This window comes from Abrus precatorius, unplaced genomic scaffold, assembly GCF_003935025.1.
Source record: "Abrus precatorius isolate BTA unplaced genomic scaffold, Abrus_2018 Scaffold2, whole genome shotgun sequence".
In the NCBI taxonomy this organism is placed as follows: domain Eukaryota; kingdom Viridiplantae; phylum Streptophyta; class Magnoliopsida; order Fabales; family Fabaceae; genus Abrus; species Abrus precatorius.
The window spans coordinates 22791520-22855597 of NW_020874362.1; the positions used below are offsets into that span (position 1 = coordinate 22791520).

Consider the following 64078-nt stretch of genomic DNA (forward strand, 5'->3'; position numbering starts at 1 on the left):
TTTTGCTTGTCATGTGGTGCCCTTATTGCAGTCACATTTGTAGTGTGGGTTGAAGACAACAAAGGGTGGGAATGGGGTTTTGGAATCTCTACTATTACCATACTTGTATCCATCCCTGTGTTCTTGGCAGGTTCTGCTAGTTATAGGAACAAGATCCCTTCTGGAAGCCCACTTACCACCATTTTTAAGGTAAAAACTAATGAGAGTTGCCGATATGTGCTTAGTTCTAAGGAAGTATTTGACCCAGTTTTCTTTTTACTTCATTTTTCCTTAGAAGAAGCTCGGTCATGCACATTTAGAGAAAAAGGGGAAACAGCAATAATATTTTCATGAAGAAAAACACAAGAAAAGGAACTTTTAGAACTTCTACTTAAGTAGAAGAGAAGTTAAAAAAAAGATGTTTCAAACACTACAGATAATTTTTTCTTTTTTATTTATTCACTTCATGCTCCACATATAGTTAATTGTCTTCACTCTTTGACTAATTTGGACTTGCTGCTTTTGACTGAGCAGGTACTGGTTGCTGCTTCACTCAATAGCTGCTTCTACAGAAATTCTAGCAGTGCTGTGGTGAACATGACTTCAAGCCCTTCTAACCAACACTCAGGTAGAAAAGAGGCAGGGAAAGAAACCGCCAATGCAAACAAGCAAACTGAAGCAACCCCAACAAACACACTCAAATTTCTCAATAAAGCAGTTGAAAACAAGCCAATTTACTCATCAATGGAATGCACCGTGGAGCAAGTAGAAGATGTTAAAATAGTGCTGAAAGTAATACCCATATTTGCTTGCACCATTATGCTAAACTGCTGCCTGGCTCAACTATCCACATTCTCTGTGGAACAAGCTGCAACTATGAACACCAAACTTGGTTCCTTAAATGTTCCACCAGCCTCCTTACCAATTTTCCCAGTGCTCTTTATAATGATTCTAGCACCAATTTATGACCACATCATCATCCCATTTACAAGGAAAGTGACCAAAACTGAGACAGGCATCACTCACCTCCAAAGAATTGGCATTGGATTAGTCCTCTCTATAGTCGCAATGGCAGTGGCAGCAGTTGTTGAAGTAAAGAGAAAAAGGGTGGCCACTAACTCTGGTTTATTAGACAATCCAACCCAACCACTACCTATCACATTCTTTTGGATTGCTTTTCAGTACTTGTTCCTTGGGTCTGCTGATCTTTTCACTTTGGCTGGGTTGTTGGAATTTTTCTTCACAGAAGCACCAATTAGGATGAGATCTTTGGCCACATCACTTTCATGGGTCTCTTTGGCTATGGGCTACTACCTAAGTTCAGCAATTGTATCAATAGTAAATAGTGTCACTGGTAACTCCTCTCACAGACCATGGCTAGCTGGTGCTAACCTTAACCACTATCACTTAGAGAGGTTTTACTGGCTCATGTGTGTGCTCAGTGCATTGAATTTCCTACATTACCTGTTTTGGGCTATCAGATACAAATATAGAGGAACAGGAACTACAATTGAATGAAAATAGAAAACCAAAAATAAAAAGGTGGAAACTTTCAAATCGGTTATGAAGCCTTTAACTTCAAATGGTTTAGACCACTGATCAAAATCTTATGAAGCCAATATTCGGCTATAACTGTATATACTTGCACTTGCCCGCAACCGAGTGTATCGGCAATTCCTAGTAATAGAAATACAATAGAGAGAGTGAGATTTTATATATTAGAAAAGAGGGTGCATCTTGTTTAATCAATGTGGCTCTTTCATCACGTGTACGAAGGATCAAATGAGTTGCATGCAGATGCCCCTACCCAACTTGTTGACTTATTTTATGGGATAAATAGATGATTTTGCTAATTTTTACACATCGCAGTGATGTTTGGCCCCCGTGCTCGTTTAGTCAAAAAAACTAATAATGGTATCATTATAAACGAAGCTCTTGCTTTTTTTTCTCCATAAAAATTTAGAGTGAGAGAGGACTTTTCTCCTTTCAACTCATAACTAGCAATTAACTTTAACATACATTTATAATATCAGAAAAAAAATGGTAACTCTTACTATCATTACTTTATTTAATATCTTTATAAAAGTTAAATTTCATCCATTGAAAAGTTGAATAAGATAACATGTTGATGTTAAGCATATTAAATTTTTTATAAATCAGAAGGTCATAATTATGTAATTTTGTAAACAGCATTATCTATATTTTTAAATTGTATATTAAATGTTAAAATGAAATTATTTAATGAACTAATAATTATTTTTTTATTTGTATAATACTTTGTAGATTAAATCTACTTTAAAATAAATTTTAACAGTTAGGTTAGATCGATGAAATTTAACTTTTATAATGTTATTAAACAAAGTAACTTTTGTTAGAGTAATTCAAGAAGAACATAATTTTTTTAAGTCATTATATAATATTTTAAATCTGTATTATTGATCATCCATTTATAGTTGCATGGACCATATTTAGTATCCTCTTTCATATAAAAAGATTAAGAGGAACAAATTTTAACCATTATATCTTATCATAAATAGTTAAGATTAAAACATATATATAATTTATTTAAGCTTTTAAAAAAAGTTATATATAATCTTTTAAGTAATCATGGAATATTTCAGTTTTCTTGAATCTTTATAATTCATGTATAGTTGTATGATTCACATTTATTCTTCTCACTCTCATGTAAAGAGACTTCTCTCACTAATTACTTTAGTAGTGACTTTAATAAAAATCATTTTACTTAACAATTGTTTATATTATAAATATCAAATTTCATCCATCAACGTGTTGAATAAGGTTATTTGTTCATATTAATTGTGCATACTCATCAAATAGATATTTTTAAAGTTTGAGAAACCATCTTTTAAGATTTGAAGATTGATAACTCACACAAGTGCATTTTGAAAAGGAATAATATTGTGTCTTCAAAAATTAGTAAAACATGAAAATTTAAAAAGAAATCAACATAATTTTGTTATTTTTTTTAATACAATCAAAACTTTCTATTTCTTTACATTTTTAACATTGTCCTTAGATATTTTTCATAAAAAAATTTAATTATTTTTATCAGTTTTTCACATATCTTTCTCATAGAAGGTAATAACTCTTGAATAAAAAAAATACTAAGTGTGTTCGATTTAAAGTTAAAAAGTGCTAATCTTGATGAAATAAATTCGAAGTTATTAAACACAATTAAAATACGCATAAACTAATCTCAACCATATATTTTTATTACTCATGTGTTTTATAATTGAAAAAAATTACAAGGATCAGTTTTTCAACTACAAAACAAATTAATCCTAAATAAGATCATTTATAACCATATAATTAAGATAATTTAGGGACTCGTGGTAGATTTAATTTTGTTAGTTTTAATAATAATGATAAAATAAAATTCTCACATAAAAATTTATGATATAAATTTAATTATAAAAAATTTATTAAAATAAAAATATTTTAATAATTTATACTAAAAATTTAATTAAATAAATTAAAAAATATTATAAGTTTAAATTATTTAAAAATAATTCTAATTTTTATTATATTTTTATAAGTTTTTTCTACCGTATATCCATAAACCCATAACAAAAGTTTAATATACTAAACTTTTTATTAAGAGTTTTTTTAACTTCAACCTTTAAGATTGAGTTTAAGCATATACAAATAAAAAAAATTATAAAAAAGTATATAATTATTATATTAAAGTTATAAAAATACAATAAATACTTATATTTCTAATAAAATTTTACTATTATTAACTACTTATTCATAGTCTTTAACAAAACTTTTTTATTAAAACATCACAAAATATCATAAAACTTAATGCATTAATAATATTTAATAAAAATATTATTTATTACTGTGAATAATATTTGACTTTGCTAATTAACAGTGTCTATTGTAAAGAGCCGTCTAAATTTTTGCGCGACATGAGAGCTTCGAGTCTTGAAGTGAAGTTTTGTATTATTGAAACTAAGAGATTCTAATATATATATATATATATATATATATATATATATATATATATATATATATATATATATATATATATATTATGAAACTTTTTATTTTTAAAATTTAAAATATTTTATTAATAATTGATTTATTTTTAAATATTATTTTAATTTATAGAAAAGATAATCAATAAAAATAAATATATTTTAAAATGAAAATTTAATTTCTGATAAACTGTATATTGTAATCTAATTAGAATGTATTGTGAATATGCTTTTTATAATGACTTTTAAAAAATTAATATTTTTTCCTGATATGTAATGTATTATTAGATAATAGAATAATTCAATAAATTTAAATTAAATTCTAAAAACATACGACGCTACCATTGCTATTTTTAAAAATTTAATGACATGGTTTTGGACCATTGATATTGTTATGGATCTGCTACTGTTTTGAACCATTAATAAAGGTACGGGACAATATCCAACTTTGCCATCGAGCTGTGCTCCAGTGTTGCCAAAACCTTCATTTTGAACAAATACCCAAACAAACAAATTTCCTGTATGCATGAACCAAATAGAAATTAAAGGGTCTATTCATTAATAATAATAAGTTATCATCAAAAGGGATGTAGCTCAAGAATCAAGATGGTAGAGACTTAATTAGGTCAGCTACGTAGAGAATATAATATTACTGACATACACAATAAAATTAAATTCTAAAAAAAATATTTTTATTATTAAATATTATTTAATAAAAAATTTTAGGTTTTCTTAGGTATTTTTTACTTTTTTTTTTACTGAAGTCATTCTATCAATTTTATTTTCAATGATAACTTAAGTGACTTTCTTTTCATATAATTAAACTATTTTAGTCATTTTTTTTATTAGTATAACTTCAATATTTTTGTTCATACAATTATTTTTTATCCTATTATTTTGGTTTGATTACTCGTTCACTTAAATATTTTTATTTCAGTAACTTTTACTTTTTTTTAATATTTTGTATATTATTTATTTAAAGTTTAACATTTACTTTCATATTAGATAACGAGTTATATTACAGTATAATAAAACTTTTGTTTAAAATAAATAAACATTTTATAATTACAAATAATTTTTAATATTTTTATTTATTTTAACTACTCAACTTGTATTATGTGAATAATATTTTTATTAATAGAATTATTTTTTAAAAAATTAATCTTAAGTAAATTAAAGAAAAAATTATAAAAAAAGCAAAAAATATGAAAGAAATTTATATGTATAAATTTATAAGCTTGTGTATTGTTAAGTTGTTTAAATGTTATTATTGTGTGTAAGTAAGAATTATAAATTAATTTTAAATATTAAATAGTATATTAATAAGGTCGATTGTTTGAATAATTGACTTTGTTTCTTAAAATTTAATACTCAAATTAATTACATTAAATAAACTATTATTTAAGTTAAATCAAATCAATTTATATGTATGGTTGAATCGGATATATGGAGTAATTGAGTATATCCTGCCCTTAGCCAAAAGTTTACGAACATGTGATATCTAAATAAAATTACATAATGAATTTTTATCCTTCATCCTTCTTTTTTATGTTGCAATATTGATTTCTCTCAATCAATGATGTGTGTTTATTACTTTGGGGAGCATAGGGGAGAGGATTAAGCAAAACATTAAGCAATAATTAATAATACATTATGGACATGATTGTTTTTATTTTAATATTTTCTATTATGGTAAAAAAAAATGACGCGACCAAATTAACTATAAAATAATGGTTAAGATATGAATTTAGTCTCACACGTGCTTTTTATTTTCAATTTGGTCTTTGTAAAAAATTGTAATTAATTATTTATACATGTTTATCATTTTTTATTTGGTCCTTATTGTCAAGTTACAATATTTGGTCCTTATTATCACTAAATACAAGAACATTTCACTTGTTGAATTTACTTAAACCAACTTTCAACAAAAATAAACGAAAAAAAAGAGAGGAGGGATTGATTGGAGAGAGACCTTAATTTCACATCTCTCGCATTAATGTTCCAACGAATTTCCTCTTAATATCCTTTGAAGTAGCATTTGCTCTCTAAATAAATTTTATCCACCATTTGTTTATAATTTGTAGGAGTACACGGCAAGTATACTGAGTTTATTACAAGTAATAACTAGTAGAGTACTAGAGTATCATTTTCAGAGAGCAATTCAAATGTATTAATTATTAAGATAAAAATTAATTGAGCTTATATACAATAGAATTGATAGATATTTTTCATGAAATTTTGGATAACAATTAAAATGTAAAATGATAATATAAAATATAGTAAAATTCAACTTCAAGAAGCTAGGATTGAATTTCATCTGTCCCCCTCTCTGTATTCTAGTAATTCAACGATAAATATAGCAAACATTTTCAATGAATTTGATGTAAAATATGAAAGTCCTATATTTCAATTCCTTAAAAATATATTTCTAAGATAATTTCTCAAATGTTGACTTCTCAAACAGTTAATAAACTATCCAGTATTAAAATCAAGATTTAAAAGCAATCAATAATTTGAAATATATTCTTCAAATAACCAGTTATTGAGTAATCTCATCAAATAACCAGTTATTGAGTAATCTCAATCAGATTTAGATCTAAATAATATCTTTCCAAATATAATTTAGATTTGGGCTCCAAAAACTATCAAATAGACAGATTCAAATATTAACACGGATTGAAATCACCAAATTAATAAAAATGAAGAAGAAACAGTTATATTTATATAAATTATTGAGAATACATCAAGTTTAAAGATTTACATTCAATCTCATACAAAGTTTAGATGCTCATAGTAACCATAGTAATAAGAATTGAGATACAAACATAGTAGAATATAAAAAATCGAGTATTCCTACTCTTTTCTTATGCCTTGCACCACTCTCCCTCTCTGGAAATGTTTATGGAACAGTAACCCCCTTCAAAAACATAAAAGTCGCATTTTATGTTAGTCTGCTCGAATTTCTCTCGCTGTAGCGAGACATAAAAATAGAAATTAGGTCATTCTGTTTGCCTCTCGCTGTAGCGAGAGGAGCACAAATTCACCATCTTCCCAATAAAGCATTCTCGTTGCAACGAGGGTGTCTCGCTATAGCGAGAAAACTCCAGAAGCTAACTTTTTCTGCAACTTCATGCTTTATATGCTCTCTTTCTGACTTTTTTCAATTTTTTTCAACTTTAAATGATGTTTCTCTTTTGATTTTCCACTACAAAATAAATAAAAAAAGGAATCAAAACACTACAATTGCATTCTTTTCTTGAAATATACAAATATTTGTAAAAGTTTCAAGTTAAAAGAGAATTTTAACAAAATAATCCAAACTTTTAACATTAAAAGTGCTCAAATCATCATCTCAAATCACTTATTTTATACAATTATCAAGGAGGCATAAATAGTTGTTTATAATTTGTTCTAAATGGAACAAAGTTGTCTTCTTCTACTTGTTATGGGGTAAGACCAAGAAAAAAATAAAAGTCATAATTGATGTGTAAATATATACGACATTATTGTTATAAGTTATTTTATATGTTATATGTAATCAAATGGCCACCTAATTCACTCGTTAATGGCAACTTCATTATGAATAAATGTATAGAACCATGTAATGTGTGGGAGGGTAAGCATATTACGAGAAAAAGCCTATATAGATCTACCAACGTGTATGTTTAACTGTGCTTCTTATTTGTCATTTAATATTTTTCTTTTAATTTTAAGATTATTACTTATTAGAGTCTAATATTAAATACTTGTTGTTTTTCTTCTGGTTACACAAACAAAAAGGGAGTTAAGAGTTTGAATATTATGTGATGAGGCATATGCTTATTTTTCTTATAAGTATATTTATTATTATAAACATATGTTACTTATATCTTTATAATATTAAAGATAATATTTTTATGTTATTTGAACTTGTAAATATTTAAAGATGGTGATCTAATACTTAAAGAGAAGATTAATGACATTTGGAGACCTTAAATCAATTTTATTTTAGATATTACTAATTTTTCAATGTCTTTGTATACATTATAATTAAGTTTATTTTATATAAAATTATTAACTTGTATAAAATATTTTGTTATAATTATAATGTGCATGTTTTGAAATTGTGTCTAAATTATATTTGTATTTTAAGTTTTTGGATATAATGGAAAATAAAAAGCATATTTAAAAAAAAGTTTACATTCTACATGATTTTAGACTTAACTAATGTATAAAATTATTTTTTTACATCGGTTAAGTCATAATTGATGTAGAAAATTACATATTTTTAAATCGATTGATTATTACATAACATGTAGAAAATATTTATTTTCTAAGATTTTCTACATTGGTAGTTAGTGAAAAGAAAAAAAAAATGTGTTGACAACTAACAAAAGTGTAAAGAATCCAAGAAAAAAAGTTGTGTTGATGTTTAAGTTTGATGTCTAAACTTAATGTGTAAGTTTAATGGAATGAAATAAGGTAGAAAGTAAATAAGTTTATGTAATTTTAGTTGAATGTTAGATGTCAAAGGTTGAACTTATGTAATAGTAATTGATGAATGAAGTATTCATTATCTTAAAATTATGTATAACTTAACATTTTATCATCACATAGTTTTACACTCATTGATAGAAAAAAAAAAAACTTTTTGCATTAGTTAAAAACGACTTTGATATTAGTTGGTTTCCTCACTATAGATATAAGAGATGTAGTAAATAAAGAGATTTTATATCAATTATGTAGAAAATATACATATTCTACCTGAATTTTTTAACCAACTAACGCAAAAAGTGTTCTTTCTATTAATGTTTGTCAATGGCATCATTGTTTTTCTAAGAGTTTAGCAAATAATTTTTTAATTATGTCAATGTTTGTTAATGTCAATATGATTAATGTTCGTGATCAATATTCATCAATATTTACATAATATTTAATCTTTATTGATTATGAACATAAAAAAAAATATGCAATGTTCATAAATATTTACTTGAGATTTAATTTTTGTTGAATTATAAATGAAAAATATGCAGTGTTTGTCAATGTTATATAGTAATGAATGAAAAAAAAATATAAAATGAAATAAGATAAAATTATTGATGTACTTGGTAAGAGTTCGTGTTAGTCAATAGCGTAGCCAATAATGCTAACAGAAGTTTGAAAATATAAGTAAGAATTCGTATGTCAACAATTTTGTCAAAAACCTTAATATAAATATGAGAATATAAATATAAATTCATGTTCGTAGTCTTCAATTTATGTTATGTCACTAATGTGTCTTTGAAATGTTACATTTTAAATTGGTTATGCATGTTCCAGAAATAATAGACGTAAAAAGTTATGCAATTTTTCGTCTTTATAGTCAAATTTTTTACTAAATAACTGATGTAAGAAATATTATATGTAGTTATAAACTTTGAAGAAACATAACTTTTAGTACAAAACTCTAATTTATGCAAATTATATATCTATCCAATTCAAATGCCCAAATAAGCTTTGAACAAATTTTTTTTTCAAAATTCTAACATTTTTTCCCATTTTTTTAAATTTTTTACTGTTTTTATTTTCTACATTGATTATTTTGACAACCTATGTTAAAATATTTGTTATTTTTTAAAATGTCATCACACTTTTTACTAGATTGGTTAATTATTAACAATTGTAAAATTTTGTTGGCTAGCGACTATCTCAACTTATCTTTTATACTTTTTTATGTCACTAAATTCTTATATTTCTTTTTCTATCACTTCACTTTTTTATAATGCTACCTTTTTATATTACTTTACACTTTGTAAAAAAGTTGATTAATTAAAATAAAAATAGACTATAAATTAAAAAAACATAAATTACAAAGAGATAAAGTGTCATTTATCCTAAAATTGTTGTCAAATGTGTACTAGTTATTAGCTTTGTGCAAGTAAAATTATTAAGCAAATGGTAGATTGTATCCATTTGAATTGGCCTACTTATAATATAGTATATTGTGTTGCATTACCTAATTAGGCAAGGAATCAAATGTTGTAGTAGACTAGAAAAAAAATATAAGAGATCTATTAATATTAGTTGTATTAAGACCTTTGTTATGAGACTTATTTAGTTTTTTTTATCTTACTATCACTTGAAAAAAAAAAAAAAAACTTCTCATCTGCAGATTCTGCAACGGGAGTATTCTAAAAAAAAGGCATAATGATAGTAGGGTCGGGATATTCCCGCCGTCACCACTATCAAGACTTTTTCACCAAGTGTTTTAAAATATATTTTTATTTTAATATACATGATATTTTTACTTAGGATTTAAGTGAAGTGTAAAGTAAAATTTATACTATTATATTTAAATTTAAACTTTAAAATTTAACCATGCTAAAGTTTACATGGTTCATCTCATTAATCAATTCAAGTTAATAAAGTATAGAATCACTAAAATTTGTTATGTGATGATTTAAAAAGTATCTATATAGTCACTTATTCAAGTTTTATACTTAACATGACCTAATCTATTGATAAGTTCAAAATTTAATCTGTTCTTTGAGAAAGTTAAAGTTTTGTTAACTTTACATATAAGTATCATATAAATACTTAAAACAATCGATCTTTAAAATTATCTTTTAAATTTAAAATTAGAAGCATATTAACATTAGTTGAATTTTTCATTTTTACAAAAAGGTTATATCTTAACATTTAAATAGTTGATGTAAATTTTATAAAATGATAAATTAAAGTTTAAATCTTATTTTATAAAAGCACTCATGTTAAAAAATTATCTAATATTTTTTTGTAAAAATTATGATTTTATTAATCTTAATCTTTAGAATTGAATTTAAACATTCAATAATAGTAAAATTTTATTATATCTTTATAATAATTATTTTTAATAAGATATTATTATTTTTATATGTTCTTTATTCTTTATATTTTTAATGATTTTATTAACCTGAGTGATGTAAAATTTCATCGGATTCATGTGTGATGGTAAGTCTGTTTAGTCAGAACATGTTATTAAAGTTGAACTTTAATTTTTGTACGCTTAAACTTTAAGGATCGAAGTTAATAAAATGATTAAAAATACCAAAAAAATATAAAAATTTAAAATTACAAAACTATTTTTGGTGATAATAAAATAAAGAAAAATCCAGTATAAATGAGCCGGTTTATGCAGGGGAGGGGAGCATTTAAACGGTGCGTTTTGGGGGTGGTGAGTGAAGAAGAGAGAGAAATTGGGTTGCAGTGTGCAGGCAGGGAGTAGTAGAGCAGGATCAGATCGAGATTGAAGTAGGCACTCCACTTGTGTTGGAACCTTGATCGCATCATCAGGTACACTTTCCTTCCACAGATCCCTCATTCATCACCAACTTCAATTTCACTCATTCCCTAACTTCAAATAACTTCATTCAAACTCCCCAAAACCCTTCATTTCGCTATCTCAGCTTGCGATTCCAATTTTCAGACACACAAACACGATGAATTTCTTGATGCGGTCCACCACACACGTGTATTCCGAACGAGAAAAGTCTCCGTCGACTCCTCCTCCTCCTGAGCCTCGCGCAGATGCAACTTCGTCGTTGGAGAATCTCATGTCCGAAGACCCCTACGCGCACTATTCCACACTCCATCACTTCGGCGGCGACGTCGATGCCGAAAGCGGCGCTGCTCCAAATTCCAAAAACGACGTGCCGTTTTTCGCTAAACACTTGGATGTTTCTCCACAGGAAGGATGGATTACTATTCCTTACAGTATGTACTCCAATACTAACCTTAACTTGTCTGAATAATCTTATTTCTTCGTTCAGGTGGCATTTCGTAGACGTGCTAGAATTTATTCCGTCTTTGCTTTGCTGCATTCTAAAAATAGAATGAAATAGGACACGGCGTTAAAATAGTTGTATATTTTGGTTCTACTGAAAGCAAATGAGAAAAATTATAACAAACCTTGTTTCTTTTAGCGTTCAGTTTAATAGCGTGTTTGGATTCGTGTTTAATACCTATGGATTCATGTATACTACAACGCTATTAGTTGTAGCGTTTGCGTTGGATCCATGTTTACAGGTCTTCCAACGTGAATCCAAACACACACTACAGTTGTAGAGTTTAGTGTTAAGAGAGTACTTTCTTTCTTGTCTACACATTTACAGGGGAGATTATTCTGCTTATGTAATGTGATATGTTTTCTTTGCAATTTTTACTTTTATAGAGGATCTTCCTGAAGATTGGAATCGTGTGTCGGATATACGGTCCTTGTGCTCCCTAGATCGTTCCTTTCTATTTCCTGGTAAGATTCTTGGTTTGTTTAGGACGTGAATTGCAGTGTTTGAAGTGAATGATTTGGTCTGCGGGCTCACGTGGAAGTTGTGATTCAGGTGAACAAGTTCATATCCTAGCATGCTTGTCTGCTTGTAAGCAGGATACGGAGATTATTACTCCTTTTAAAGTTGCTGCTATGATGAGTAAGAATGGCATAGGTCATGGTCCTGACAAAGAAAATGGTAATGTTGAAAACAGAAACAATTCAGTGACTGGAGAAGGGAAACTGAGTCCCAGCGGTGAAGAGCACAAAGTGGAAGACCTGGAAAAGGCAAAGATTGATCACCCAACTGATGTTTCTGATGGTGAATCCCTTCTAAGGATGGAGGTTCACAAAAGACAAACTGCATTGTTGTTGCAAAAATTTGAGAATTCTCACTTCTTTGTGAGGATTTCTGAGTACGATGAACCACTTTGGACCAAACGAGGTTCTTCAGAAAATTCAAGCTCCTCTGAACCAAATGGCCAAAAGACAACATCTGGAAGTAATGAGAATGCAAAAAATGCGTCTTCTATTTCTGCAGTAATTGATACAGCAAATTTTGATGCAACTATTTCTGGTGGAGTGGCAAGAAATTCTGTCAAGTGTTGTGCCCTACCAAATGGAGATATAGTGGTATGTGCCATAAAATTTCAGCAACTATGATCATTCATTTTCTTGATCTAAAAGATTGGTATGGATTCTAAAGTCCCACTGTCAGGTGGAGTTTCTACCTTTTGGTTACAATTGGGCCGAGCCTTTTCAAGTTCTCTCTTCTTCTTGTCCTTTGTTCAATTAAATTTCCCATTTTTTGAAGATGCACATGCTGACACACACAAGCTTTTGGCTGTCCTTTACTTACAATATACAATCATTTGTATTGTTAGATGTAATACATTCAAATACATGGAGCATGTTTGGTTTGAAATAACGTTTTCTGTTTTCAATTTTATTTATGAAAAAGGCTACATTGTTTTTACTTTGTTTTCTGTTTTCAAATGTTTGTATAAGAAACTGTGAAAACAATAAAATGTTCACTATTTCTTCTACAAATCTTTGAAAATATAAAACAAAATGAGAAAGGGATGACATTTTTTGAATTAAAAGTCAAAACAATAAATGAAGACAGAAAAACATTTAAATAAACATGTGCATAGCTTTTCCTTGTTTATATAATAATTATCAATAGTGGGTTATAGCAGTGCTGTAGCTGGAGCAGCCATAGGCCGCTATAAAATTTGAATAGCAGAGTGATTTTGAATAACGGTTGTAGCAGCCGCAATAGCAGCGCTATTGTGAATCTTTAAAAAAGAAATCATTGTTGCCCTAAAAAAGCACTGCTTTGGGGGATTTTTTACACTTTTATTTTGCTTTTATGTTTTGCCTAAGAACTATGACTTCTTATTTTTAATTATGAATATGTAATGGATTTTGAGTTTTAAAAAAATGTTAGCATCTGTGTGTGTGTGTGTGTGTGTGTATATAAAATTTCTAATAGTGGTCATCCTGCTATGCCCTATCCCGACATAGCAATTTTGGCATTGGCTACTATGCGCTGCTATCCAAGATTGATAACTATGGTTTATATTTGGCTAGATATAGCCTTTTAGAGTACTGAGGCATGGCATCCAACTCATTTGTTCATCAACTAAAACTTATGGAGAAACTTTTATTTAGTAAAAATGTCTGAAATCATACTGCATCCGGACAAGGTTTATTGTATGTTTTGCTTGGATTCATCTAGTATCTGTATTATCAACATTTACAGACTCTCTCTGGGGCACTTGTAGCCAAAGATCTTCATATGATACTTGGGCTATCGTGGAGTATTTTTACATGTGCAATTATCATTACTATTGAGATTTCTAGAACATATCTTTTGTGATGGGGAGGTATTGCTTGAGTATAGTATCTTGCTGGCTACTGCCTACTGGATAGAGTCTTGATGTCTTCTTTTTAGTCTACTTAAGCATTTGTTAAATTACAAATTTATTTACAGAACTATGAAATTTCCCTGTTAAGCTCCAATCGATCAAAAAATGGTTTTTATATAACTTGATCTTTTGGTGCTTTTGTCTTCGATCTGTAAAATCCTCCTAATTGTGCCTTGCTAATCTCATTTACTCAGATTACTGATCTGATTCTATTTTCCTGTTTGGAAGGATCCAGGTTCTTTTACAGGTGAATGTTGGTGTTGAATTCCTGAGAGACCCTTGTATAGAAATTCTCCAATATGAAAAGTATCAGGAAAAATTACTGTCTTCTGAGAACCAGGACAATCCAGTGCATATAAATCAGGATTCATGTGGAGACTTATTGAAATGGATACTACCATTAGATAACACTCTTGCCCCTGCTTCTCGCCAGCTTACTCCTCAGTTGTCTTCAAATTCAGGAAGCAGTAGCACCTCTCAGAGGTCCAATTCTTCCGCATCATCTGGCTCTCAATTATTCTCCTTTGGCAGCCATTTTAGAAGTTACTCCATGTCATCATTACCCCAAAATACAAGTGCACCTACTGCTCCTTTAAAAGCAGCTAGTTCTAAGCCAAGCTTTGACATTGATGATTGGGATCAAATCTCATCTCAGAAATTTTTTAGGAAAAAAAATGGAGTTGAAGAACTTTTATCCTTTCGAGGTGTATCATTGGAGCGAGAAAGATTTTCTGTTTGTTGTGGATTAGAAGGTATCTATACACCTGGAAGAAGGTGGAGAAGGAAATTTGAAATAGTACAACCTGTAGAGATTCATTCTTTTGCTGCTGACTGCAATTCCGAGGATCTTCTGTGTGTTCAGATAAAGGTATGAACTATGATTTCACTGAACTAAAGTATTTGGCATATTTACCTTTATTTTTGTTGAATATTACACTGTCATGTTATTTTTGGGACATCTATGCTGTTAATTTACTTGAGCTTCGGTTTTGATTAATATTTTATAAGTTGTTCTCCAGAATATTGCTCCTGCTCATGTTCCAGATATTGTAGTATTTATAGATGCTATAACAATTGTTTTCAAAGAGGCTACTAAAAGTGGACCACCTTCGTCGTTACCAATTGCCTGTATCGAAGCTGGAAATGACCATTCTTTACCAAATTTGGCCCTCAGGTTTTTATTCTTATTAAATATCTTTATGTTATTTGTTTTGCTACTTATCTGATATGCTGCATACGCCCCTGGTTATTCAGTCTTAGTTAAATATGCTTGTACTGAGTTACTCCAATCCCGCAAGATGGGAAAAATTGTTTCATGATGCAATGTAAGCTATCCATGAGTATGGGTTCAATACGCAGTTGAGAACACCAAAATTATTGATGTGGAAAAGGCCTTAAATTTTTTCTTTGGTACCATGTACGTTTAGGAATGGGAGGAAAATCTTGCTTTCAACAGCAATGGGAAAGGACAAGTAGAAGTGTAAAATTTCATTGTAACCTTTGAATTTAATTTAAAAAGCAATAATAATCCAGAAAAATATCATGCAACATATGTCCCTGGTTATTAGTTATGTATGCTTGTGTCAAGTGACCCAAACCCTGCAAAAGACGGGGAAATTGTTTCATGATGCCATGTAAACTATGCGTGGGTTCAATATGCCATCGAGAACACCAATATTTATGATGTATGAAAGGCCTCAAATTTTCTTTGTACCATGTAGGTTTAGGAAAGTGAGGGGAATCTTGCTTTTGATTGTATTGGGAAAGGAAGAGTACGAGTGTAAAATTTCTTTGTAACCTTACAATTTTACTAAACAAACATAAAAACAATAATGCTGTAATATATCTCCATTTATTATTTTGGGATTAAGAATGTGTAAAACACTACAATAATTGAATTAACTTTTTTTCTTATTTGACTAAGAATAAATAGTGAATAATTGGAGGTTGTGGAAGAAAATGCATGTCAAAAAGTAAAGGATATGGAGAGAATAATATTATGAAATCTTATCATGTTTATTAAAAGCATTAAACTCTCTGCCCTCTTGCAAATTTGTGGGAAATGTGTTTTTCTTTTAACTCGTAGACAAGTAAGAAAAGAGATTGAATCTCTTCAATTCATTTCTGATCTTCTTTCAATAAAAGGAATTACCTCCCCCTGCTCCATCCCCTCTTCTGGAATACATGTGTTTGTATATTCAAGTTTAAATTAATCTGATTAAACACTAAACAGTAAGTAAAGTTGGTGAAATTCTGAATTTGGTTTATCATTTGTTTAGTTAAATCCGATCATCATCTTACTAGAAGTTTCTATTACAGGAGAGGTGAAGAGCATTCTTTTATCCTTAAACCTGCAACTTCTACGTGGAAGAATCTAAAGGTTCAGGATGAAAGTTCTCAAGTTTTAAAGTTGCAATCTGGAAACTCAGAATCAAAATTAAGTGTTTCCTCGAAGAGTCTTGACAGAACGAAGATTGCTTCAATTGATGATCAGTATGCAATTATGGTGTCGTGTCGATGCAATTATACAGGCAAGTTTCTTGTCTTTTTGGTTTTTTGTTGTATTATCCAATGAATGCCAAGGTTTTAATTAGTTGTTTTCCCCTTGGTTTTATTCTTAATATAGCATCAAGATTATTCTTTAAGCAAGCAACTAGCTGGCAACCACGTACATTGAGGGATATTATGATCTCTGTTGCATCTGAGATGTCTGGAGAGTCGTCCAGACCTAATGAAAGAAATTCCGAACTTCCTGTGCAGGTCAATATATGTTTTTACTATTGAATATCTTGAGTTGGGGCTTTGTGTTGGAGCTTCTATTTTCCTACTTAAATTACAATTTAATTAACTATTTTTTTTTATTCATCAGGTTTTAACTCTTCAAGCTTCAAATTTGACATTTGAAGATCTAACTTTGACAGTGCTTGCTCGAGCCTCCTTTAATTCACCCCCTTCAGTGGTCTCTCTGAGTTCACCCACCAGTCCAATGAGTCCTTTTATTGGTTTCGCAGAATTTTTGGGAAGGATAAATGGTGAAAGACATACTGGTGCTGCTACCCAGGGGGGGAGCTTCACTTCTCTTGTCAAAGAAAATGAGAAACAAAGTGATGATGCCAGACAGGCAATTTCTAATGATGATGTCATTCCTAGTTCTGGCCTGAGTTGTACACATCTTTGGCTGCAGAGTAGAGTTCCACTAGGGTAATATATCAGCTCTCATTTTTTATTTGTGTGTTTTTGTTTAAACCAACGCTGATTTTTTAAGGCCACATCAGATGTATCCCCTCTCAATCCACAGCGACCATTAAGCTTGAGCTACTTCCTTTGACGGATGGCATAATTACACTTGACTCTTTGCAAATCGATGTCAAAGAAAAAGGTAGGGGTCCTGATACTTTTTTCATAACTTAATGCTTTTCTATCAAAGAATTATTTGGTCAATACATAGTAATGGGATGATGGGAAGATAAACTGCTGCATAAAACATGTTCAATCTGTGATTGTCATGATTCTTTTGAAGAATCATTGATGGGCATAACTATAAAGTTGCAACTTAAGCGCAGCAATATTTGTTATGCGTTTTACCAGGTCTTGTACTGGCCTTCCCGAGCTGTGGCATTTTTGCCAAGTACTCATTTGGACCCATTTTATATTGTTAGTTGTTCTGCCTGGATTTGTCATTTGTTTCCAGCTTTCCCTAACCAGTTTAGGTATTTACAGGTGAAAAAGTGCAAAGTATGTGTTCTGACAAGCATTTTTACTTGGAAGTTTGGTTTATTTTGTATATTTTGTTTCATTCTTCATCAGAAACAGTTTTCCTGCTCTGCATGTTATGGCAATCAAATGCAAAATGCCGAGTATGATATTGCTCATGTTCTCATGGGTTTACATTTTGGTCGTAACAGGTGTTACCTACATCCCCGAGCGCTCACTAAAGATAAATGCAACTTCTAGCATTTCCAAGGGAATTATTTAAAATGGACTTGGGCTGGTTGCATTTCTTTAAACACGTTAGATATCCTGTGCAGTAGAAGCAAATATGGATAATGTTTACTTGGAATTGGAATTTGTTCTTGCGACATACTCTCATTGACACAAAGGTATCTTCCGTTATTGTAGCATTGTGATGGAGTGGCGTGTCAATTTATTTAGAAATAGAGGTTCACTTTTGTATTGTAAACCACGAGGCTTAAAATAGATGATTGTTACATACCCCTTAAGGGGAAGTGTGTAATCTTTATAGATAGATCTATTTTTTGTGAAGATGTACGTATCTGATTCTTCAGAGTGAAAACAATGAATCGCCTCTTGATTCATAGCAGTGGGCAGCTGCTATTCAGTGCGTTTCAAATGATCCATCAGTGGAAACCTTGTATTGATGAAATGCTGCTTTACATTTTTTTTACATACATTATTACACAGTATTTTTGGTCGATTAATATCCGGCCCATTTCCGGCGTCCTTTTACGGGATGAGCTAAAAAATCTGAATTCAATTTGAGCCCGTAAAATTAGTGTTCAAATTTGACACGGTCTTAATTTCTTTTTTAGGGTTTTTCTAGGTTTAACCCGCATCAACATAATTGAATCCAAGGCAGTCAAAATTGAGATCCAATGTAAGATTGGAATGGGAAAAAGAAATATGTACATCATAAGATCCTAGTACAGAACATAAGGTTCTATTTCAAATTTAAAATTATATTTAAATAAATATATGTATAATCTATAATATATTGATTGGCAGTTTATTTTGTGAAAAAAATTGATGAGGTGTTATTACTTCACAAAAAGCTTTCATTGAACTTTTTTTTACTCCTTTTATTAATTGGTTTATTTTTAAATATTATAAAAATGTAACTCAATTAATGAGTTGTGGAGTTCTTTCTCACATTTATTATTGCAGTTTAATTAATTAAATATTGTTATTTTTTCAATGCTAATAAATTTGAATTGTTTTTCACATTTATCGCTGCACTTCAAACAACTATATCTATTGTTTACCTCTTTATAATTTTCTCTTTCCTTGCTCATGTTATTTTTACCCCAAGATTTTAATGTTTTATGTTTCTAATTAAAATTGTGAAGTCCAGTATATCTTCTCCAATTTTGCATAAAATATAATTTACTTTTAACTTTATGGTGATGTTTCACATGTTTTAAAATTTTAAATAAATAATACATTTCAAAACTCATTTTTTATTTTTTATTTAGATTTAACATTGTCAATTATAATTTATCTTCTCCATTGTTTCATTTATCTTTTTCTTCATGGTTAGTATAGCTCTTGATTGTCATATAGCCCTCAAGTTATAGGTCTTAGTAATTGCAAAAATAGAGTGATGCTAGAATTTTGTTAGTAAATTATGTACTTGGATACTATGTACTAACAAGAGTTTGTTAACACTCTATATTAGTTCAAAAAAGTGACAATTGCTTCTATACTTTCACAAAATTCTTTCATTTGACTTGTTTAGCATTGAATGATTATTATTATCTTTAGGTGAAGATCCCACTCAAAACTAGAATGACTACTTTCCTTGATATATTTTCTACTCAGGTTCAAAATCCTACTTCTAGGGGTCAGGAATAGGTATTAACTATGGTCGTAGTAGGCATGTGACAACTACACTAATTCATGAGGATATGTCTAGAGGGAGGCACCAAGACCATACACTTTTAAACCTTATTGCTTGAATGAACGGGTTACACGCAACAACTTGTTGAAGTTGTTGTAGTCACAATATGGTGTTAATGAACTCCGACATAGTTCGCGACAAGGTGAGCATCAAGCAGCCGTTACTTTTAGAAGTATTGGGGTGACCTTAGCTGAATTCTTGAAGCTTAAACCTCCAACTTTCTTTAGACCTAATACAATGAAAATCCAAAGAGTTTCTTTGATGAGCTAGAGACTTTGAAGACCAATGGGTTGTTTAAAGATTAGAGCTATGAAGTTGACATCATTCCAACTACAAGGTATTGCTTATGATTAGTATGATACCATATTTTTTGTGGGACAGTAACATGATCACCTCCAATAGCATGGGATGAATTCACACAGTCATTTATGACCAGATTTCTTCCAGAGAGTGTGTGACTTTTTAGCTTATGAGTTTGAGCAGTTGCAACACATTGAGAATATGTCAGTTTCATAATTTAGTGCCCACTTCACACAACATTTTAAGCATGCTCCTTACCTATTACAGAGGAAATGTGTGTTAAATGGTTCGTCAAGGGACTGAAGGATTTCTTATTAAATCTATGGAGAAATATAATTGTTCCACATTTGTAGAGGTTCTTAATGTGATGCTTATGATTAAGTAGAAACTAATAATTACCTAATTTTTATATTTTTCTTGGTTACATTAACCCACAAATGTGAGTTTTGAGCTTTAAAGGAGATTTTATCATAATTTAATTAATTGTACTCTTTTTCTCATTGTTTTGTATAATTATCTCCTTAAGATTTGTGCTTTAGAACTTGATTTGCAACCGACTATAGGATACTCTTTTGATCGCATGTTTTAATATGATTGAGACATAATAAGATTTTTATTTTTTGGCTTCAGCATGTTTGAGATACAACTAGTAGCCCATTTTGAGTTTTATTGATTTTTCTTGGTCCCTTGCATTGAAATTATAAAATGATTTGATGACCTTGAGTTTATGAATAGAGCAATTAAGTTGTTGAATTGTTTGATAAATTCTCCTCTACATCTCTTATGTGCAAAAAGAACGAAAATATGTGTAAATATAAAAGAAAATAAAAATTACAAAAAGAAAAGAAAAACGGTTACAAGTGAATAAAAAGAGGAAGGAGTAAAGATATTGATTGAATGTAAAATATAAAAAATTATTTCAAGAGCTTCATTTATAAACTTAGGGGATATTTGTAATCTTTATGATTTGTTACCCCTTTGTATATTCATTCGTTTCATTCGTTTCATTCATCTCACCTCAATTATTAAAACTCTTAGGTCACATTACAACTTGGAAAATACCTCATGATTTTTACTTTCATTTAATTTATAATTAAGCTTATGGTAGTATACTTTTCTTTAGAGGAATGAATAGTTAAGAAATATAATATTCTAATTAAGAAACCTTTGATTACTTATGTTCAATGATATTGCTCTTCTTGTTCGTTTGATCTCATTTGTTTTGGGTTCCTTATTATAGTGATATGTTTCAAGTTCGTTATTTTTAGCTAGGACTTTACTTGAGGATAACCAAACCTTAAGTGTGAGGGAGTTGATAAGTCTATATTTTGACATACTTTTATAGTCTATATATTTATTTGTGGCCATTATTTTATTAAGCTTTTACATTAATTTATATGATTATTATACAGATTATTATGAGAAGGCCACAATTGGATTTTTGGTGTATTTTGGGTCTAAACTGGTTAAAAAATAGGACTTCGCAATCAGCACGCCTAAACCCCAACAATTAGCACATGGTGCTTCGAGCACATGCATAGTCATGCTTATGGTCTTGCACGATCATGCTTATCTTCGAGAAGTCCAACTCTAGAGCAATTTTAAGGTCTTTAAACTCTATTGAAGGAACCTAAGGGCAGTGACTTCAGCACTTTTTGGAATTAGCCTTTCAATATTTCTTAGACTTCACATCTTTTTTTACATCTTTCAACCTTAACGTTGGCCAGTCGCTGACAATTACAAGAGCTTTGGGAGCGTATCAAATTAAGAGCTCTCCCCATCTCTTCTCCATTGGAGACTCTTCTAGTATGTGTTTACTTTTCAATTACTATGAATTGGTTTATTGTTATTTTGATCTTCTTTAATATTATTTCTAGCTAAATCCATAGCTAGAGTTATGGTGGATTCTTTGCATGACTCTATAAGATTTTTATTATTTATGATAATTTCGTATTTTTATTCTTGATTGGTGTTACCTTGTTGCACTATATTTATATGTTAGAATTAACAACTCTTGAACATACCATAATTAATTATATTATAAGCGATCGTACCACATATAATTAATGGATCTATTGGGTAAAACGAGATAAAGGATGAGGTGGACCAAACTTAATTCTTCTCTTTTAATCGTTGTTAAGTAAACAGTTCATAAGAACTTTATATTTTCTTTTTCTTTTACCTTGTATGATCATTGAGGGTGATAATTTAGAGAAAAAAACTGTTAACATTGCATAATTATTGAGTGTTAATAGATTTAGTATGAATGATTGGCAGTTATAAGAAAATCAGAATTAAAATTAATTTAAAAGAAAACATAGGAAAGTGTAAAGATAAAATCATACATCCTAGATTTTTCTTGATCAATTTATTGTTAGAAGTTGTACTATTTTAATTTCTCATTGATTAATTTTATATTCAAACCTTTGTTATATTTAATTTCGCATCTTTTAAGTTCAAACAATTAAATTAAGAATTTCTTGGTAAATAGAAACAATTCTTGTGAGACGATGTTTCGAAAACTTATTTTAGAATTCTTTTATTATTTTTTGACAGGTATACTTGCCCTAAACAAAGGTTGTGCTATTTTAATTCCACAATTGAATCATTATTTTTATTTAATTTTGTATCCTTTAAATTCAAACAATTGAATTAAGAAATTTTTAGTAATTGAAAATAATTCTTGTTGAACAATAGTTTAAAAACTTATTTTATTACTTTTTGACGAGTATGTCTGCCCATGAACATTAATTTATTCCAATTTTGTTTTAGTTTAACTTTCCATTACATTCAACACTAAAGAATTTTACTATTTAACTTTAGGTAATATTAACTCGTCGAATATTTTTAAGAAAAATATGAAGTATAAGATGCTACCTAAATCAAGAATGAAAAGAAATTAAAATAGAGTTTATTTTTAAAATATTAAAATTTTACGGGACTAAATCCAAAATAAAAATTTAATAAGGATTAATTCAAAAAATATATTTTTAGAGACTAATTACTTTTTAAGTTTTGTCATATCTGAAGCTAGCATCACATGTGGTAGGTATGACATAGAACATTGTTTATTTTTTGATCACTTGACAATTCTTAGTTAACAATAACAATTATTTTTTAAAAAAAAAATTATTACAATTTTGTATAATATCAAATAAGTAACTTGATTGTGAGATTTTACTTAGTGTTATTCTTAAAATCTCCCTAGTCAAATATAAATATTAAGATATCATATGTTGAGAGTAATGTGAAAATAGATTAATGACTAAATTTCACAAATCTTAGATATGATATATCAAATCCTTATACAAATATATATAAGAGTAATAATGTATTAGACTAATTCACCATGTGAACATTACATAGATCGTTGCATAAGTGTCATAAACAATTCTTAATGTGATAATAATATAAGTAGTCCTTTAACCTAAGTTATTATTGTTCTTAAATTAGAATTTTTATGTTTTAATCTCATCAAACATTACATATAATAAGGTGATCATGAAGTTTGAGATTAGAAATAAAATAAATTATAAGATAAAATTTGAGTGATTAAAATAAGATTTATCTTTCATATGTAATAGAAATAATATTTATAGATTTATTGATTGACTTATACCATAAAATATCTTCTGTTTAATTAGAACAAAGTGATTAATTATATATTATATATTATCATATAGATAGGTTATATTGATTTAATAACACTCTTTGTATTTGAATAACAGTGATGTGTTAGAAGACATTTACTATTTATAATATTAAATATAAATATAACTAAATATTATAAGAATTGATAGAATTTCAAAAAAAAAAAAAAGTCAAATTTTAGTTAGAATAGAATTATTACATAATTTGACTAGAATCGTAAAGAATAAAATTAGGAACTAATCACAGTTATTATAGTTTTAATTTCATGAAAGGAACATACAATCTTATAGTGAGATTATTCGTATTAGTATACAGAGATGTAAGTTTGACTATTTCAATAATTGTAACGAGGTAACTCTATAATTAATTTTATAATATATTTATATGTTTTGAAATGTGATCTTATATGAGTATAATCGTTAGTATTCTATTACCAATATTATACGTATTATTCTCAATAACTATAATAAGAAAAAGTTTTAGCTTTTTCTATACATGTTGTGAATGTTGTTATCTAAAATCTTGATACAAGGTAAAAAAAATTCTAATCACAATAATTCTTAATGTTTTACTCTTAACAACATTGCATGTGAAAGTATGCTGAGTTGAAATCACATTTTTGTGATTCTGGAGAATCCAGCTATAGAAAATCGAGATTGGAGAGCTATGCAAAAAATAAAAAATAAAAAATAAAAAAAATAAATGTTTTATGAAATATTTAAAAGTTTATATAAATTTTATAAAAATAACTTATAATTCTAATAAATTATTTTATTTAATTTTAAATAAATTTTATAATTAAATTTTTTCCATGAATTCTGATGATATTAGTACTGAATTAAAATATTTATCTTAACATCACGTAGTGAAATTTAAGATGTGAGAGAGTAGAAGGTACAAAATCTGACGTTAGGCCATAGATAAGCACAATATTAATTATTGACGTAATGAGTTGTTTTAGATCACAACAATGTAAAAATGCAGCTTCCTGGGTGATGGGTACTTATTATATATAAATAACATAAAACTAAATAAATGTTATTTTTTAATAAAAATACTATCTTTAAATGCTTAAAATTAACTTTAAAGATTAAGATTAATAAAATAAGAACATATACTTTTAATTTTTATTTTTTTTATACATCGTTGAAAGAATTCATCAAATTGCATAACTCATAAAAATAGGATAAAAAATTGTCCTTGTTTAGGAACATGTGAGAAGCACGGAAGGGTGCTGATCTTAAAGTCAAAGGTAATCTCTTGTATGAGCAAGTAATCTAATCAACCTTAGTTGTCAGCTGTCACATATATACTCACTAATTTTCCTGTTAAAGTACATATATGCATATAAGTACATATATGCTTGCCAGTTATCACCTACATTTGAAACAATATTTAGGTATTAGAATGTGAAAGCAACGTGTAGCTAGCCCTGTGCGCTGCTTCATTTTCTAAAACTCCGAGGGAGAATGGGTAAAAGCACAAAAATGAGTTTGTTATTGTTCTGTTTCCAATGCTAAAATGGTGGGTGAAAGGAAGAAAAGTACGAAAAAAAAAGTATGGAATTTTCCTCCTTTTTCGCCATCAAAAGTAATAATCTTTTTTTTTATTATTATTTCTTCTTTTTTCTTTATTTTCGTTTTCTCTTTCAAGTTTCAAAGGAAAAATTTTCCCTCCCTCGCTGCCCCAATAATTGTGATATTAATAACTTTCTACTTTTTTAGGAATAGTTCAACTTAGATTGCTTGTGACAATTTCATTCTGGTAAAAAGTGGTGCTGCTCAGCATGAATGATGCCGAGATTTGCATTTGGGGATTAAGCTATATCTTGCGCTTTAATTAGCATCATTTTTTAATTAACAAACCTAATCCTTTTTCTTTTTAATTTTGATGTCCATATTTTGACCAAATCAACGGTTGATGTGTCTAATATGTTGATTGAAGGGACATTGTATCTATAGTTTTTTTGCTTGAGATTAGTGGCTCGTAAATTTGTCTTAACGAAGTAAGAACTGCTAGTACCTTTCGAGTTTATAATTGGATACCAAGAATAATATACATCAGATCTGTTAAACTACGTAATCATTATATGGATATTAGGTATGACTATGAGAAATAACTTTAAATATTATTATACATATAATAATGGATAATGGACTGGCTATGATAATTGACCTAATGAACAAAAACAGAAAAATTAATTAACTTTAACAATAATCGCCGACGCGACTTAATTTTCAAATATCAATAGAACCTCAAGAACTGTTAAGTGATACTTTAATAATTTAATAACGTGAAATGTAACATAAACCTACCTAGTTACTGCTAATTGGATACCAATTTGTGTTATTATACTTGTTAAAAACGTGTCACACTTTGTTTATATACGTCTGTATTTGGTTCACCGTCTTATCAAACCCTAGCTAACTAATTAAATTCAGTGACTTTTTACCAAATAAAAAAAATGTCATCATTTTAAGATGATCGATCTTTGAGACTGAGCAAGTGATATTCATCAGCAATTCAACTCTCCATGACATAGCTTTCCTCTCTTATCCACGTGCTAAAGCTTTCTTCATTCCAAAAATTTTAATCATGATAAGGTAATTGATTTGATCTTGTTCATTATTGAAACATAATGACATCTATATTAATACATTTTAAAACAAAAAGAAATGCTTATTTTCATGCAACCATCCCAGAAGTATAATCATGATAAGCTAAATATCCTAATTTTAGTCGAGTGAGTCTAAACAAATAAAGTGAATTATAACAATAATAATGATTAAGTAAATTTTTTATTTTAAATCTTAATGTGTTAATAATAAATCCTTAATTTTTTACAGCTTTCACTTCAATTTTATTTTTTTACATGATATTATTCATTTTAATTCTTAATATAAATTGAAAATATAATAAAAAATTAAAATAAGTAAAATTTTATAAAATAAAAATTGTACAATTTAAATATTAGAATAATCAAAACATATTATTTTATATATTAAATATTTAAACTAGAGAGTTACTAAATAATAATAATAATAATGCATTTACATTACATTCATGATTTCATATCATATGATATTGCCAATCCTAATATGCCAAGAATGAGATCAACCTGACGCGCGACTTGGCCTCGCCTAAGCTACGCCCGCCGAGGGCAGACACGTCACCATCCAATGATGGGTCCTACCTTTTCTTTCTCTCTCCTGCCCAACTTTCCAGTCCTCCGGCTGCCCAAACGGCCCACTCACTCTTCGGTCACACTCCCACACAGCCCCGGTCAGCACGGGCATATAAAACTCCTACCCCGCCCCCCCTTCTTCGGGCACCTACCCTACACACTCACGCCCCCTTTTCCGCTCTTCCATGTTTCATTTAAACAACAACAATAAAAATATTAAAAAAACGCATTTTTCATTTTTTAAAAATTACATATTAAAGAATGAGAGAGAAGAGAAAGAGAATCCATAATATTTTAGAGTTCATTTTATTTAGATACCAACAATTATCTGATTTTTAATTTTTCACAATTTTTTTTTTCTTCGTTTCCATTTCAGCATTGGTTTCGGAGTTGTACTGGGTCAGCTTGCATAGCATCATAGGACTTAGGAGGAGGAGGACGCAACCCCATCTCTGAGATTGATGTCTGGGTATGTGTCTGCCTCTGAGCATAGCTTTCTCAGTTGAGCTAAGTTGCCATGTTCTTTTTGGGTAAAGGTTTGGCATTACTCTCTTCAGTTTCCCCACAAGCTGATCAATCTAGGGTTCTTTTCTTTTTTCATTTGGGGTTTTGATCTGTTCGTGTGATCTGCCCCTTTTTTTGTCAGTTTAAATTTCTGGGTATTTTGGGTTTTGTGGTTATGAAGAGTTTTGAGTAGTAAAGTTGTGATTTTTAGGTTTTATTTGGGAATTGGCCTTCTGGGTCTGGGCTTGTTGTGGGTGATTTGGTGGTGGGGGATTGTGGGGTGGTTTGGTTTTGATGATTTGTGCGTTTGATTCTTTAGGGCTTGCTAGAGATGGGGTTTGGTGCTGAGAATGGTAAGGTGGTGGAGTCTTTGGATGTGTGTAAATCAAAGGGGAGAAAGAAGAAGAAGAAAGAGGATGGGGTAGTGGAAGAGGAAGAGACTGGGTGTTGGTTTAGGTTGAGGTTCATTGGGAGCTGCATTTCTTCAAGATCCAAGGTTGATAGCTCAGTCAGTGGCACCAGCACTAATTATGGTAACCTCTATTTCCCGGGAAGAGTTTTTGTTCTAATGATGTGCTTGTACGTTCCATCTTTACGCATTTTTTTAATGATTTGTTTCTATCGTGCATATGTGTTGCTCGGACTCAGGGTGGCACCAATTTGAGTTTCTCATTGTTTCTGATTATTCAAAACTCTATATGAAATGTATTCTAAACCGGGTGTTTCTAAAATACCAACAATGCTTTACTAAGAATTTTGAAGTTTGAACCTTGAAATGGCAATCGTGGTTCCTTCTCTTGCGCCTTGCCCCTCCCCGAACTGTTGTCTAGGAATTCGTTCTTGTCATTAGTTGGGGATGTTTTCATAAATTTGACTATTGTTTTCATGACTTAGTAAAGTAACTGTCAAGGTCTATTACCTTATTTCCATATGTATATAACACGGCTGTGATTTTTGCCCACTTTGCAGCAATATGAATCTAATACATACAATTCATTTGTTGGATCTTTCACTGGTTTTCTGCATTTCATTTTTTGGTTTCTACATTTATCAACTCCTGTAGAAGTGGTATTAAAACACCACTTTGTCTGAGCCTGCTACTGCTTGATGCTATCTTATTGCTTCTTCTAATTACTTGTTCCCTCTCTTTGATGGGTTTTGGCTTCTCACTACATTAGCCGAAAGTAAATCGACTAATGATACAAGTCGAGATCAACCAACAGTCCCAGTAGTCTCTTCGACAACCACTAGTAATGCTGAAAGCAATTCATCCACTTCCAAACTTGAAGAGGAGCTTAAAGTCGCTTCCAGGCTGCGAAAATTTACTTTCAATGATCTTAAGTTGGCAACCAGAAATTTTCGCCCTGAAAGTCTTCTTGGTGAAGGTGGGTTTGGTTGTGTGTTCAAGGGGTGGATTGAAGAAAATGGAACTGCTCCGGTGAAACCTGGCACAGGGCTTACTGTTGCCGTAAAAACCCTCAACCATGATGGGCTTCAGGGTCATAAAGAGTGGCTGGTTTGTATTTTCACGAATATGAGTTTCAAACCTTTGAATTTATTTTTATTTTTATTTTTTACATTCTTAAACATGTCTCTTTTCTTTGAATATTATTATATGCTGAACTCGATCAAGTTTTAATTCCTTGTTTGGTTCATGTGGCAGGCTGAAGTCAATTTTCTTGGTGATCTAGTTCATCCAAATCTTGTTAAACTTATAGGTTACTGCATTGAAGATGATCAAAGGTTGCTAGTGTATGAATTTATGCCTCGGGGAAGCCTGGAAAACCACTTGTTTAGGAGTAAGCTTCTATTTTCTGACTTAATAGTTTCTCATTCTTTTTCCAATAATAGTTGGATCATTATTCCACCTTTAAAGTTTGCTAACATTAGATAGAGAATACTGTTGTTGGGTTACTCTTGTGAAGCATGGTTCCCTCTCAATACAAGGCCAGACAAAAATGTTTGGGGCTTCTGATGTGAAAGAAATCTTTTGTTTAAAAAAGTTGTTGGGGATAGCTTTTGTTTTATATGATGTAGTTTAATCTAGTGATCCACCTAGTTAAGAATAATGTTTAGAACTAATCTGCACTCTTTTAATAATGTTTCTATCAATAACCATCTTTTTACTATGGATCGCAGTTTTTTTTTCCTGTTGTGTTTAGCAGCTTTTTCTTCCATGGATAGTTTATTTCTGCTGTATACTCTTCCTTTGGATTATATCCATTTTTTATGTTCTCATGTATGAAAATATATCTTCTGTAGGATCCCTGCCTCTTCCATGGTCCATTAGGATGAAAATAGCACTTGGAGCTGCAAAGGGTCTTGCTTTTCTTCATGAGGAAGCTGAACGACCAGTAATATATAGGGATTTCAAAACTTCCAATATACTGTTGGATGCAGTAAGCACCAAATGTTACTATACGAGTACATATTCCTTGTTTTCATTATTTTGATCTTTCTATTATTCTAATGATTTAGGACTACAATGCTAAGCTCTCAGACTTTGGACTTGCAAAAGATGGACCAGAGGGTGATAAAACCCATGTGTCTACTCGAGTGATGGGAACCTATGGTTATGCAGCACCAGAATATGTCATGACAGGTAAGTTAATTGGATATGCCAAGTCCAAATTCACAAGGATTGGTTGTTATTTATTAGTGAAGTAATGCATGATCATTCTTGGGTATTGCTATCTGCTTATATATTTTTTGGGCTTTCTTTAATCTTTGAATTCATATTTTCTGACCTGATGATCATCGGTCTTAAGAATTTCTGCTCAAAAATATTCGGAATGTGATTCCTTTTGGGCTCGTTTCCCCTCTTGGTACAACATTCTTGACCTTAATTGGGTGATGTAATTTGTTTCCCTTGTGAAGCAGATTTCAAATTAAAATCCTAATTTACTTCAGAGTTGTCCACAACCATTCTGAGATGACCAATTCTGTTGATAGGTTTATGGTATACTTGCCATTGTTGCATTCTCAGAATGTTTGTAACATACAAAACTTCTTGTTCTATTATATTCCAATAATTTTCACTTACATTTAATTCAAGTCTTGTTACATGTAATCCATCATCTATATTCTCTAATCTTATCCTTACACAATCAGATTTGTATTTTTTGTGGCAGGACATCTTACATCAAGAAGTGACGTGTATAGTTTTGGAGTGGTACTACTTGAGATGTTGACTGGCAGAAGATCTATGGACAAAAACCGACCAAATGGCGAACACAACCTTGTGGAGTGGGCTAGACCACATCTAGGAGAGAGAAGAAGGTTCTACAGGTTGATAGACCCTCGCTTGGAAGGTCACTTTTCCATAAAAGGGGCTCAGAAAGCCGCTCATCTGGCTGCTCACTGCCTTAACCGAGATCCGAAAGCTAGACCCTTGATGAGTGAAGTTGTGGAAGTTTTAAAGCCTTTGCCAAACCTTAAGGACATGGCTAGTTCATCATATTATTTTCAGACAATGCAAGCTGACCGGTTTAGTGCAAGTCCAAATACTAGAAACGGGAGAACACAAGGAGCATTACTGACCCGGAATGGGCAGCAACAAAGGAGCCTATCAATACCACATGGTACTCATGCATCTCCATATCACCATCAGTTTCCCCAACAATCACCAAAACCAAATGGCAAGGCATAGAGTTGATGAGTTTTAATTTTCTTTGTCACCCTTCTTTTTCATTATTTCTTATTTTCTAAGTATAGATATCACTTGTGCCTAGCCATTTGTTCATGGACAACTTGAGAGCAAAAGAAGCATGCTGCTTTATGGTTTATGTTGCGAGTGTTGACCTAAGGGAAGAATGTAAGGGCAGGTGAAGCTTATTGAGCGACTATGTCTTATGTCAATTTGTCAACCAATATGTTTCTTCAGGTTGTTTGGAAATATTCAAGATTATTAACTCCTCAATTTTATTTTATTTTTTCATTCCCCCGAATGTCATCTCTTCAATTGCTTAGGCTCATCAAACATTGCGGCTCCTTAAATTAACTACAGGCTTTTGTTTGTGGAAAGATGAGAAAGAAGCTTTATTGCATTAATTTATGTCTAGTGTTTGTTCCCATAGATCTATATTTAATACCGGCATTTAATCCCATTAATTCTTTTATTGAAAGATAATAGTACCATAGAGGTTGAAGAGTAAGATAATATTCTTTATGCTTCTTTTAATAATTGATGCTCTTTGATTTAATAATACTTTGATTTGTGCCCTTACCAAAACATAACTTTGACGGGTTGGCCACTGTCATCACCTGGTTGCCGTGCACTGTGAATTGCATGCACTTTGTAATGCCGATTTTGTATACAGTTTTAGACACGAGAGTCCTAATTAAGTTACTTGCTTAAAAGGAAGGTTGTGTTCTAACCATTCCGTTTAGCGAAGCAGTCCTCTTACTAAATTTTGTTTGCCGTGTAAACTTTGTAGGATTTACACTTAATCATTTCATATATAATACAAATTTGACTAATCGCACCATTATAATATAATCAACTATTATGCAGGATATTACATGTCTTCGTTTCAGAACATGTAGACAATAATAAACATGTAAATGGTTGATATTTCCATCAATTTGAAAATCATGATTTTAATAATTGAATCCAGATACCTGGTTTGATTAAAAAATTATAACAAAGTCGTATTTGTCAATTAAAATAATTGTTTCTAAAAAGAAAATCCCAATCCTTGTCTCTACGTAAGTTAAGATGATGATCTAAAGCCTCTTGAGAATATGTTTATGGAATAGAAATTTGTTCATATATCTTTTGGGTTGGTTTGGACAACACATTTCCTTTTCTCAATAAAAAAATGTTGCTGGGCCCATGAAAGCAATTTCTTTATTGTAACACCAAAATCAAAAGGCTTAATTGCCCTTCACTTCAGGTTCTCCTATTTTAATTGACGTGTAATTTTAATTTTTTCTTTATTTTTACTTTTTAATTAATTAAATTAAATTTTCCACCCCAAAATTTTATTTTATAATTAATAAAAATATAACAAATATATAATGTCTAATTTCTTCAAATTTATAAAATCAAAATATTAAATAAAAATTAAAAATATATTATATTATATTTATATAATTAATTTTTTATTTATTTAATAAATTTAATTTTTTTTATTAATCTATATAATATATCATACATCTATTATATTTTTGTTAAATATTAGATGAAATTTGGAATAAAAAAACTTAATTTGAACAATTAAAAAAAATAGAGACTAAATAAGTAATTAAAATTATAACAACTAAAATTACATATAAATTAAAGTATAGAAATAAAATAAAATAATAAGGTATCGCATTGCACAATTTTAAAAATTAAGGTCTAAATTGCACATGACTAAACATATAATAAGGTAAAATTGAGTTTTCCATTTTATTATTTTTTATCATGATATATTTAAATTTTGATTCATCTATGTTGAACAAAATTCTTCATGTGAATTAAGGATATTCTCTTTCAGCTTTAAAGTTTTACTAAAAGATATTTTGTGATACTATCCAAACAAATAATAACTACAAGGATTTAATTTTTTACCTTTTGATAGATGGAATGAGGGATTTCTATGACAAAATTTGCATTTCTTGTTCACTTAAATAAGCTAGTATCATCCTCAACTTCATTCAATGCATATGTGATCAACTTGACTTAAATTTCGTATAACGAAATATATTTTGCCTTTAACTACTATCAATGATCTCTTTGAAAGCTATTTTTTTATCACCAAAGTTGTTGTGATATTTGACTAAATCTAGAGCATGCAATGAGATTAAAATTAGATTTTGATTGATTTAACCCATGTTGCATGTCTTTTAACGTTAATGTGCAATTTGTATTGTTTTAAATGTAATCATCGATTCCCACACTTTTTATATTATTTATTGTTAGAGGTAACGTGATAAAATATTATTGAGTTAACGACCTATTTAACATGAGTTTTTAATATAACATTCTTTTTACTCTTCAGGTAAATTAATAAAATTTTCAAATCAAGAGTAAAAATAATTAATGAAAAGTAAAATATTTTAATATATTTATAATTTTAAAAAGTATATACTAATTTTTTAAAAATAAAAATTGATATATAATATATAAAAAAATAATTGATTATAGAATTTTTAATACACTTACTAAATGAGTTATTATTATTATTATCATTATTATTAAACAATTTTATGAGACAAATTTTAATTTTAATTAAAATATATAATTAAACTATAGTAAAAATTTTAAACTATATAAAAATTTTATTGCTATATTTTATTATTATTATAAATTTAGTTATTATTATCATTACTACTAAAAAATAAATAATCCAGATTCAAAAGAAAATTTTAAAACTTAAAATAATTAATTTGTAAAAATTGAATTATAAGTGTGCATCTGAGATCGTATACACAGTGCATTCTATATTTTATTATTTATTGGCTTAATCCCTTTTTTTTAATCTATTTTATAAGGTATTTTAGGTGTTTTTTTTAATTAAAAAAGTAATGTTGTACCAGAAAGCATTATACCATTAAATAGCATATTTTTAAATTTAATGTAAATATTTTTAAATCTAGTTAGATTAAATAAAAATTCAAAACTATATAATAAATTTATTATTATTATGATTATTTTAAATTGAATTATCAGTATCGTTATTATGAAAAAAATATAATAGTTCAAGTTTAAGAGGAAATTTGAAGTTTAACACAATTAAAAACTTTTATTTTTATGAAAGTTAAGACTTGAAAAAAAATAATGTAAAAGAATGAAAGTTATTAAATATCTCAAAAAATATAAATAAATAATAAGTATGCAATAATGATGATAACAAAATACAAAAGGAAAAAAATGCAATAAAACATATGATGAAAAATATAATAGTTCAAGTTTAAGAGAATTTTAAAAATTAAAAAAATTAATTTAAAATTAAAATTAATTAAAAGTTGAGTTAACTTTCTTTTAATTTTTTTTAAACACAAATTAAAATTAAATAGAATAATTAAAAGAGTGGTAATCATCAAGAGGAAAAAAAAAAAAAAAAGTGGAGCTATAAAAGCGCGAAGCACAGGGCGGCAAAATTTTAGCAGCAGAGGGCGCCAAACAAAACCTTTAGCTGGAACAGTGCAACGCCTTAACATTCAAAAAAATGAACCACAAAACCGCTCATTGGCAATCAGAATCAATGTATTTCTTTCAATTTCTCCATTCCTTCAAAATGCAAACGTGAAATCACTTTTCACTCAAAAATCAAAACAATGGACATTTCCGAGTTAGCCAAGAAGCTCCTACTCTCAGATCCCAAACTACTCATTCGAAAAGCCGCTGAACTCCGTCGCCTCTGCGATGTTCAGTTCGATTCTTCCGTTATCGGAGTCGTAAGCCCTATTTTATTCCCTTTCACTTCACTCTATTTTATTACACTCCCATTCACTGCCTTTATTCTTTGTTTCGTTAGGGCGAGGTTGCAAAGTCTCTCATATGCTTGGAAATTGCCGCAACTAGGCTCAACGTTCTCTTCGATCGATCCTTTGCGGTGAGGCTCAGTGGAATGTCTGAAAGGGCTTACATCAGATCCTACAATTCCCTCCATAACGGCCTCGGCGTCAAGTGATTTCCCTTCTATTTCAATTCCTTCAAATTTCCCACTCTTTTTTTTTTTTCCTCTTTTTAATTGAAGTGTTTCTGTTTTCAGGATGAAGCTAGATGTCAGGGAATTAGCCATTCAGTTTGGTTGCGTTCGCATTATTCCTCTTGTTCGTGACGGTCTCAAGCTGTGAGTTACCTTCCACGTGTTTGATAAACCGCCTCCGAGAAATTCTCTGTGTTGCTGAATTTTATTTTATTTTCGTTCTGTACAGTTATAAAGATCGATTTGTTTCGTCATTGCCTGCTTCTCGCCGTTCCAGTGCCGATTTCACTCGTCCTGTGTTCACTGCAGTTGCTTTCTATTTATGTGCTAAAAAACACAAGGTACCTTACTCAGAATTATTTGAAGTGTTAAATATGACGTTCATAGAATGCTAAGTGTTTGCATAGGAGTTGTAAATTCTGAGATTAGATTGGATAGCTGTAATGAGAGTTGACATGAATTATTTCTTTTTTTCCTTATGCAGCTAAAGGTGGACAAGATTAAGCTAATTGAACTATGTGGTACATCTGAATCTGAATTTTCTAGTGTAAGTGTAATACACATACAATGGATGATGAAGGCTTGATGATTTTTTTATTTTTGTGAATAGTGTTTAATGATTTGGAATGGGTTGTTCATGATTTCTGTAGGTTTCTACTATTATGAAGGATTTATGCCATGATGTTTTTGGGGTTGCAAAAGAAAAGAAAGATCCTACTGAAGTAAAATCGAATCGAAGTATATTACTTTCCCTTTCTTTTTATCATAATGTATCAACTTGACTGCTTGTTTTGCTTAGAGTAGTTTGTTTTGTTCAAATTTTTAATTTCTGTATTATAGATTGAACACTTTTGTTTCGCTCCCTCTGTGTAGACTTGCTTGATGTTTTACCAAGTAAAAGGAAACCTGAAGAAGGTGGTTATTTGTCTGATAATGGTGCAGAGGTACTGGTCTCTTAACATATTTCTCTAACTTATTACTAACATGTTTTAGTTTATTCTTGGGAAAAATGATGACTTATATTATAAATTAAATGATGAAACTTATTGGCATATACTAAAATAGCTTATTTTGATAAGCTATATCAAGAAACTTATTGAAATAAGCTGAAAATAGTTTATGGAGTCAAAAGTTGTTTATATGTTCTTACAAACAAATCCTTTATCTTGGTTTTATCCTAGCTTGAAGCAACACATTCAGCATAACTCTTTACAGATTATTTTGTAACCAAATGTTTTGTACTATAATGTTGGGTTTTAACAGTAAAAAGTTGGAATCTTTCTAAAATTAATTTGATCTGTTAGTTTCTATTGCTTCGGTAGTGTAATTTTTAACTATAATTTCCAAATTTTGATGTAAAGTTCTATTGTGGATAATTCTGTTGAATTAATTAATTAAGGTCCTTTTGGAATTTCGATCCAACATATATTGGAGGATAGCTTTCTTTAGTTCTTTCTTCATTTGATATGGTATAGTGGGTATCAGGATATCCGGATAGTAGAGATAAATTGCTCACTTAGGTATTAAAAAGGCACCATAGGTGTTTAAACTTTCACCTATCACATTCTTCCCGTTTACTTAGTATTTATGAGCGTTTGTGTTGCGTTGTTCATTGTAGCTGTCCTCTCTATTTAGCAAAGGATAATTGTTAACTGATACCACTAAATTGCAACCTTTTCAATTTGGAAAAGAATTTATTGCATAATTATGATTTTTAATGAATTCACAAGAATGTACACTTGGATTCTTTCTGTTTGACAATAAATTCACCAAAATCTAGTTTCCATCCTGTATTCTTTACAAAGTATTGATAGTATGGTAAATGCAAAGATCACCATGGTCTGCCTTTTGATTACTTTATTATTCTATTTACTCTCATCATCGTGTTTTGATGTATATTTGTTTTAGTATTTTGCATGAATATTTGCTGTAAAAAGTGTCTGTATAATTTTGACTATGGAATTTGACTAACATTTGTTTTGTATCCAGCTTTCAAGTTATAAAAAACGCAAGCAAACTGAAAAACGTGATTATGAGAAGTGGAAATCTTCTGTGCTTGCATCCAACAAAGAAAACAACACAGAAGGTAGTAGGCAGTTCTTGCATTTTCTTATTCCCTAACTGAACCGAAGAGTTTGATTCTATTTGTTTTGTACTTTTCCTTTTCTTTTCTGTAGCGCCTTACAAGCGAACCAAACAGGCTCGCCTCAACTTTCTCAATGAATCTTCTGAGACCCAGAAGTTGCAAGCCATGTGAGATGTCATTGCTTCTCTTCATGATGATTTTGGTGGAAGTTCATCAAAGTATAAGGAAAACGACGAAGAAAGATGGCGTTAACTAATATTGTTACCACCGTTCTCAATTTTGTTTAAAGAATTACCAAAGCATTGATTTATTGCCTGTACATACTGTAATTCCTTTTTTTATCATTCATTGGTATTTTAGATTCAAAACGGGTCACGCATAGTTACACTTTACATACGCGAGGATGGTGTATATGTACATTTTTTTCCGTGTATATTCAATACTTTTTACTTCAGATTACGTTTGGCTTTTCAATATCTTAGTTCATTGTTTGAATTTTATGTATAGTTGGAGACATGCATGATAATTTTGATAATCTGAATACCAATTTTTGCTCTTAAACATTAAAAAAATAATAGGGTTAATTTAACAGAAAATAGAAAAAATCTTGGAGAATTAATTTGCCTATAAAAAAGAAAATACTACACTGCACAGATTTACACTTAGCTCCTAAACAAATTTCATACATGAGAAAGGAAAAAGTCCTTATGTGAAATTTTAAAACGTGAAAAATTGGATCTAATATAAAAACACAAATAAGAAGTTTGGTGGAAATTTCCTTCTAAAAAAGAAAGCAGAAAAAAAATCAGAGAGAAGACAAGTTTTGAGAGAGGAAAAAATTCTAGAAAATAAAAAAAATTATTTTAGAGAGAAAGATTCAAAGAGAAAAGATTAAAATAAAGAATAAATATTTCTGAAAAGAAGAATAATAAAAAGAAAAAAATACAAAAATAGAAGTGAGCGTAACTAAAAAAAAAAATCAAAAAATTAAAAAAAGAAAAATAAATCACAGTCTTCATCATCTTCATTTTTGGTTCAAATATGAAATATTTAATAACTTTATTCAAGGTCTTTTTTTTTTATATATATATATATATAAAACTCATTTTGCTCTTTATCATATGCTGACTGAAGTCCTGAAAAATGAATGGGAGAATAGATAGGCTATGTGATATAAGCTATCGGACGTTTGTAAAGTTTCATATTTTTTATTTGTTATTTCTTTAATCTTAAGTAATATATTATTATCATATTAAAATAAAAAGCAATTGAAAATGACTACTTGACAGAATGTGCCGAAAGTCATTGGCACATTCCGCATTAAGCCTGAGCATCAGTCATATCAAGTTTTAATTTTTGACTTTCTTTTCTATTTTTTTTAATCTTAAATTTTTTAATATTTTTTAATATTTTGGGCTCAGAAAAGTTTTTTTTTTGTTTTTCTTTTTAAATTAAAAACATTTGAGGTTAAAATTTTCTTTTTTTTAGTTAAGAAAATAATAAATTAAATTAAATTTATTTTATTTTATTTATTTTTATTTCTATTTTCAATTTTTTTTATTTTGTTTATCTATATTTAATTAATTTTAGTAAAATTATCTCATCTTTTATTATCATTAATTTTGTTTAAAATTTTTCACTTTTATTTTATTTTTATTAATATTTACTTTTATATTATATTTAACTTCTATTGTTGTGTTTTTTTTCCATTAAAATCAAATAAAAAAATTAATAGAATAATATAAGTAATTTCTTTTTTTTTTTAATTCTTGAATTTTTGTTTGTCTTTATTTTATTATTTATTTTTAGGTGTTCTATAGGTTTGAAGTGTAATTTGATTTTATATTCATGTTTTGTTTTGTGGATAAATTATATTTTAAATTTATTTTGTGATAAATGAATAAATAATACATGTTTACATCAATTTATAACATTAAAGTGTAACTTCTCTAATATCGTGTGTTATAAATTAATAAAGACTAAGTGTATCTACGTTACTTAGACTTTATGCAATAATAATTTATCATATGTAGTCTTTAATTAATTAAAAATTTATCTTAATAATTAATTAAAATATATTTATTCTATAATAACTAATTTACTAATCATTCTTTAAATTGAAATTATTTTATAATGTAATAATTTATGATGCTAATATGTAGTGTCTTTATTTTTATGCATTATAAATTGTCAAAACCTATATTTATCAACGTTATCTTAGATTTTATACACCATTAATTTATATAAAATTATATCTAACTTCTAAAATTAATCAATTATATTATTATTTTTATTTAATATATCATCTAATTAAAAATATTTCACTATTTCTATTGTAAAAATAAATTATTTATTTAATTTAATTAAAATATTCTCATCATATTAATGCATCGATGTATAGTATTATTATGTAGCGTCTCTACCTTTATACACTTTAAATTGTTAAGACTTTTGTGTACTAACGTTACCTTGGGTCCTATGTAATATAAATTTATCAAATGTAATTTTAATATTTTTATTGACTAATTATTTTTTTTAATCAATTTAAATATATTTATTTCTTTCATTAAATGAAATTAATTTCATATGTAAAATTATCTTAAGTATTCCTAATTTTGATAAGTTAAATAACCAAACTTTTGTTACTTAATTTTATCTCTTCATCTTATTATACAAATTTTTGTATCGTCGATGTAATTTATATTATCTTCGATTGTTCGATAAATTATAAGAGATTTATGTATAATTTATGTTATCTTAAATTCTCTTTCAATATGGATCTTTAAATTCAAATATAAATTCAAACATTTTTTATTTACAAATAATAATATTTTTATTTTATTTTATTTATTTTTTAAAAAAATTATTAAATTATTTTTAATGATTTGCAATGTAGCTGTGTGATCTTCCTTCATCTTCTATATTTCCTATCATATAATACATGTATAACCGCGTTATCTTGTATCATAAATGATATAATTTTATGAAACTAATTTTAATCTTAAAATAAACTTTTTTTTACAAAATTTATTTTTAATTAACCAACTTCAGAATTTTTAAAATAAAACTACATGACTTTAAGTTACCTATTGTACTTGAAGATATATAGGAGTGGAAACTGGATCCATCAAGTCAAAATAACTTTTAAAATAATTTTCTCTTTTTAAGATATCAATTAACATTTTAATAAATAATTTTTCTTCTTTTAAAATAAAAATAAAAATAATTATTGTTTAAGGGTTAAATAAATATTTTTTAAAATTAAAATAAATTTACACAATTAATTTAAAATAACTGTTTTTAAAACAAATGTTGTAGGTGCTAATAATACCTTCCCTACGTATAAATGATTTCCAAACTCATTTTTAGTTTTAAAGATCATATTATTTTAAATTTTTTTTTAAAGTTTTTTTAAAATAAACTTTAGTAACGACTTTTCTGATTTTTAAAAAATATTTTTAATTCTTAAAAGATATTTTTCTTAACACGTTTTTGTTGTACCATTACGACTGCTTGGTTGCGACAGATACCATAGCTAGAAATGTGGTTAGTTATATAATTTGTCATACAAATGATTCTTAACAAAATAAAACATAACCCATTATATTTTTTACACCTTAGTATTTGCTTAATTTTCTCTCCGCTCCATACGTTTTTGTTTTTAGCTTTTTGTTTAATGTCTTTATTTCACTTATTGAATCTTTTATTTATATAAATAAAAAGCAACGATGAATTCACAAATTTTCTCTTTTGTCTAAAAGAGATATTGTTAAATTATCATAAAGATGAAACTTTTAACATATTACAACGTTTGTCATTATTTAAGAATAATGATGTTTTGTGATATACCAGTCTTATGATTCCATTTAAAATATTTTCTTTTAGTTTTGAAGTTTTACTAAAAACATTAAAATAAATAATAACTACAAAAATTTAATTTTGTACCTTTGATAGATGGAACTAGGAATTTTTATGTCAAAATTTGCAATTCTTGTTCACTTAAATGAGCTAGTCTATTGTTCTATAATTTTGGGGAAGCATCATCCTCAACTTCATTCAATCCATATGTGATCAACAAGACTTGAATTTTGTATAATATTGAATACATTTGCTTTTAACTACCATCAATGATCCCTTTGAAAGCTATTTTTTATCATCAAACTTGTGATATTTGACTAAATCTAGAGCATGTAATGAGATTAGATATAGATACAGATTTAGGACATGTTGCATGTCCTTCAATGTTTGGTCTAAATGTAGGCGTCATCAATTCCAACATTTTTTACATTGTTTATTGTTAGAAGTAACATAATAAAATATTGTTGAGTCAAGCAAACTATTCAACACATGAATTTGCAATATAACATTTTTCTTACTATTTAAGTAAATTAATAAAGATTTGAAATCAAAAATAAAAATAATTAATGAAAAGTAAAATATTTAATATATCTAAGATTTTAAAAATATATACTATTTTCTTTTTATAAGTAAAAAAATTAATATATAATTTAACATAAATGTTTATGGATAGTTCAAATGTAATTGATATATAATTTGGAAAAAAATGAATTTAATGAAGTCAGAGTTTAAAAAATAAATAAGTATAAAACTCTTTATCAATACTTGCTAATACTAATAAATACTACACTAATATTTTTTAGGAGTTATTTGTGTTAATTTTATTGTAATAAATTTTAAATTTAATTCCTTGTTCAAATCTAATTTTTAATGGTATGTAAATTAATGAAATTTTAAAATCAAAAGTAAAAAATATTTAAATAAAAGTAAACTATTTAATATATTTATAATTTTAAAAACATATACTATTTTCTTTTTTATAAGTAAAAAAGTTAATATATAAATTAACATAAAAAATTAAACATAGAACTTTTAATACACTTACTACTTGCCTTTTAAAAAATTAAAAATATTATTATAACTATGACATTGATTTAAATATTTATCAGATGCGCAATAACAAGTATATTATAATAGTGCTCTCTGGTTACAAGAGTTAGTTGAATTTGTAAGATATGAACTATAACTGTGAAGTTTGAACATATGCAGTGCATTCTGTCTTGTAAGGTAATTTATGAGTAATTGAAAATATAAATTAAAATATAGTAAAAATTTAAAACTACATAAAATTTTTTTTTTATTATTATGAAAAATATAATAGTTCAAGTTTAAGAGAATTTAAAAATTAAAAAAATAATTTAAAATTAAAATTAACCAAAAGTTGAGATATGTAAAGAAAATTTAATGTAAAAAATGTTTAAAAATATTTATTTTATGAATGTTAAGACTTAAATTTTTTTTAAAATACTATAAAAGATATATTCATTCTTAATATATATATATATATATATATATATATATATAATTTTTATTCACATTGTATTTGGATATTAGAAAGAGTGAGGAGACAAGTAGAGTAAAAATGTAAATTTTTTAAGTTATTTAAATGAAAAGAAAAACCAAAAAAAAAGCATGCAAGAATAAAAATATTATTTATTTATTTAATTAAATATAAAAAGTAATATCATGTTTTTTTTTATTCTTACTAGTTTGAATATTAAAAAAAATAATAGATCTTATGAATTTGTTTAATAGACAAATATCTTCTATAAATAGGAGTTATTCATACTAATAAAAAAATATTAAAAAAAATTGACAAGAAAGAAGAAATGATGACTTTAAATTAATATAATTTATAGAATGTTCTAGTAATAACTATATTTAACAGTTGTACTGATAATTCAAAATATAACTCATGCGTAATTTGAAAAATAAAAATAAATTAAAATACATGTAAGACTATTTTATTTTATTTTTTTTATTATGATTACTAAATATTTCTTTACATTTTTTTATTTTTTTATTATAGTAAATAATTTAGTAAGAGTTATGTTTTGTTATTACACTAACATATTTTGAATATAAAAGTATTTTAAAGAAAAATTGTACCTTCCTTGTTTTAAAGAAGGTAGATATTTTTAAGAACTTTTCTTCACAAAATGTATGGTTCTCTAGATATAAAAGTGGGCAATAGATTTTTAGAAAGCAAAAACAAGATTTTTATTTAATAACTTAATTCATAGAAGGTTAATATTTATAAACTTTTTTGTTTTTATTTTTCATCTTATTTAATCTGAATTTGATCTGGGTTGTGCATTTGGACGCAGAATGCGAGTTTATTATTAAAATTTTTTTATATATATAAAAAATTGAAACTTAAATGATATCAAACCGTTTACTGCTCAGATCAACCTTGATTAATTAATATTCATAAACTTTAATTTATAATTATAAAAAACAGTGTATAATTAATAAATTTACACTATTTGTCTCTTTTTCAAGTATTATTTCATATACGTTTAAGACTCTTTTATTCTATTATTATGTCATGATTACTAAATATTCTTTTACTTTTATTTTTATTATTATAAATAATCTTGGCAGAGTTAAGTTTTGTAATTATACCAATATATTTTAAATATAAGAAAAGATTGTAGGTTTCTCATTTTGAAAAGGTGAATGAATATTTTAAAGAACTTTCCTTTGCAAAAATATGGTTCCCTAGGTATAAAAGTGGGTGATAGTTTTTTAGAAAGCAAAAACAAGATTGCTATTTAGTAATCCTATTCATAGAAGGTTAAGAGGATGAGACAATCACATTGAATTGTACAGGGTTCATTCAATTATATACATTTTAAATTAATTAATAATTACAAAATACAATATCTAATAAAACAAAATATATGCAATTCTCTTTTTTTTTTTATTGTCTCAAATATATGTCTATAAAATAATAAATCTTAGCAAACTGCTTTAAATTAATGACTTCTCAATTACCTATAACATTAGCATACTCTATGATTAATAAAATATTATATTTTGAATATATCATATTTAAATGTACCTTACATCATAAAGTTGTCTTACTTATATAATTCCTAAATTTATGGGTGTGATGTGTGATAATCTATCTGTAGATCAAATTGAATTAACAAGTCTATAAATTTTGTTGTTGGGATAATTTGTAGTCACATGCATCTGTTAATACATATTTACTAATGCATTACAATCTCAACTATATTATCCTCGTTTATTCCAACAACCTAATAAATGAAGACACTTCAATAGTATTTCAGTGAATAGTAACATCTCTAATTAGTCTAAACTTTGAGTAAATCTTTCTAATTGTTCTTCATCGTTGATGTGATTTTTTACATTACCAAAATGACATAATAATCTACTTGTTTGTTGATTCACCATGTAATTGATCTTTTGGAGACAATATCTCTAATAATTTTTCTATAAATTAGAACCACATTCTTAACGTGCTTTCAATAAATATACTTTCTTAAGTAATAATACATTCTCATAGATATAAGTAAAAATTATATATTTGTATTCTCTACCACGTTACTAATGCAAAAATAAATATTATCTTAATTTTGAAATATAACAGTTAAATAATGTTTAAATATGAAATTATTTAATATGATAAATTATCTTATTATGTCGTAAATATGTTTGTCTCAATTTTAAAATCTTATTATTAACATTGTTTCATATTAATTACGTACATTTTAAAATTTCAATAATAATCAATCATTTGAACCACAGCTTAATATCATCACATGACTATGACGTGTAATCGTAGTAAAAAATATGTCATTTCTATATTAAAAATTATATTAAATCATACATTTAAACTTAAATGCATTCACAATTATTATTACTTAAATGAATATATTTTCAACATAAAATAATAATATTAAAAAGTAAAGCACACATATTGTAATAAAACAAAATTAATTTATTATTTTGTTTTAAAATAACATACAAATACTATAATTTTTAATTTTTTATTATAATAATATATTTTTAACAAATACAAACTTTAGTCCGACAAATAATACCTAATAACATTACAAGTTAACAATAAAGTAAACAATTTACTAAATATATATAAAAACCAAACTTAGATAGGTTTTTTTTTGCCTTATCAATACCAGATTTACTTTGTTTTTCAAAAAGTCATCAGATTAGAAGACTGAAAACCTTAATAAAATTGAAGTGAACCGCACACTGGGGTCATGGAATGTAAGCGTTACAATACAACTTGTGTGGTGTCTTTTCATTGTTTCTCTTGTGCATGTGTGTCTTTCTACTCCTCTTTAAATGAAATAACACTTTTTCATTTACCATAATGCCCTTAAGTGTAACACTTTAATATGTTACATATTCTATTTTAATTTTTTATAATATTTTTATGATTCAAATAACTCTTGAGTGATGTGAAGCTTTCATCAAATAAAATAAAATAAAATAACCCATGTGATGTGAAGCAAATTATTTAATTGCAACATGACCCGTCCACTTTTGGTTACGCATATAACGATTTTACGTTATATCGTGACACATCACTGTACGCAGACTATGAGATATTTTATTATATCACATAATAAAATACTAACAAAATAACCAGGGTATGTTTGTTTTTATAAAATTTTTTATTTTTATTTTTAATTATAAAATTGTTTCTTTATTTTTAAAAATCTATAAAAAATGGTAAAAAAATAGAATAATGTTATTTTTAGTATTTTATTACAAATATTTTGAAAAAAAATAAACTTAGTCGTGTTGTCTTGAATGAGAGTGACAAATGGTCCTGAAAGAAACAAAAAAGGAAGATGAAAATTGTAGGTTAAGCGGTGGCAAATGTTGCGATGATGTGAAGCGAGGGAGACGGTAGAACTGCATTTGTGTTTGTGGCAGTCCTTTTTCTTCTCTTTGAGTTTAGGTGACAACACTTTCTTCTTTCCAATTCCCTTGGGATCCTTTGTTTTGAGTTGCATGCCATACCACTCTCCATAATCATCATTGTGTTTTCCCTCTTTCTATTAGGGCACTCTTTTCTTAGCTGTTTCATGCAATTCTCACCTCTCCTCTTCCATTTTTCTTGCTCTGCACATTGTTCATCACTTTTTTAATTGAACTCTCACCTATTCAAGATTTTCAGAAATCCATTGATTGTATTTTTAACTGTATTCTGTAAACGAACTTAGAATATAGTTTGAATATTTTAAAATAATATTTTTTATTAAGAAATATATACTATATTAGAAATATAAAAATATAATATTTTTTTAATATTTTAATAAAAAAATTCAATTCAAAAGTGTAATATAACAACCGTAGTTCGAGTGAGGCATTGTGTTATTGCTGCAATTTTGCGTTCAGGTTCCTGAAGAGTTAATAAAATGGGACTGGCTCTGGGTTGTCTTCAAGTGGAGCAGTCAACAGTAGCTATCAAAGAAGTTTTCGGAAGATACGAGGATGTGCTTGAACCCGGTTGCCACTGTGTGCCCTGGTTCTTTGGCACCCAAATAGCTGGTTACCTTTCTTTGCGTGTGCAGCAGCTAGATGTTCGCTGTGAAACCAAGACAAAGGTTTCTTCTTCAAAACTAAAATGCCATGATTATCAATATTAGCTTTAAGGGGGTGTTTGGAAGATTTTTACCACTAATTTTGAGCTAACGAAAACGGTTTATAAGTTATGACATTCTTATAAGGTTTTTTTTAGCTTGTTTAAGTAAAGTTTACAAGCAATAAGCTTTCATTGAATAAGTGTTTGGAATGCGTTTGGATAATCAATTTAATTAAACACTTATTCAATAAACTTTTATTATATGATGTCATATGACATAAATTTTGTTATGACACTTATTAGAATAGGATAAAAAAAGATATTTTGATAAGTAATAACTTTATCAAAATAAGTTAAAAAGAGCTTGAGTCAAATTTTTTTTTACAAGCTCTTCGTAAACCCTTACAAAACACTATTGATTAATTAAGTTGTCTATAAAATTTTGCTTTGATGTATGTTAACTCATTAAGTAACTACTAAATAATGTGCATATGTTTTTTTTTTTTCTTGATTTTCTCTACTAATCTGATCTTACATGCCATTAGGACAATGTTTTTGTCACCGTGGTTGCATCTGTCCAATATCGAGCACTGGCAGAGAAGGCAGCGGATGCTTTTTACAAGCTTAGCAATACCAGGGAACAGATTCAAGCCTATGTCTTTGATGGTGTGGATTTGTGACCTAAACAAACTATATATAAGTTGGGTTCTTTGGATGCTTCTTCAGGATGAAACTGACAAATCCCTTGTTACTATTTCAGTTATCCGGGCAAGTGTTCCGAAGATGGATCTGGATTCCTCTTTTGAACAGAAAAATGAAATTGCAAAAGCTGTCGAAGAAGAACTTGAAAAGGTAATTCATTTTTCTTTTTACCTGTCTTTTTTTTTTTTGTGTGTTGAGAGCTAAGGGGATAGCATCCATAATGTTTGGATTTTTTATTTGGTGTGCTTGTTAAGGCGATGTCTGCTTATGGGTATGAGATAATTCAGACTCTCATTGTGGATGTTGAACCTGATGTGCGTGTAAAGAGAGCCATGAACGAGATAAATGCAGGTATGCTTTCTGCATTGGCACACTGTAGTTGTGGCTGAGCTCAAATTACTCTTTTCTTTTATCATTTTCATACATGTAGAAATGACTTATCATAAACTAATCAGCTTAAAAAAATGTTTTAGTGTTGACTTTAGAAAAAAAAAAAAACTTGTATCAGTATTGATGTCCCCTCAAATTCATCGATTTTATTGCAGGTGAGAAACATTTTTTGCTATGGTCTTGTTTTGAGCAAAAACTTATTTTAGGCTTGACATTTTCTTTTCTTTTTCTCTTTAAACCTGTGTTTTAATCATCACAAATAGCTGCAAGATTGAGGGCGGCTGCAAATGAGAAAGCTGAAGCGGAGAAAATTCTGCAGATCAAAAAAGCTGAAGGAGATGCAGAATCAAAGTACCTAGCAGGGCTTGGAGTAGCTCGCCAGCGTCAAGCCATAGTAGATGGCCTGAGGGACAGTGTGCTAGCCTTCTCAGAGAATGTCCCTGGGACAACATCTAAGGATGTAATGGACATGGTTCTGGTGACCCAATATTTTGACACATTAAAGGAGGTTGGTGCATCCTCAAAATCCAATTCTATTTTTATTCCACACGGACCAGGTGCTGTGAGAGATATAGCTTCACAATTTAGAGATGGTCTTCTTCAAGGAAATGTGTCTCATTCTTGAAGCAGAACTGTAAGAATTTTCTGCAAAACTCTATCGATATATATATTTGTAATTTTGTCTTTTAACTTTTTTAAGTTTCAATTTGGTTGATATGTTTATATGCCTTTCCACACCCACTGTATTTCTGTTCACATCTTGAGTCACGAAGTCACATTGTACTGTTCTTATATTTTTATTTGACAAAAATTTTCTGCAGTTATTGGCTGTGCTTTTCTCTGTCTTAAAATTGATGACATATTGAGATATTGAGAAAATATCGTAAGCTTATAGAAAAGAGAAGTAAACAGAATGTAATTTTTAGGTATCGAAAAAGATACAAGAGTGGGGTATTTATATATAATGTAAGAGAGTTATGTAACTAACTATAACTAACTTTACCGAGTAATAACTGAACAACAGTACTATTGATTTAATGTATTTGACACCCCCCCCCCTCCCCCCCCTCAAGTTGGGATGTGAATATCTAACATTTCAAGCTTGGTAAGATTGATTTTGAAAGGACCAGAATGAAGAGGTTTAGTTAAGATGCCTGCTATTTGTTTCTACAAGGAAATGGGAAGAAGATGAATGACTCCTTGTTGAACCTTTTCTCAAACTATGTGGCAGTCCAATTCAATATGTTTTGTCCTTTCATCAAATACTGGATTTGCAGTTATGTGAAGTACTGATTGATTATTACAATACAGAACTATAGGAGTTGTATCTTTTTGACCAAAATCTTCAAGATAGTGCAGCCATTGAGCTTCACAAACACTTTGAACCATATGCTCTATATTCAGATTTAGCAAGGGACTTTAATACAGTTGATTACTTTTTTCTTTTCCATGAGATTAGCGAAGACCAAGAACAAAACAAAATCCTGTGATTAATCAGCGAGTGTCTAGACATGATGCCCAATCTGTAAAAACCTTTAACCTTTTGAGTATCAGCATTGCAACTTGATGATGTACTATGGATGGATAATCAAGAAATTGACTTAAATGACTTACCACATAAGTAATATTTGGTCTGGTATGGGTTAAATAAACCATTCTACCAATCAATCTTCTATATGACAAAGGATGAACTAATGTAGAACCAACTTCTATGAATATCTTTGTAATAGGATCCATTGGTGTTGTGCACGGTTTGGATCCAAGTTGTCCAGCATCTTGGAGAAGATCAAGAGTGTAGATATAGAGTTATTCCTTGTTTGGCTCTAGCAATCTCGAGTCTTAGAAAGTATTTTAATTCTCTGAGGTCCTTGATGTTGAATTCACAATCCATCAGTTTCTTCGTGTGATTAATTTCTATTAAGTCATTTCCTGCCAATATAAGATCATCAAACTATATCAATATTGCAGTAAAAAATGTGTCAGACCTTTTTGTAAATGAAGAGTAATTTACTAAAGACTGATGATATCTTAATGAAGAATTGTGCCAGCTTCACATTTCATTGTTTGTTGGCTTATTTAAGTCCATACAAGGACTTTTGCAGCTTACAAACTTCATTTGGATTTTTTGAAGTCATCCCAAGTGACAATTTCATGAAGACTTCTTCATTAAGATCACTGGGTAAGAAAGTTGTATTTACATCACATTGGTGTAGATGCCAATTGTTTGACGCAGCAAGACATAAAAGTTCCCAAATAGTGGTCATTTTCGACAACAAGACTGAAAGTAACCTTGTAATCTATTCCAGTAATTTGGGTGAATCCTTTTGCTACAAGGCGCTCTTTATATTTCTCTATTGAACTATCTGCTTTGTGCTTAACATTGAAAACCCATTTGCATCTGAAGGGTTTCTTTCCAGCACTCTTGCAGGGAAATCGGTTACTGTCCATGTTTCATTCTTATCCAAAGCTTGAAGTTCTGATCGAATGGCTTGTCTCCAACATTCATGTTCCACAGCTTCATCATAAGTCTGTGGTTCTGAACCTGTAAAGATCACTAGAGACCCTAGTGAGTGATCGCGAGTGTCGTGCTCGGACAAATTAATAAAAATCGAATTGCATAAAAATTATGTAGTAAGAGGTGCAATCTGAGTCGTCTTCCAACGATGATAATGTTATATGATTATAAAATTAGAGAGGGTTTGATTTATAGAATAACACTAATTAAAATCAAAAGTTAACAAGAATTAAGAACTCTAATTCAAGAATTTAGAAGAACTACGACTACTCTATCACCGGATTCCAAGAAGATGCATCAACCAACAAATTAGTGAATAACATTAAATTCGAATGAAGCATTCACACGAGAACCTTTATGTATTCGATTAACACATAATTCGCTCAAAGTTCAGAAACATCTAGAACCTAATCGATTTGTATTAATTTAATTCACCAATGCCATTAATCTTAGATCTCAAACCTGAAAATCTAATTCACACTTCTTTAAGAATTAATTACATACATCAACCGAATAATATGTAATCAAACAACTGCACAATTATCAATCCAAACGAAGAACTTCAATTCGAAATCATAAAAAAGAAGAAAGAAGGAAGAGATGAAACTGAATTTGTTGTTGAATAAATTGCGAAACTGATCCTCAAGAGTGTCTCAGCCCTTTTTCAATCCTTGGACTAGATGAAAGTGTAAGCCTCCATTAATGGAGGAAAATGAAAGGTAAAAACGGAAGAGAAAAGGAAGAAGAAAACAAAAGCCCTAAAACATAAACATAATCTAACTTGGCGTCTCAATCGACCCTGTTACAACTTGCTGCTCTAATTTAAATACAGGCTTTTAAAGGTCAAAACGTAAAACTTAATTAATAATTATTCAATTACATTAATCCTCTACTCAATAGCTGTCTTTGGAATCCTTATTTGTTCAAATTCGAATTCTGGAAGGAAAGTTATGCTTGTAATTGCTGCTCAGTATCCATGATGAATTTGCGAAGATCTTCGGTGGTATTTTTGGCCATGAAGATCTATCCGATTTGATTTTTGATATGAAGAGAAATTATAGCCCTGAATGTTAGCTTCAAAACGCAACTGAAATGGGTTTAAACGGACATCTGTGGATTGAGATATGGCCTAAATACTACACCAAGGTTAGAAACTGCGAGTGCAGTGTTGACTTTTTCTAGGCCCAGTTTCAGCTTCTCATCATCAGAATTGGTTTCTGACCTCTCATAGGAATTGTGCGTCTTTCTCTTATTTTTCCTACAAATCAAGAATCATAATGAAATGAGCTCTACAACTCAAGATATGGCATAGAAACTAAAACAGTATCAAAATTTGCCAAATACTGGAAAAATTAAATAAAGCCCAAATAAAATTCAAACATCATAAAATAATCCAATTCAAACAATTAGGCACAAAAGAGGATTAATGAGCTAAGAATGAGCGGAAATAAGGTTATATAAATTCAATTGATAAAATTTCCCCACACTTAGCTCTTATATGTCCTTATATAAGACACAATCAAGCAAATAGAAATATGTAACCTAAAAATCCTAGAATAATCAAAATAAACAAATTCTCCAATGAATCCTTAGAAGTGTTGAATTTAGGGACACAGATCAAATAAAGCATTAAGAGTTCTACATCAATCAAACATTCAACTCCCAACCTCTCAAAAATGTAAGTCAAGCAATATCATTCAAAGTGTATAGATCAAACATGAAAGATCTCACAAGATGGTGTATACAACTCAACTCTCAAGTGTATGATTCAATGTGTTTTACTCAAGTCATCTCAAAAGACAATGCATTACCATAAGTTTGTTAATCTTCTACTTCTCCACTACTTACAACTATATGCAAACACAAATTAAGAGGACTTTATTCAATGGTTGTAATGGGGTTAAGGTAAGGGTAGGGAAATATGAGGATATGACAAGATACAACCGAAGAGAATAGGAATAAGATTGGTTCTTAGACAAATCAAGCCATAACACACATTTACTCTTCTTGGACTTTCTTTTCCCTTTATCAAAAATTCTCATTTTCTTTGTAATTTTTTTTTTATTATTTTTCTTTTTTTTTCTTTTTTTCTTCTTCTTACATTCTTTCCAAACCCCAACACTTGAAATGTAATATGAAACTAATGCACTCCCTATTCCCTAAGGTTAAGTATAACATGATTTTTCACTTAAAGCTTATAATGTGCTAGAAGCTAAAGAATGGTCAATAAGGCTCAGAGGGGCTAAATAAAGGGCAAAATGCAAGGTAAGCTATATGGCCAAGTGAGTAAAAATTTGAAAGAAATGTCTCTATCATGTTCATAATTGCATATGAAAATTGTAGTCTCAAAGAAGAAAAAAAACAAGTTTTAGAATGATAAAATCTAAGAGGGAAAGCACACAAGAAAGAAAAGAATGGAATGAATTTTAACCATCCAAAAATAAGGCTAAAAAACTCACAAAGGTAAAGTCTAACATACTCAATCATACAAATCAAACTCAATCACCCAATTCGCATATATCAAGGGGAAGAAACAAAGATGAAATCATGTAAGAATTCTATCCTCCTTAATAACTAATGCTTTAACTCAACAACTTCCAATTCAACAAAGGAAAACAAAACAAAAACAATGTTAAATAATAAAAACCTATTACTCTTCCCTCCACACTTCAACTTTACATTGTCCTCAATGTAATGTATAATGGAATTCTAAGTAAAATGTAGTACGGAAAGGGAAAGGGGAACTCCCTAATCAAGCATAAGTGGCCGCTAGCAAGCGGATCTCCTTAGTGGTCTCTAAGAGTATGTCCTCGATGGTCTCCAAAATTTTTGTTCTCCTACTGCAAAATTCAGGATTATGCAGAAACGCATGTCAAATAATAAGGTAATGTATAGCATAAAGTGTTTGTGCAGCAAAGATGTATAGCAACTTCATGAATTATCACAATTCAAATGCAAGAGCATTATTGAATGCAAAAAATAAATTGAAAACTTCTAAAAGAAAAAAAAAAGTAATTGTGAGTTGCTTCTCACACAGCGCTCTTTTAACGTCACTAGTTTGACGCCTTATGATCTTTAATTCTAGGAGATACTTTTATTGGTAGCGGTTTCAATTGTATACCTAGATATTCCTCCTTTTTCTCATAAATTTGCAGCACTTCATTTAATTGGGAACATGGAAGAAATAACCATGAAGGGATTTCCAGCTGCTTCATGAACTTAATAAGTTTCTCTTCACGCTCTTCATTTCCTTGATGTGCAGAACATCGTGTCTTGTTGTTGTACCTAAGATGCTCCCGTGAATATACAATGATATAATATTTATATTTTAACTGCTCAGGAAATGACTTTAACTCAGATGCAGGGGGCAGCTTTAGAGAAGGAGGCAGTGTAAAAATTGGAGCTGAATATGCCATAGATGTGTCATGATTTACTTTTTCAGAATCTGCAATAGTTGCATCAAAATCACCATAAACATATGTATCAATCTCAACACAGATGCTACATTTTGCAGAATCATTACATGCATCGCAAGTAAATGAATCAGGATAATTGACTAAGTTAGGATCATCAATATAATTTGAAAACTCAGCCAAATTATCATCCACTAAATTATCTAACAAATCGATATGGAAAATGGAATGAAATGAGTGAGGAACAGTTTGCTCAAAATTTTCTACTGCATTAGTAGCGGTAGCATGAGGAGTAGAAGCAAATTCTGCACTTGCTGGACTGCAATCACTTTCTGGAGCAGTAGCATTAGGATCTTCATCCATTGGTTGCTGCTCTTGAGAGTTTTGAATGGCCTTTCTTAATCTCAAGGTGGTGGCACTAACATTCTCTGGATTGACAACTGGTTGTGCAGATAGATTACCAGAACTTTGAAATTGCAAGTGATTCAAAGTGGAAGCCAACTGTCCAATCTGATTTCCCAAGTTTTGTATAGTTGCTTCTATTCTCTGCTAGAAATTCAGATTATTCACTCCCATTTCCCTCATCAATTCTTTCAAGGAAGACTCACTCTTGCCAGGTGCAGCAGTTTGTGGTGGAGGTTGATGTTGTTGCTATTGTGTAAAATTCCCCCATTTCAAGTTCGGGTGACTCATCCAACCTGCAGGTTCATACAATGTAGGACATGAATTAGTGGGGTGTTCATGTGAAGCACATATCTCACATAACCTTGCAGCCATTTGTGACAATGCCAACTGCTTGATTAGAGAAGCTAAATCATCTAGCTTGTCCTCTAGTTTTCTATGATCAACGACATGAGTATTTTCTATCTCATAAACTTCTCTAGTTAAGGTCATTGGATTGCTTCTAGTACTGAACTGCTGATTATTAGAAGCCATATTTTCAATTAATTGCCTTGCTGCAATAGGAGTTTTATCTATCAAAGTTCCTTCACTGGCTGCATCAATCATCTGTCTATCCATGGATATAAGACCTTCATAAAAGTATTGGATAAGAAGTTGTTCAGTAATTTGATGATGTGGACAACTTGCACAAAGCCTCTTGAATCTCTTCCAATACTCATACAAACTCTTTGTCCATTTGCTTTATACCACAAATTTCTTTTCTGATTAAAGTCACTTTGCATGCAAGGAAAAATTTTTCTAGGAATATCCTCTTTAGACCATCTCAGCTAGTGACTGATCTAGGTGGTAAATAGTAAAATCAATCCTTGGCTATGTCTTGCAATGAGAATGAGAATGTTTTCAACTTTATGTGGTTCTCAGGAACTCCAGCTGGGCCCATGGTGGTACACACAATGTGGAATTCTTTGAGGTGTTTAAATAAATCCTCACCTGCAAGATCATGAAACTTGGACATCAAATGAATTAATCCAGACTTTAACACACAAGGTGTATCTATATTAGGATATTGGATGTATAATGTTTGAATAGACACATCAGGTGAAGCAAGTTTCCTTAAAGTTCTAACAACCATAACATTTAAACCAGAATAAAAAGAAATAATAATTTTTTTTATTTTTTTTTTAGAAACCACCAACTAGCCTCCGACTAGTTTCCATTGTATAGATCTCGTCGAGCTATATGAAATGCATATATTATAATAAGAAATTGAAGCTATATGCAAAAAGTTATGCCACTTTTAAGTTTATACAGAGATCTACACGTTCAGATACACGCTCGTGTAGTTTTCAAAAATTATTGGGTAGAGATCTACATGGTCATTAGGGATGGAAACAGCCACAGGCCCTTGGCCTTTTTAATAAACAAATCAGGCTCAGGCCTTTTTTAAGGCCTGTTTAAGTAAACAAGTCAGGCCTGAGCTGTTTATAAAGCCTGTTAAGCCTGACAGGCCGACCTGTATAAATATATATATATATATATATGTATATATATTATATAATTTTAAAAAAGAGCTATCAAAATATATTTAAATAATAAAGTTATTTCATAATATATTTTTATATTCTTAATTCTGTTATTATTAAATTAATATATTATGTTATAATTTTATTTATTTATAATTATAATAAACAGAAATTATATTATATTAAAAATTAAAAATATTTATACATGATTACACTTTTTAAATAATAAATTTATTTAATAATAAATTATTATATTTAAACAATTTAAAAAATAGTTAAGTCTTTAAACAGAAAAAAGACGTAATCAAAACTAAACAAAATAAAATTTAAAAATAAAATAATAAAATTATATTAATATATTTATTATACTCTTAATTTTATTATTATTAATTTAATTATTATATTAATATATTATGTTATAATTCTTTTTATTTATAATAAATAGAGATTGTTTAAATCTGAATTATATTTTATTTGAAAGTAAAAATTTATAAAAAAATAATAACAAAATAAAATAAAAAAACTTATTATAACATATATATATATATATATATATATATAATCAGACCATGTAACAAATAATATAAATATAAATAAATTATATAATAATATATATTTTTATAACTTGCACATGTTTTAATTAAATTATTAGTCAATTTATCAATTTATATGTAATTTATAAGTATGTGTTTTAATTTATTGTATCAGTAATATTTTCTATATTACATTAATATTATAGTGTAGTTAATTTTACATTTATTTGTTAATTTAAAATAACAAATTAATGAGACAAATAAAATTAAATATTTTGTAATTATTTTTTAATTTAATAGTTATTATTGTTTTCATTTTATATATATAGTACATTAAGTTTAAATTTTTATATTAAGTTTTTTCACATTTTTTAATTAAGATAAAAATTTAGAAATATAAGTTATTTTAATTTAAATATAAATTTTAATAATTCTTCCTATGCTTATATGTTATTTTTCTTTATCTATGAATTTTATAATATAAATATTTATCATCTACAATTTTTATAATGACGATATTTATTTACATTTTAAAATATAATAATTTTTTTAGCTGATTCAATAAATTTTATAAGTGTTATTTTTTGTAATTATTTTCTTAATTTAATAGTTATTATTATTGTCATTATATATATATATATATATATATATATATATATATTGCAGTAAGTTTAAATTTATTTTTTTAAAACATATAATTTTATTTAATTGATTCAACAAATTTTGTGAATGTTATTTTTTTTTTTATCAATTTTATGTATTTACTATAACTTTATTTGTTAAATATAAGATGTCTTTAAATAAACAAAATATGTTTCTAAAATAAAACTAAAATATTTACTATTTATATAATTTTTAAAAATAAATAAAAAATATAAATATAAATTTTATTAATATAAAATATTTATAATTAATACTTAAATAATGTTTTAAAAATTATTTCTAATATTATATAAATATTATTATAATTATTTAATAATTATTAAGAACATAGATAGAAATTAGAAAAATATATAAACTAATTTAATAATAAAATATTTATATTTTTATTAATATTAATTTTTTTTAACAGGCTTTGTTAACAGGCTTCAGGCCAGGCCAGACCACTTAAACAGGCCAGGCCAGACCTAAAATAAAACCTTTAACAGGTAACAGGTAACAGGTAAGGCTCAGACCTAATAATTATATTACAAGTCAGGCCTGTTTAGAGTAAAGTCTGGCCTGTTTCTATCCCTAATGGTCTTGTACATGGCCGTGTACTTGACCGTGTACATCTATGTGTGAGAGTTTTTTTTTTTTTTTGAAATTTTTGAGCAGTGATCTACATGGTCATATACACGGCCGTGTACTTTTTTGACGAATGCAAAATGCAAAAATGCAGAAACACAACACAGAATGTAGAGAATTGAATGATGTAATACAAAGCAAGAATAGATGACTACCTACTATGCTATTCAAAGGCTACTAAAACAGAATGCATAGACACAATTATGCTAAATAAAAAACGCTAATTATGCCGAATCCTAATTCGATGAAAAAAGCTAATTATGAATAATCCTAATTAGATGTAAAATGCAACACAGAATATGCAATGCAATCAAATTAACACATAATGATATAATCAAATAACATCATTCCCGGCAACAGCGTCAAAATATGATCGCGAGTGTCGCACTCGGATAAATTAATAAAAACTGAATTGTATAAAAATAATGTAGTAAGAGGTGCAATTCGAGTCGTCTCCCAACGATGATAAAGTTATACGATTATAAAATTAGAGAGGGTTTAATTTATAGAATAACACTAATTAGAATCAAAAGTTAACAAGAATTAAGAACTCTAATTCAAGAATTTAGAAGAACTACGACCACTCTATCACCGGATTCCAAGAATATGCATCAACCAACAAATTAGTGATTAACATTAAATTTGAATGAAATCTCAATTCAAATTAAGCATTCACACAAGAACCTTCATGCATTCGATTAACACATAATTCGCTCAAAGTTCATAAACCTTTAGAACCTAATCGATTTGTGTTAATTTAATTCACTAATGTCATTAATCTTAGATCTCAAACCTGAAAATCTAATTCACACTCCTTCAAGAATTAATTACATACATCAACCGAATAATATGTAATCAAACAACTGCACAATTATCAATCCAAACAAAGAACTTCAATTCAAAGTCATAATTAGCAAAAGGAGAAAGAAGGAAGAGATGAAACCGAATTTGTTGTTGAATAAATTACGAAATCGATCCTCAAGAGTGTCTCAGCCCTTTTTCAATCATTGGACTAGATGAAAGTGTAAGCCTCCATTAATGGAGAAAAACGAAAGGTAAAAACAGAAGAGAAAAGGAAGAAAAAAACAAAAACCCTAAAACATAAACCTAATCTAACTTGGCGTCTCAACCAACCCTGTTACAACTTGCTGCCCTAATTTAAATACAGGCTCTTAAGGGTCAAAACATAAAACCTAATTAATAATTATTCAATTACATTAATCATCTACGCAATAGCTGTCTTTGGAATCCTTATTTGTTCAAATTTGAATTCTGGAAGGAAGTTATGCTTATAATTGCTACTCAGTATCTATGATGAATCTGCGAAGATCTTCGGTGGTATTTTTGGCCATGAAGATCTATCCGATTTTATTTCTAATATGAAGAGAAATTGTAGCCCTGAATGTTAGGTTCAAAACGCAACTGGAATGGGCTTAAACGGACATCTGTGGACTAAGATATGGCCCAAATACTGCACCAAGGTCAGAAATTGAGAGTGCAGCGTTTTGACTTTTTTCAGGCTCAGTTTCAGCTTCTTATCATCAGAATTAGTTTCTGACCTCTCATAAGAATTGTGCGTCTTTCTCTTAGCTTTCCTATAAATCAAGAATCATAATAAAATGAGCTTTACAACTCAAGATATGGCCTAGAACTCAAAACAGTATCAAAATTTGTCAAATACTAGAAAAATTAAATAAAGCCCAAATAAAATTCAAATATTATAAAATGATCCAATTCAAACCAATTAGGCACAAAAGAGGATTAATGAGTTAGGAATGAGAGGAAATAAGGTTATAAAAATCCAATTGATTAGTGAGATGTCCATAAGTTGTCATATGATACATACTTGTTTAGAGAATGTTTGGTTTGCCCTATGATACATACTTGTTTAGAGAATGTTTGGTTTGCCCTGTGAATGAAGTTGAGTTTCCTGCAGAATAAGTTAGAAGGCTACGGTAATCTTTTAGATATGTTGGTGGTCTTCGAGTTCTACTAGATTTTCTTTGGCAATAATTATCATCATGACAAGAATGTCCAATCAGATTTGTCCTTGCTTCACTATTTTGTGAGGGTGCATCTCAGTATTATTTAATATATCTAAAACAGGTAAGGGAATAATTGGAGCATGATTGGATACATTTCTTGTACCTTTTGTTGAAAAATGAAAATTATGTTCATAGAATAGAATATCTATAGATAGGAATGTTCTCTATTTTATAGATCAAACAAAATGTAACCTTTGAAGTTCTGAAAAACACACTGTCCTTATCCACCATATGGATCCTAACATTTCACCACACTCTGCAAATTCGACACTCATACGGGCTGGCAGTGCATTAGCCCCTTTGACTAGTTTCGGACAAACCTACAATACCGGCATCACCATCGTTAGCAACTAGGAGACATGGTGGAAGACAAACCACATTATAAAAGATAGTTATTGAAGGCCTTATAAACTCTAAATTAAAATTTTATACTTTCTTTGTAGGACTCAAATCCCATATCTTGAAGTTGGATGCTAACATATTACTTCATTCTTGTCATTCTTTTCACCTTGAGAAACAATACTTCTAATATCATCAAAAGAGTCATGTTCAGTTCCATAGCAATTGTTAATGGAACTACTCTTCTGGTAGTGAGGTGGATATCCATGCTTTTCATAGCAATTGTCCATTGTGTCCAACTTTATTGCAATATGAACATATAGTTTTGCTTCCTTGGCCTCTTCCCCTTTCCTGTTTCCATAAAATTCTGTCCATAATTGCTTTTATTTCCTATCTTTGTTCTTGCTTTACCATCCTCAAACACTGCATTTGCCAATGTTCTAGGTTATTCTATCACTAAATTAATCTGTCTTTCTTGTTGAATCAACATAGAGAAACACTTTGTTCATGGATGACATTGGATTATGATATGAGATTGTAGTGTCATATTGATCATTTAAACCGTTTAAGAATCTGATCACATAATCTTCATCCATGTAAGACTTCATCTTTGTAATCACTTCACAATTATTTGGGTTCTTGCAACTGCATTAAAGAAAAGGGCGAAAACTTGTTCAATTATTCCCATAAAGATTTCATTTGAGTAAAATAGGTTTTAATAAACATAACTTTTGAAATAATTATTATAGAACTCAATCATTCACTAATATAATAATATGTTACTAGATAATAATATAAAAAAAATTACCTTACCAATAAATTATAATTAAATTTATAACTTTTACATTAAATAAATATTTAAAATCAAATAGCAATAAAATAATATTTTTATAATAATTTTTATTTTTAATTTTATCTATAAAATTAATTTTAAATATCCAGGCATAGCTCCAGAATTAAATCTAGTAGTAGGACAAAGTGTTCTGATAATGAAACAATGGCAATAGTGGTAGTTGGATAATATCAAATGTAATAATGAGAGTGACAACAATAACAATAACAAGGTAGTAATAATAAGGGTTATAGTGGTAAAAATAATTTACAATAATAATGATGATGATAATTATTCATGGTAATAATAATAATAATAGTAATAATAATAACAATGAGAGTGACAATAGAAATATTAATTAAGCAATAGTATGGTTGTATTTATGATAATAGCAATTAGTAGTGATAAAAGTAATTTAATAATATCTAATATGGTGATAAGTGTGATGACGGTGGTGATCAAAGTTACATAATACTAGTTTTGATAATAATAATGATAATATTAGTAATGATAATGATAATAATTATTGATGGTAATGGTGATAATAATTGTGATAGTAATGAAGCAATCGTGATGATACCTTAATACACACTCTCTAACACACACACACTTTATTGTTGACTAAAATTTATTGAAAACTACAAAAATTATTGATTTAGAAATGAGAAAGTGTGAGACACATAATTTTAGCTAATAGTATAGTGTGTGTTAGCGAATGTGTTACTAATTGATTACTCTTATCTTAATAGTAGTAGTAGTTATGATCTTAATAGTAGTAGTTAAATAGTATGAAATGTGTAACACCTTTATTTTTATTATTGTATTTTATTACAATTTGTTTTTAAAATAAGAGATTTTAAATTTTAAAAATTGCAGAAGATCTCGCTCAAGCGAGACTATCTATTCTAAACCACTCATTTTGTGGTATTATTGCTCAAGTAAAAATAGATACAATCTTCCAACTGTCCTCTCGCTCAGGCGAAAAGGTACAAGAAAAATGAGTGCTCTCTGAACCGGGGCTTACTCAAGTGAGATTATAAAAAAAAAACTGAGTAAATTTATGTATGGTGTTCTCACCTAGGTAAGAAAATTCTTGTCCAGATGAGAATGCATCTCGCTCAAGCGAGAAGTCGCAGGCCCAAAAGGATATTTAAGGAGCTTCTTTGTTTTAAAATTTGTATTACAAGCCAAGCAACCTCTCCTCATTTTTCTCTTTGTTTTCTCTCTTCCCTTTCTCTGAGAAAAACCCTTTAAAACTCTGAACCCTTTTCAAATCCAATTTTAGACGTTTGGTGTACTTGATTTCAAGTAAGTTTCTCAAAGTTTAGTATTTCAATCTCACTTCTATTTTTTCATTTTTTTCCTATCTTAAAAGTACTCTATTTTGTGATACATAGGAAGAATTTGGTCTTTCAAACGATATCTTTCATGAAAATCATTTCCTTGGGATAAGGAGGGTTCTATCCCATCATTTGTAACTTTAATTACAGAACTTCCTTTCATTTTTGTACACATGCTATACTCAGTATGTGGTTATATGATGTTTATTTCAAAAATCTAGACTTAAAAATGAATTCTTTGAATCAAATCTTAAAATTTGATTCAAAGGTCATTTAAATTAGAGTTTTCTAGAGAAAGTTATGAGTAAGATACAATTTAAGTTATTTTCTTGAGTTAGATAAATTTTTGAAATGAATGATTGCATGATATATTGTGTTCTGAGAAGTTTGCATGAGATATATAAAAAATGTGTAGTACAAAATAATTATATAATGGTGTACTTCAAACCCTAGCACATAAGATTTATAATTTAAAGTAATTATAGCGTGAAAATGCAATTAGAGCTGAGTCTAGATGTATTTGACCTTTGACAAATTATTTGATGATTTAATTATATTTAAATGACATGTTATTGTGATTGTAGATCTTTATTTTAAAGTTGATGTATGTTTGATTATTTTTTGAATAAGGTGAAAATATGATTTTTTTTAAAATATACTAATTAAACCGAGTCCAAAGGTATCTGACCTTTAGCATAATTGATGATTTTATGATTTTATGATGAATTTATATCATGATGAAAAATAAAAAAGGATGAAAGATGTACTATCACAAAAGGTGATAGAAATACGTATGGATAGTTATAAAGTGTAGGATGGTAAATGCTTATCATTAGTTGCATATAATTGATGAGAGCGAAAATATTACGGGTCTTACACTCATTTCTTAACCTATACTCCTAACCATACTTTTGCTAAAACGGGTCATATTGGCACATATTGTATTCGTGTTGCTACAACTAACTAGCGACTATCCATACTTGTGGAAGATTTCAAGGGATTTTAGAGACAATGACTGTATGATTGTAATATATGGGTCGTAGGATATTAATTGTGTGATTATATTATATGTATTATAATATATTAATTGGTGTAATTATAATATATATGTTGTAATACATTGATAGGTGTGATTATAATACATGTGTTGTAATACATTGATAGGTGTGATTTTTAATGTGTTGTAACATATTGATTGGTGTGATTATAATACACATATTATGACATACTGATTGTTGTAAATATATGCTAAATAATATGATCTTAGTGTATGTTTTAAATTATTGCTTTTGACTTAGTGTTTGACTTGTAAAATCTTTAAATCATTATTTCAGTTTAATTTTAGTGGTGAGAACAAGACTCATCCTTACTTACATTTTCAAGAAATAAAATACGATTATTCTAAGAAGACCATTTAGATTGACCTAAATTAGGATTATATTATCTAGATTTTGGTGTAGAAGTGATTTGCTCACTAGGATCGAATGTCTTCTAGTTTTTCTTCTTTTTATAATTATTTTTAATTTAAGTTTTAATTTATTTTGATTATATTTATAAATATTGCATTTATGTATTCTAGTAGTACAAATGAAGTAATTGTTTAATGTTGTTCAAATTTTATTTAGTAAGTTATATTATGACGAGGAATGTTTAATTATGTTTTAAATTGTATCATGTTAAATAATTAATAAATTTTAAGGATTTATTGGTAAAAAATAAAAGTTTTAATTCTTTTGTAAGTTTTCTTGTATTATAATTGACAAAAGGTAAAATAGTAATCTAATTAAAATTTTAAATTCTTTATATATTATCACAAGGATGGTTTATAAAATAGGAGTGTCACAAAATGTGGTGATAAAAGTGACAATGGTAACAGTGATAAGGTGACCGTGATAAGAGTTATAACAATGATAATAATAATTATAATAGTAATAGTTGATGAATCCACAATTTATTAGATTTTTACTTATCTTTTTAGTATTCTTTAATTAAAAAAATAGATTTAGGAAGTGTAAATAACATAAAAATATCATTTTGGTCAAATATCATAGGTTTCTTAATTTTTGGTTAATTTACATTAATTTATATAGATATAATTTGCAATTTTGATTATTTGAATAATTGTACAGGAATTTCTAGACTCATTACAT

The 64078-nt window shown here is 28.6% G+C and overlaps 5 protein-coding genes across 9 annotated transcripts in view; all 5 read left to right on the top strand.

Annotated features, from left to right (window-relative positions):
- Positions 1-1497, top strand: part of LOC113859629 (protein NRT1/ PTR FAMILY 4.6-like) — a 4783-nt gene extending 3286 nt beyond the window's left edge. Inside the window, exons 3-4 of the mRNA XM_027492351.1 lie at positions 1-189; positions 514-1497. The exon at positions 1-189 is cut by the window's left edge and continues 243 nt beyond it. Coding sequence (XP_027348152.1) covers positions 1-189; positions 514-1497 — 1173 coding nt within the window. The remainder of the gene's footprint in view (positions 190-513) is intronic.
- Positions 1498-11124: 9627 nt separating this feature from the next.
- LOC113857685 lies at positions 11125-18675 on the top strand. Of its 2 annotated transcripts, XM_027489807.1 has the most exons (11): positions 11125-11270; positions 11404-11690; positions 12148-12225; positions 12314-12873; positions 14407-15039; positions 15191-15345; positions 16491-16702; positions 16798-16931; positions 17041-17372; positions 17447-17550; positions 18077-18675. In XM_027489807.1, the coding sequence occupies exons 2-11, from the start codon at positions 11417-11419 to the stop codon at positions 18145-18147; spliced, it is 2553 nt and encodes an 850-aa protein (XP_027345608.1). In that variant the 5' UTR covers positions 11125-11270; positions 11404-11416; the 3' UTR covers positions 18148-18675. The 2 variants fall into 2 exon arrangements, with proteins under 2 accessions (XP_027345608.1, XP_027345609.1); XM_027489808.1 differs by having other exon boundaries at positions 11231-11690; positions 18077-18604.
- An 8488-nt stretch (positions 18676-27163) lies between these two features.
- LOC113857362 (probable serine/threonine-protein kinase PIX7) lies at positions 27164-31462 on the top strand. 2 transcript variants are annotated; one of them, XM_027489142.1, is made up of 6 exons: positions 27164-27978; positions 28624-28961; positions 29109-29244; positions 29708-29844; positions 29924-30047; positions 30577-31462. In XM_027489142.1, the coding sequence occupies exons 1-6, from the start codon at positions 27777-27779 to the stop codon at positions 31092-31094; spliced, it is 1455 nt and encodes a 484-aa protein (XP_027344943.1). In that variant the 5' UTR covers positions 27164-27776; the 3' UTR covers positions 31095-31462. The 2 variants fall into 2 exon arrangements, with proteins under 2 accessions (XP_027344943.1, XP_027344944.1); XM_027489143.1 differs by having other exon boundaries at positions 27217-27957; positions 30577-31383.
- A 3246-nt stretch (positions 31463-34708) lies between these two features.
- On the top strand, positions 34709-37339 carry LOC113857363 (origin of replication complex subunit 6-like). The gene is made up of 9 exons (XM_027489144.1): positions 34709-34828; positions 34909-35060; positions 35146-35226; positions 35312-35423; positions 35567-35629; positions 35733-35820; positions 35956-36026; positions 37072-37168; positions 37260-37339. The coding sequence occupies exons 1-9, from the start codon at positions 34709-34711 to the stop codon at positions 37337-37339; spliced, it is 864 nt and encodes a 287-aa protein (XP_027344945.1).
- An 8565-nt stretch (positions 37340-45904) lies between these two features.
- LOC113857990 (hypersensitive-induced response protein 2-like) lies at positions 45905-48516 on the top strand. Of its 3 annotated transcripts, XM_027490369.1 has the most exons (6): positions 45905-45980; positions 46421-46629; positions 47153-47273; positions 47368-47459; positions 47564-47660; positions 47963-48516. In XM_027490369.1, the coding sequence occupies exons 2-6, from the start codon at positions 46441-46443 to the stop codon at positions 48322-48324; spliced, it is 861 nt and encodes a 286-aa protein (XP_027346170.1). In that variant the 5' UTR covers positions 45905-45980; positions 46421-46440; the 3' UTR covers positions 48325-48516. The 3 variants fall into 3 exon arrangements, with proteins under 3 accessions (XP_027346170.1, XP_027346172.1, XP_027346173.1); XM_027490371.1 differs by lacking the exon at positions 45905-45980 and having other exon boundaries at positions 46318-46629; positions 47963-48358; XM_027490372.1 differs by lacking the exon at positions 45905-45980 and having other exon boundaries at positions 46318-46629; positions 47597-47660; positions 47963-48358.
- Positions 48517-64078: the final 15562 nt, after the last annotated feature.

What these genes read in the sequence shown, in the direction of transcription:
- LOC113857362 (XM_027489142.1), top strand. Translation starts at nt 27,777, where the DNA reads ATGGGGTTTGGTGCTGAGAATGGTAAGGTGGTGGAGTCTTTGGATGTG. An exon ending in GGAAAACCACTTGTTTAGGA is followed by an intron (nt 29,245 to 29,707) that starts GTAAGCTTCTAT and finishes TATCTTCTGTAG; the next exon opens with GATCCCTGCCTCTTCCATGG. An exon ending in ACCAGAATATGTCATGACAG is followed by an intron (nt 30,048 to 30,576) that starts GTAAGTTAATTG and finishes TTTTTGTGGCAG; the next exon opens with GACATCTTACATCAAGAAGT.
- LOC113857685 (XM_027489807.1), top strand. Translation starts at nt 11,417, where the DNA reads ATGAATTTCTTGATGCGGTCCACCACACACGTGTATTCCGAACGAGAA. An exon ending in TTACCAAATTTGGCCCTCAG is followed by an intron (nt 15,346 to 16,490) that starts GTTTTTATTCTT and finishes TTTCTATTACAG; the next exon opens with GAGAGGTGAAGAGCATTCTT. An exon ending in CAGAGTAGAGTTCCACTAGG is followed by an intron (nt 17,373 to 17,446) that starts GTAATATATCAG and finishes AGGCCACATCAG; the next exon opens with ATGTATCCCCTCTCAATCCA.
- LOC113857990 (XM_027490369.1), top strand. Translation starts at nt 46,441, where the DNA reads ATGGGACTGGCTCTGGGTTGTCTTCAAGTGGAGCAGTCAACAGTAGCT. An exon ending in TCGAAGAAGAACTTGAAAAG is followed by an intron (nt 47,460 to 47,563) that starts GTAATTCATTTT and finishes GTGCTTGTTAAG; the next exon opens with GCGATGTCTGCTTATGGGTA. An exon ending in CATGAACGAGATAAATGCAG is followed by an intron (nt 47,661 to 47,962) that starts GTATGCTTTCTG and finishes CATCACAAATAG; the next exon opens with CTGCAAGATTGAGGGCGGCT.
- LOC113857363 (XM_027489144.1), top strand. Translation starts at nt 34,709, where the DNA reads ATGGACATTTCCGAGTTAGCCAAGAAGCTCCTACTCTCAGATCCCAAA. An exon ending in GTTCGTGACGGTCTCAAGCT is followed by an intron (nt 35,227 to 35,311) that starts GTGAGTTACCTT and finishes CGTTCTGTACAG; the next exon opens with TTATAAAGATCGATTTGTTT. An exon ending in TGTCTGATAATGGTGCAGAG is followed by an intron (nt 36,027 to 37,071) that starts GTACTGGTCTCT and finishes TTTTGTATCCAG; the next exon opens with CTTTCAAGTTATAAAAAACG.